Source organism: Amblyomma americanum, chromosome 5 (assembly GCF_052857255.1).
Source record: "Amblyomma americanum isolate KBUSLIRL-KWMA chromosome 5, ASM5285725v1, whole genome shotgun sequence".
Classification (NCBI taxonomy): domain Eukaryota; kingdom Metazoa; phylum Arthropoda; class Arachnida; order Ixodida; family Ixodidae; genus Amblyomma; species Amblyomma americanum.
This window is the reverse complement of record NC_135501.1, coordinates 82,180,366-82,252,454: the sequence shown is the minus strand read 5'-3', so window position 1 is coordinate 82,252,454 and position 72,089 is coordinate 82,180,366. Positions and strand designations below refer to the sequence as shown.

The 72,089-nt window shown below is 45.1% G+C and overlaps 1 long non-coding RNA gene and 1 pseudogene across 1 annotated transcript; one reads left to right on the top strand and one right to left on the bottom strand.

Moving 5' to 3' along the window:
- The first annotated feature begins 15,724 nt into the window (after positions 1–15,724).
- LOC144133999 (uncharacterized) lies at positions 15,725–17,807 on the top strand (annotated as a pseudogene).
- A 23,829-nt stretch (positions 17,808–41,636) lies between these two features.
- LOC144134846 (uncharacterized) lies at positions 41,637–50,662 on the bottom strand. Its single transcript, XR_013315281.1, has 3 exons — positions 50,574–50,662; positions 49,439–49,528; positions 41,637–41,791 (listed from the first exon to the last, which is right to left on the bottom strand). It is a non-coding gene; the product is annotated as an uncharacterized LOC144134846 (long non-coding RNA).
- Positions 50,663–72,089: the final 21,427 nt, after the last annotated feature.

Sequence of the window (72,089 nt, the reverse complement as noted above, 5' to 3'; positions counted from 1 at the left end):
ATCTTCTAATGTGGCTGTATCAAAGGACAAACAGCAAGATAAACACTGCCACTATAGTGGGAGTGATGCATAGGAAGACTCTGGATACAAATGATGGCAGGGGGTCATCTTTATCTCGGCCATGGAACAACAGATGTGGTAACTTGCAGACAGTGGCTACATACAGAGTGCTACAACGTGGAGTTTCTGGAGTGCACCCATGGCAAGAAACAGTCTCACAGTAAAGTATTCCTGCATCATGGTCGGCTGCTGAAGTGTCAAGCAAGAGTGATTTCTGCATATTTCCAACCAGTCTGCTGGCACTTAGTGATTGCCAAATGGCCATTACTTCAAACAACATTTCTGGTCATGTGCCACTCTGTGTCAAAAAGAGGTGGCACCTTGCCCATTTTCAAAGTTCACTCGCACTTGACAAGGAAATGCGAGAACCAGTCAGAAAGGCAATGCAGCAAGCAATACGGCACTCGATGTAAACAATAGGATTCCAAGTCAGCATGATATGTCCGGCAGTCTGTCCCACACCTCCATTTCAGAAGGTACGCAACTTTCAACAAAATTTAGTTTCTTTCTAGCTGTATTTACATGACATTTTTTGAGCAATTTAAAAATAATTTTATGACTGCTCTCATCAAATGTCACTGTTTTATGTGCAGAACATTATTTTCCGATATATATTTTTCTTGAAACCTGCAAAGCTAAGAAAATATGGCAGAAGGCTAGTTCAACATTCATTGTTCTTGCAGGGTGAAGTCATTCTTGTAATTCTTTTTGTTTTGCAAAGCTCAAATTTTTGTTTTGAATTTTTGAGATTCAGTGTTCGTTGACATATTAAAGTGAGAAGACAATTTCATAAAAGAGATTTAAAATTCATAAATTTGAAAAAAAAAGCAGTTTTCTAGACCTGCGCTGCGGTCCTAGGAGTGCAACGAAACAAGTGGTCCAGAAAACATAAAACTGTTGGGGACAAGTATGCTCCATAAGGCATGTATCTAGGCAGAAAACCTTAAGAGAAAATTGCCCGTTTCTTGAATGTTCCGTCACTATTCACAACCGCCGAGGTTCATGAAACAATTTTTTTACAGTACTTTCCAGTCGATTTAAAGAATTAAATTTGGGGACAGCAGAGTCATTCCACGCGAAAAAAGATGCACCGAATTCTTGGTATTTTAGATTTTGCTGAGAAAATTCATGGATGACCAGTCCCAACAGAAGTATAGAGACCTTCTTTCAAAGAAAAAAATTTTTGCTCCATATATTATGCTCGCAAGTGTAAGGCATCACCTTCATCTGGGCATTTTGCAAGAATTATTGTTCAGGAACTGGTCCTTGTTGGCAAAGTTTATCTCCGCATGTAGTCAGGTATCAAGGTGCCCTGTCATGCCTCAAAAAATAAACTGTGGATGATGCCATTTTGGTTTAAAATGGAAGTGCTTAACAGGAGAAAAATTTGAAGATTTCCGCATTTTTTAAACTAAACTTGGAGTCTAAATTTAAGCAAACATTTTTTGAGTTTTGCCTGAAACCTTGATCTAGCACTGTTTGAATTAAACTTGAACCTTGCGTTGTTCTGTAATTTAATAAAAAGTACATAGATTTCTGCGGAAACGGCCACATTGAGGACCAGAAAATGCTATGTGGGCAACGGTGCTAGACAAAAAAATTTGCCATATGGTCAACCCATTGAGTTTCGCATATTAAAAAAAAAACTAGAAAAATATTTTTGTTGCCGAGAAATACATTTTTATAAAGGAGTTCCAGCGATGTGGTGCCAGCACCTGTTATGGTCCGTCCGGTAAAACGCTGCTTTTATTTCCGGCCTTGCTAAACTCTAGCAATTGCCATTAGCATTGACATATCGTGAGAAGATGGCGCAACGGAGCCATTTCAGTGTTTTCATTTATTCTTAAAGAATATTTTTGGGTGGAATACTCATGGTATAGAGTGTGTGCCATGTTATTCCCTATAGATACGACCTAAACGCAGGATTTAAAAAGCCAATCTGAAAGTGTTAGTTGTATAAGCATTTATTATTTACATTGCACTTGACTGAGGCATCAGCTTCACCGATTATTCAACTTCCAAAGCTGTGGTGTACATCAAATGCAGTGTTTAATAAACCATTTGTATTGAATTAAATCGGACACGTTGTATATGCACAAAGTATGAAGGGAGACTGCATACTACAGCAAAAAAGGGCTATGTATCATGTGGCCTGAATTGGGAACAGCTGGGGATAAGAGTTAATGGAGAATACCTAAATAATCTGTGATTTGCTGATGACATTGTCTTGCTGAGTCACTCAGAGATGAATTGCAAAGCATTATCAATGATTTAGACAGGCAGGGCAGTACGGTGGGTCTAAATATTAACATTCAGAAAGCCAAAGTAATGTTCAATAGCCTAGCAAGGGAACAGCAGTTCACAATTGGAAGCGAGATGCTGGAAGTGGTAAGGAAATATGTATACTTAGGGTAGGCAGAGACCTGATCCGGATCATGAGAGGGATATAACTAGAAGGATAAGAAGGGTGGAGCGTATATGGCAAGTTCTCTCAGATCATGAATAGCAGTTTACCAATATCCCTCAACAGAAAAGTGTACAACAGCTGTATCTTGCCGGTACACGCCTATGGGGCAGAAACGTAGAGGCTAACGAAAAGGGTTCAGTTTAAGTTAAGGACAACACAGCGAGCCATGGAAAAAAAAATGTTAGGTGTGACGTTATGAGACCGGAAGCGGGCAGAGTGGGTGAGGGAACAAACACGGGTTAATGGCATCCTAGTCGAAATTAAGAGGAAGAAATGGGCTTGGGCAGGGCATGTAATGCGAAGGCAAAACAACCATTGGTCCTTAGGGGTAACGGATTCCAAGAAAAGGCAACAGTAGCAGGGGACGGCAGAAAGTTAAGTGGGCGGATGAGATTAGGATGTTTACGGGGATACGGTGGCTGCAGCTGGCAAAGGACAGGGTTAATGGGAGGGACATGGGAGAGGCCTTTGCCCTGCAGTGGGCGCAGTCATGCTGATGATGATAATGATGAAGATAGATGGCGTGCTCATATACTTTTGTCGGCATTCTTAGCGATATGAAAGCCTCAGCTACCTTCTTTTTAGCTTTACCTCTTGCCTTTGCAAAGAACACTGTGTTTTCAAGGGCAGGGCAGCAGCCATATGTTTCTTGCATTTACTAGAGTGCATTGCCAAATGAACATACTCCCACACGGTAGGCGAATCTCGGCCTGTATTCCAATTTGTGTCCCTGTTAAAAACGTCCCTTTCAGCGACACCTAATTGGCCAAAATGCCAAAAGCAGATGTGCATCTACTTCCGCTATTTGGGGCAGTCAGGTGTCACCGAATGGAATTTTGAAAAAAGACTGCGCAAAACCAACAACACATGAGAAAGACAGACGAAACGACTGCAACTCTGCAACTGTGTATTCACTTGGAAAGCGAGTGAATAGATCAGCAAAAAGGCAAGACCAGGCTTCAACAAGCTGGCTATCCTACTCTGCTCAGTTGCCAAAGTGTTACTGAAAAAGGTTAAAAAAAGAAAAGTGTAATAACAGAGCAAAAAACGATGTTGCCAAACAGGAAACTAAACCTGTTATAATTCCTTATATTAATAAGATGGAACAGAATCTGAAACATGTTGAGGCAAAGTTTAAAGTTCGTGTAGTTTTTCCACCCCCAAGAAGCTGTTCTCCTTGTGTGGCAAAATGGATTCAAACAAACCGAAAAAAGCAGAATGCCAGAAAAAGCATGTGACGCCGTTTGTGAAATGTGTAGCGGGCGCAGTTTATCAGATCCTGCTGACGTGTGGGAAATCTTACGTTGACCAAACGGGCTGATGTATTAATGATAGCCTTGCTGACCATAATCAGGCATTAAAGAACGGCACGGGTTCTTTCTTACCACATTACTGTAAAGCCTGCAGGGAAAAAGAAGAAATGCCAGGCGAAGCTGAAGGAAACAAAAATCCTAAGCAGGGGCAAAGATACTCCAGCCCGTGAACTTATAAAGGCGTTCTACATCAACAAAGGCAGAAGAGATTATGTAAGCACACCCTCGCTTACAATTGACAGAAAAGAAAGTGTCTTTTTAGATATGTGCTGAGACACATTTTTTTCTATAGCCATTTGTTACCTTATTGTTTCTGCTTGTGCGCATGTGTAGGTCCCTCTCTGCTCTTGCCTTTTTGTCTATATATTCACTTGCTTCAATAGGTGAATAAACAGTTGCACTTGTTTCGTCTGTCTTCCCCCAGCGTTGTCTGCTTTGCGGATCTGTTTTCAAAACCATGCACCAACTTAGCCCTCCAGAGAGTATTACCGAATGGGATGTTTTTGAATGAGCCGCAAGTTGGAATAAAGGGCCGTGTTGATGGCCCTGAGGCGCATTGTGTTTGCTTATGTCTTTTTTTTGTTAACTCTTTCAGCTCTTAATCTTTTGCTCAACCTTGGGTACACCTTGGCAAGCTTACGAGAGGAGGTCTAAAATTTGTGGCCGTTAGTTGATGGAACGAAAGACAAAGGGTGTACCAAATGAGTCTATTCATTCAAACATCTCTCAACATATTTGCCATTGATGTCAGTGTGTTTCTTGTTGTGGCAAATTTGTTTTTCCTAATATGCTTTGAAATTATTCCTTTGTAGCTTTTGCAATTCACTGTTCCGAGTGGCAGTGGTCTCATTTCTGGGAATAAACAGTGGTCCTAGATGAATCTTCATTCACAAAATGCTGTTGGAATTCAACAAATCAATAGGTGGGTCTGAGCTCATAGTGAAAATGGTGCAGTACCCTTGTTCATTTTTGTTCTTTCAAGAATGTCGCCGTTGTCTTTGCACCATCTCCACATTTTTCTCATATTTATAGTCAGTATGTGTATTTGGAAAAGCACCATGAAGCAGTTACGCCTCTAAAACGACATAGGAACGCCACTCTAAGCTTGACAAGACAGAACATTCATGCAGCAAAATGTATTGCCAAAGTCCACAAAAATTTGGAGCTCCTCGCATAAATGGCACCAAAAATATAGGCTTACTCGTTACCTGTCTGCAGCTTTCTTGACGTGAGAAACATAATGCAGGTAAGGCATGGAACACACTCGCTTCCTTTCTTCATTGCTCTTCAAATTCTGTGTGTGTGTGTAGTTCTCATTCCTCCTCCTTCCTTTCTTGCTTTTTCACTTTTTTTTTACAGGACTATACCCACACCAAATTTTTGCTTGCGTGTTTTCTTGTTTGAAACGATGCGTTAGACATTAGCATATATGGATCACCCCATACACATCAGTGGCTAAATAATTTACAAACAAATTTCCTCTTGATGCTGTTTTGATTCCAGCAGCTAGGAGATGGTTGTGATATCAAAGGTCGGTGTACGCCACATGCGGCATAAAATAAACTGACATATAACTGCTCCTTCTTTGTTTTCATTAACTTCAATGCTAAAACCAGCCTGTCTCAAGAGTGAGAATGACTACAAATGAAGAAGCAGTGACCTATACTGACCTTTGATGTCATAGCCATTGTCCGGCTGTCTAAACCGAAACAGCATGAGAAAATAAATTGAATTTTAAATCACATAGCGGGCCTAGCTAAATACCATGTGGTGATCCATGTATTCTAATATCTTATGCTTCACTACAGAGAAGACAAGATGTAACTAAAATTAGGTGTCATTTTCCAAATTGAGTGACAGTATGATATTTACTGTGGCCTCCCTTTATTCTTGTTTAACCATGTTCACAATACATCAACCTTTTTTTATGGCGCATGATGGCCTTAGTTGCCTATGCGCCATAAAACCCAACACAACACAACATCAACCTTTTCATGCAGTTCAGATTATAGTAACTGCATGAAGCTTATCTATGTAATAAAGTAGACTACTTGCACAATGTATGAAAGAACTCTGACTGGCACCTACAAAATGTGCCAACTTTCTTCTTCTGTCATGAGCATGTTTGCAATTTGTAACGGTTGGAGAAAGCTTAGCTAGCAGCACAAGCGGCCATCTCAGCAAGAATGAAACTATTAATGACCTCACTGACACCATGTCTGGCCTCTTTTTTAAATGCATATAATTTCATACATGTAGAATTGCAAGGAAAATTAGCACGGCTCAAAACGGGACTAAGCCTTTGCAAGTTTGTTCAGCGTTACACTATGTGTATGACCCTTTCAAATGTTGAGAACTGGAAGTGATTTCCTCACTAAATTCCCTTCAGATATAGTTTCATGCACCTACATTTCGAGCAATCTATCTCGAGTCAACATACACTGAAGCTGGGTGCAACACTAATGAGGTGTATATTTCAGTGTTTGCCGTTCAGAAACTTTGTGCGCCACAGCTCTCTGGAATATTAAATTGCGCATATGAAAGATCTGTTTTTAGATGGACCAGCTTATTACTAGTCATTATACAACCTCACTTACACAGCTTTGGACCCTTTATCTAAAAGCAATCTTTGTACAACGTACAGTTATGAGCAGGTTTTATTGCTCTCTCAGTGCATAGCAATCGTGAACCTCATGTTAACTAAATTATTTAAGGATGAAGTGCACTTTTGAGAGTAATATTAAAGTGCTCTGAAAAATTTCAGCCCCCAAATGAATGCTGCATAACTACACACAATATAAGCTTCAGTTATCACTGGGCACAAATTAAACAAAACTTAAATGAACATTGAGGATAAATTAAAGTTGACCTGCTACTCGACAGACTATGATATTCTAATGTCAAAGGAACTGCTGTCACCGAAAACTGAGCTTTAATAAGACGGAAAACACCAAACGGTGAACTACAGGTGTTGTCATCACCAGCTGATTTTGCAAGTAAACTGCGTGTGTAGGCACCAAATTTTGGGCATATACAAAAAAAGTCAGAAAATACCAGGAGTTTCTAAAACATTTGCATGATTGAACAAGATGAAAATAGCCTAAGTTGTGGCAAATTTCTAACAAAGAGAGCATTACCTAGAATATTTACCTGTACCATTCACGGTACCTTGTTCTTCACAACTTTTCTGTTCCGCTCTAAGAAGAAAGTGCACAGGGTAAACTGTTATGTGGTCGTGGAACGCAGCCATTTGCACGTACATTGAATTAAGCTTGCCCAAACTGCACTCTTTTACGCCATGTATTCATGCAGTCTCTTACGCACTAAAAAAAAAAGAAAAAACGGACAGCCCAATGTCCCAGATAAATTGGCCAAACGGCACTCTTTTACGCCATGTATTCATGTAGTCTCTTACGCGCTAAAAAAAAAAAAACTGGGACAGCACAGTTGTCCCAGATAAATTGCTCACCTTCATTAAACTTATCCCATACCACCCCTACGGCAGAAATCGTTGCTTCACCGCCTCACCGGCGTCGATGCAAAGAATGAAAGCGAACAAAATACCCACCTTGCATTAAGCTTGTCCAAACGGCACTCTCATAGTCTGATAGTCGCCGCAAGCGGCAGTCATCGTTGCTGTCATCGAAAAGCACGAACACCCAGAGGCGGCAGGGCGCCGCCATTTGCAATTACCGGCGTCGCGTCTATTTTCCGCACTTTGTCATGGCAACAGCTGCTCCGCGTGCGCGTTGGCGAAGGCAACCATGGCATGTACATATTTGTCATGGCAACAGCTGCTCAGCGCGCGTGTTGGCGTGGGCAACATTGGGCTTGTCTGCAGCGGCTAGCAAACGGAAGCACGCCACCCGGCGGCCCGGTTTTATGTTGTTAGAACATTGCAAGGTGGTAATGACTAGAGAAAGTATTAATCTCACGAAGCTCCCTTCAGCCTTTATGGACTGGAGGTTCAGCAAGTGTTACGGTCAGTGTTAAGACTACAGTAAATCAAGCGATTGTTTCACTCTCGACGTTCAGCCTTGTACAAACACCTTTGGTCCAGTAGACAGTACCTTGCTAGGAAAACTGTTCTGCCAAGGGAATAGAAATGCAAGAAATGGTTTGCATGCTTCAAAAAATAATACTGTAAATTCGTTTTTTTTTTCGGTAATAGTCTGCACTAAGGTAAAATGATGTGCCGTGATTGGAACATTGTTATGAAGTTTAAAAAATGCCGAGAGGAAAAAAATCGTACATCTGTACATCACACCTAGTACATAAAATAGCTCCCTAACTGATACAAGGTTATATGGCCATCCAAATTTGAAGGATGCAGTAAACCTTTTTATTGCCTTATCATTTTTTGAATACTTTCCCCAGGCTTTTAGATAGGAGTGTGGTCGGACTACACAGCACTACCAGGGCTTGGGATGTATATAAGGCTGCTGTCTTGACAGTGTCATGGTATTTTCAATCTATTAGTAGGTGACATGAAGACGGTGACGTTTAGGTGTTGAAACCTCCGGGACACATTTTGTGAAAAATAAAAGAACTCAACGAAAAATTGGGCCGGAATGAGGTGAACCAAGCTCATCATGGCCATATCTTGATCAGATGATGTTCTTGCAGGACATCATCGAGCCGGGTGGGTAAGTTTAACAGTCCTTGATCCATAATATTTTTGGAATCGTTTTGCCGGCGTGTTCACTGTTGAGGTTGTAGTTATTTTTGCACTAACCTTCACTTAATTTCACAGTTAGTTAACAAGACGTACCTGAGGCATATGCAATTTGGCGGAGTCAAAACGCATATGCTGTCCATGTGGTATACCAGGTTATTGCATGTTCCTCGGATTGAACAGATCTGAAGCCCTCCGATATGGCATCTCTCACAGCCCATGTAAAACGTTAGAACATTTAATAGCGCATATCGTAAGTTCAGAATTCTGTTTTGTAAGAAATATCTTGCATTTACCAATGTTCGCAGGTTAGCATAGAGGCGACAAGCTACAACTGTGTTAAAATATTAGATCATGCTATTGAAGTAGGATAGCTGGGCAGGACAGGACAATTGCTAGCTTTCTCAGTAAACAAATGACCCTAGTAAGAAAAGCCAGATCACATAAGTTTGATTATCAATGACGAAATAAATCTAGCCCCGTCTTCCAAACTGACATGAAAAGTTTAAGAAACACTAGGGTTGAACCCAGCAAAGAGGTTCGTTCTTGTAAAATGCACTTCATTTTCACGTCAAGAGTCAAGTCAGAACCAACATTTCCCGCGGGTACGAAAGTTGCAGCTGACACAAGGCAAAATTTATGCGAACGGCTCATGGTGTTGACAATCATGTGGCGTTTCCTCCTCACATCTTCCAGGAATGTTCGTGGAGAAGCTGCTGAAGGAATCTCCGTCGACGAAGTGATACGAGGGTATGATGAGTGTGAACATGCAGACTCCCGGCACAACAGTTGCTTCGGGAGATGGTTTAGGAAAGGCCTGCTCGTAGCCCCCAAGCAAAGTGTTGTGGTATATCTACACCCGAAAACTTTCCTCATCCTGCTCAGTATAAATCATCCCCATGCCCGTCACTACCTTCGCCCTATGCCATTTCATCAGCCTTCTCAAGCGCCACTCCTCGATGTCCGTGTGGGAGCAAGAAACCAAGGTCCAAAGGAAAAAGTGATACATTTGACGCTGAAATTGAGTCCATTCACAAAGAGCTGAATGCGGAATTGGACTCATCTAAGTATTTTGCTTGTCTTTCGCAAAAGACGTCAGTAACATTCCGGAGGCGCTGCAAGGGTACTTGAAGTTACAGATTATGGACATATTTATGAAATACCGAGAAGATGAAGAAGAAAGGGAATTTTAATGAAAGAAAGGCGGAGAGGTCGGCCGGTGGTAACAGGGCCCTGGCCTGCTACTCCACACAGGGGAAAGGGAAGAGGAGGAAAAGGAAAGTGTGAATGAAGGCTGATGATGGCATAATACAATGAGTTTCACGGGTGATGTCTATGCACACGCACACACACACACACACAACGCTGGCTGGCGCTCGCATTGCGGTTACTGGACACACATAAAACTCAAAACTGGTGTCTGCAACACAACACCGACACATGTCATTAACCATGTAGGTTGTGCACAGGCGGTCACAAACGAGTATCCAGGCCTGTTTCACACAAAAAGTTGAGCAGGGCTTTTGTCACACGCCACCAATCAGAACGTCTCGTCCTTGCGCCCAGAAGAGTTTCCTCAGAGAGAGGGCGAGAGTCCAGGTTTTTCACGGTCGCCTCCAATGTTGTTTTTTCAGAAGTATACTTCGGGCACGCGCAAAGAAGGTGTCCAATAGTCTCTGGTGTGTTGCACTGTGCGCAATTTGGGTTACTTTCGATGCCGATCTTGTGAAGATAGTGTTTGGTGTAGGCAACGCCAAGCCGTAGCCGGTGGAGTAAAGTCCCATGACGTCGCACCACCACAGATGGGAAATGTAATCGCGAGCCAGCGTCAAGCTTACACACGCGGTCCTGTTGATGACTCGGATCATGCCAGTGCGACTGCATTGCCGCCTGCATTAAATGCGCCAACAAGGCTCCAATGTCTGATCTTGAAAAGGCTATCTCAATGAAAGCACCATCACTATGTGCCATCCGAGCCTCGGCGTCAGCACGCTCGTTTCCCGCTATGCCGCAATGGCTCGGTATCCATTGAAACTTTATGATATGGCCGCGGTGGAAAGCCTCGGCTAACAAAAGCACAATCTGTTGAACCAGCTGCTCGCATGCTCTTGGTTTTAGATAAGTTTGTACGACCTGTAATGCCGATCTCGAGTCGCAGAATATAGTCCATTGCTGCGCTGGCTGGTGACCAATACAAAGGACGGCTTCTCGTATGGCTGCCAATTCGGTTGCCGTAGAGGACGTTTTGTGCATGAGCCTGAAACGGTGACATGAGGCATTTCCTGGCACTATCACCGCTGCAGCTGAAGAAGTGGTCGTAACGGATCCGTCCACGAAAACATGCTGGGTGTTAGTATACATAGATGTAATGTATGACAGCGCCAGCTGTTTCAGTCCGACTGTTGGAATGTGCGTTTTCTTTGTTATCCCTGGGATTGTTGTCCGTATAGATGGTTTTGGTACTGCCCAAAGTGGCACCTCCGCAATCTGGTGTGGCGCGTAGTTCGAAGGCAGCGCATTGCGCTGCGTCCAAAGGGCTCTGGAAAAGGCTGCATCTGGACGCACCGCACTAATGTTAGTCAGGGGGTGATGACGATGCCTGGTCAGATGCCGCAAATGCACACGAAGTGGCTCCTGTTGAAAATAAATTCGTGCTGGGCAGGCGCGGGCCTCATAAAATGTGCCCCATGTAGAAGTTCTACATGGCAAACCCAAGCATACTCTTAAAGCACGAGCCTGCGCGCTTTCAAGCACACGCAGGCCTGATAGTCTGACCCCCGAGAGAACGGGTGCACTGTATCTGAGAAGGCCGACTACCAGCGCCTGGTACACGTGTAGTAAAGATCGCTCAGAGGGACCCGAACATTTTCCTGCCATACATCGCACAATGCTTGCAAAGCTGTCGAGCTTTTTCTTGAGCACAGAAATGTGCTTCGTCCAGGACAGGTCACGGTCTATCGTAACACCTAAGAATTTGTGATGTGTTACGTATGGAACAATTTGCCCGTCGATTGTGACCGGATACCACGCCATTATCTTGTGTGTGAAAGCCAATGTTACGCTTTTAGTTGGCGAAAGTTTAAGCCCCTGACGGCGCAAGTACGCAGACGTAATGGACACCGAACGCTGCAATCTTGCTTGCACTTGGGGACGCGTGACACTTGATGTCCAGATGCAAATATCGTCTGCGTAGGCGGATATTGAAACAGTCTTCGGTAGTTGTTTGAAAAGGCCAATGAGCACGAGATTGAACAACGTTGGACTGAGCACTCCTCCCTGAGGAACACCACAAGCAACATGATGATCTGCTGTGTCACCTTCAAGAGTCTCCATGTAGACTGTCCGGTTTGTCAAATAGCTTGCAATCCAATTGTGTAGACGTCCGCCTATACCACATTCTTCGAGTGCATTTAGTACTGCATCATGCTGAACATTATCGAATGCGCCCTTTATGTCGAGGAAAAGAGCAGCAGTCAACCTGTGACGGCGTTTTTCATGTTCTACCGTTGACACGAGATCAATTACACTGTCGATGGCAGACCGGCCTTTGCGGAAACCCGTCATTGTGGAAGGGTATAGCCCATGTTTTTCAAGGAACCATTCTAGACGGGTTAGCACCATACGCTCCATCGTCTTGCCAATACAACTTGCCAGAGCTACTGGTCTGTAGGATGTTAATGTGAGTGGCGATTTCCCTGGTTTGAGCAAGGCCACAATGCGGCTTCTTTTCCACTGCTGTGGTACAGTGGCAGAGGCCCAAGAGTGGTTGAACAATGTTAAGAGGGCTTCCATTACCTGTGGGCCTAGATGACGAAGCGCATTGTATGTTATTCCATCAGGTCCTGGGGATGAAGGATGCGTGCAAGCAGAAAGAGCTGCTTTCAGTTCTTGAATTGTGAAGGGGATGTCCAGTCGATCGTCCATCGTGGGGGGAGCACATCGATGCTGCCGAGGTAAAGAAGCGCTTCCGGCAATTCTCGAGCAGAAATCCTCCGCCACCTCTAGTTCTTGCCGTCTATCATGAAGTGCCAATGCACGGAAAGGGTGTTTCTGCTGGGGAAATGTCGGCAGTGCTCGAACAACGTGCCAGATTGTGGAGAGTGGTTTGCGGGGATCCAATCTGCTGCAAAATGACCGCCACCGTTGTTTGCCTAGGTTCTCCAAATAGCGCTGTATTTGCTTCTGGGCACGTCGAGAGGCCCGGAGATCCGAGAAATCCTTTGTCCTCCGGTATTTTCTTTCTGCGCGCCGACGAATCGCCCGAAGCTGCGCGTAGATCACATCCACTGGTGCTGTGGAATTTGGCGCTGAGATATTGCGTGTTGCATCGTGCATGGCCGAAATAATACGCTGTTCCACATCTGTTGGATCAGCGAGTTTCCCACAGGTTTTTTCTAGAACAATGCGGAAAGCACTCCAGTCGGTGCAACGTATTTTGGCATTTGGAAGACGGTGAAACCACCGTAGCTGCACATACGTCGGTATGTGGTCACTTCCATAACTTTCAATATCAGCACACCACGTTGCGAACGATGACAGGCGCCTGGATACAAATGCAAGGTCCAGGCAGCTGCTGTAGGTAGTCCCGCGTAGAAATGTCGGCGTGCCATCATTGAGCAAAACGAGACCTGCATTGTTCATGAACGTGGCGATATCCCGTCCTCGAACGTTCGTAACGGCGCTTCCCCAGCCGTGGTGATGCGCATTGAAATCTCCTACTATTATATGGGGTTCCGAAACGCTGTCAAGTAGCGATTGTAGTCGTAGGGCATCAAATCGACCCCTTGGTGCTATGTAGCCACCTATAATAGAGATTGTGCGCCCATTCAAAGTCACAGTGATTGCTACATACTCGTTGCTACTGCCCCCAGGAATTTGATGCCGAACGTAAGTGAGGTCACGACGGACGCATAGTAGTACCTTGCTCAAATGCCCAGCCGCTTCAGAGAGGAAACTTTCATAACCGGACAGTCGAAAAGGAGATGTGATATTAGGCTCACATATTACAAGCACCGGAAATCGGTATTTGAAGATCCTCTGCCTGAGATCTGCTAGGCGGCCTCGCAGACCTCGAGCATTCCATTGTAATACTGCCGATCGAGAGATTTTCTCCTGCAGTGAGGGTGCTGACGACGGTAGAGCCATAATTTTGACTGCTATTAAAGGGTGGCAAGCACCGGTTCAATAGCGTCTAAAATTTGGACAGCAGCCTTAGCAATTGGCGTGTCCACTCCAGCAATTATCAGCCGTAAGGTGCCTATCAGCTGTTTCAGCATCGCCCTGATTTGATCATCGGTTGTCGACACAGCCGGCGGACGCACAGGCGGACGTGTCACAGAGCTTACAGTACGCGATGGTAGAAGTGGCCACTCTGCGGGGTCCTCCTGGGGGGTTGTCAGTCTTGGCTCTTGCGGAGCTGGATGCAGTGGCTTTTGCGCGGCAGAGCGGTCTCGGTCCTCCTGATGTGTTGACACGTCATTTACTGAGCTCAATTTCTTCTGCCGACTTCGTGTCCTCCTCCTGGAGCGACGTACTGCGATTGCTGCTTCTCGGTGAGTAGAATGGTCTCTCACCATTTTCTTCAAGATCTTCATCTCTGTTTTCACCTTCGGACATTCCCTAGATGTTGCCTCATGAGGACCTTTGCAGTTGGCACAAACTGGAGACTCAATCGTACATGTAGGTCCATCGTGCACGCCACCACAACGCGGACATGTTGTCGTGCTCGTACACGCAGCACTTACATGTCCAATCTTCTGGCATTTTCGGCACTGCACCGGTCGGGGCACATAAGGACGCACTGGGTGCCTCACAAAACCCACTTTCACATGCGATGGTAAAGTAGTACCCTCAAACACTAGTTTGACACACCGTGATTTGCCGAAACGATGGATGTCAGTTATGCGAACAGAACTTGATAGCAGTTGCACCAAGTCCATATCCTTGATCTCTATGTCCACGTCAGAAATCACACCAGCAGTAGTGTTAAGTCCATGAGCGAAGAACGAGCGGACTCGTATGTTGCCAAGGACAGACACGGTCTTCAACTTATCCAGGGTTGCCCGGCTAGAGACATCAACAGAGAGGATATTCCTTCTTGCGTTAATACGCACTTCTTTGACTTGGCCCGGAACCAGTCGTTCAAGAAGAAGAGTCAAAGTCTGCCTGTTGATGGAGTTGAGATTCTCTTCCTCAACAGGCATGTATGAAATTGTGTAAGTGAGAGATTGCTCACTTACATTGGCCTCGTTGGTTGTTTTCTTGCTCACACTGGATTGGTGAGGCATCTTCGCTGGCACAATGAACTTGTTAGCCCGCTTCGTACACACACTGGGCCCACACTCAGTCGGGGTTTTGGAAAGCTTCCTCTTCAGGCGCCGACTCACAATCTCGGTGTAGCCTCCGTCGAACTCCATGTCATCCGAGTCAGAGAAACTGGACGATCCCGGGAGCTCTGAGGGGAGATCCATACTGCATCCAGGCTGATCTGTGCAGTTCACACTGCTAGCCACAGAAGGCAGCAGAGGCGGCGGGTCATCCGCCATCGCCTGGGACGGCGAGGTTGCCTTGAAGGCTACAGAAGCACAAAGTATTTCAAAAAAACAGGAGCTCGATCAAGAGATGCTGCCGTTCGCAGCCCTCTTCTTGCCCACGAGTATAGTGCAATTGAGTCAGCCAGATGATCACTAATTACATGACTCAGGTAATGCAATAAAATATGCTAAAAATCATTGGTGATGTGGTCCTCATCTGCAGGTAAATGGTACTGTTGCCTAGCCTCAGATATCCTTGCAAAATAAAAACTTTCTCGCTGTATAAACTTTACTTGTAGAAATGTCTGATTGTTCAGATAACCGAAGTTTGATTTTTTTTTAATTTCTCATGCACATCATTTTGTTGCAGTTAAAGTTAAAATCAGACATATAATATTTATCTGATTCGATGTGCTTTCGATTCGATGGCAGCGTACTGCCAAGGCACGCTGCCGACAGGACTGCTAAAATATTGCAGGTACATCCCCTCAACATAGCGGGCCCTGGCTCCGAAGTTTCTTGCAGTGGTGCGTGCGACTTGCATGGGTGGCTGTGCTAGTTGCTGACGCCATTGGCCACGTTTTCGTTGGGCATGTTTTCGCGTCATACTCAGGGCGACAATAACAACTGCTGTCTCCAACACTCCCGCACTTCAAAGAAGTATGCAGTACGCATAATGTCTCCACCAGATGTTCGGCGTTCTCTGGCATTTCCCCTAATGTTCTTTCAAGGATCTTCAGGTGAGTGACAAGGATCCCAAATGCAGTTAAGAAAATAAATAATCCCATTAGGCGTGGTTTATACCGAATGAATCCCAGACAGAGCCACTTTTCGCTTCGTTGATTTAATTACCACAAAAACCACTAACAAAATATGCATTAAGTTCTCGGTCGTTTGACCCAATTTAGGACGTACTATGCATAAATTTCACGTTCAAAGCTTTGCGCTTAGAAATGCGCAATGTGAAGTCTGTAATTAGCATTAACTGCGGCAGCCGTTCACTGTTCATAGCTGTGCAAAAAATCTCTAGCATATTTGTAACCTATCGCTACGTCAAACTTCCAGTATATAAAGTTTGAATGTTAGTTGCAAGGTACACAAAATAAGCTGTGCACACTGCTATGTAATACCTGAAGTTGTGTTAGTCTTGACGGCATCATTTCTGTTGTTGTTACCTCGCTCGCCAGAGGCGGTAGTTTAAAACCGTTTTGCTGGCCTCCAAACCGCGCGCAGGGTATGTCCTCATGAAATCATGACGCTGTTGAAAGGCCTCGTCCCCGACAAGGACGCAAGGTGTAGGCAAGGTTGTGGCAGGCTGGGGCAGGTCCCGTGGCAAGTCTAGCTGTCCACTCTCAAGGCGTTTTCTGAAATTTGATTCTCGGAGGACTGTTCCGTCACTCTGCTTCCCGTACGTACAAACCTCTACAACAGTACACTTGTAGGCGCTGTCCACTACGGCAAGGAAAACAATGGAGAAGGTGCCCTCAAAAGAAAGAAAGTTAAAATAATTCTTCTAAGGTGGGAGCCACACTCAGCAGTTTATTTCTGTTTTTTACAACATAAGTATCCCCAAACATTCAAGAGCACGTTACATAAAAAAATAATGTTCGTATCATCGTTAGTTTCGTAGAAACTAAAACGCATGGGTTTCCGAAATCAGTAAGGTTTGATATATATAATTATTATTCTAATTATTTTTTTACTTGATATCTGCAACGATAACTGGCACCCTCATGCTTGGCTACGGATTTATTGTTATTTTTCAGAGCTTGAAAAAACGGCCGCGGGGGGGATGGCCTACGCACCAAGTATTTTTGTCAGTTGTTGTTTTCCTTAGTTTCGCGTTGTTTAGACCATGCTGAAGAGCTAAAACAGCGTTTCCCAGCTTTTAAATCTGCTACGATAGAACATAGGGAGCATTAAGAATGTACTCTGAATGGTATGGCTAAAATCAGACCACAGAAGAAACGGACACGCAAATTCACTGGGAATTGACACACGACGAAGCCAGTGGGTGCGGGTGTTTCGGCGAGTGCCAAGCAGGTGTTGAACATCAGAAAAACTTATGATGCTCTGTGACCGGATTCTTCCCTCCAAGGAAACAGGATAATTGACAGTGATATACTTCCTTCTGTTTTCTCAATTGTTGCTTGCCCTGAATGCATACATCCGTCACTGAAGCTCAAAGAACGCTCTCACCAAGGAATATGCCCTGCCTTTGCGGTTGCGTGTGCAAAGTGCGGGCTCGAGCGCTCGCTTGATACATCGTAAAGTGTGGTGCATGCAAACGAGAACAATGTTCGACTGGTTTGTGCAATGCGCCAGTTAGGAAAAAAAGCATGCAGGTGCGGCAGTGTTCTGCAAAGTGATGAACATGCCTCCCCCATTTGCTAGTCATTCCGCCTACGACAGATTATATTTTCAGTTCTCTACAGCGGCTGGAAAAGTAGCATCGGAGTCGATGGTTGATGTTGCGGCAGAAATTCATCATGTGAGGAGCGATGAGTGTTGTGTTCTAGGTGATTTAAGATGGCGACAATGTGGACATTCTTCTCTGAACGGGTGTGTGTCTGATTTCTGTTGACAAAGGAAATGTTGTTGATGTTGAGGCACTTTCCTGCTCATGAAAATGTTGCAAAACAATGCTGAGCCCAGAAAGTGCTGCATACTGGGAGTGGAAAGCAAATCACACTTCCTGGCAGACAAGCCATGAAGGAAGTGCAGGTAGTATGGGCTGTTGGATCGTATGCGATATTTGAGGGTTCTGAAGCGACACAAGGCTTGCGGTGATGGTGATTATTAGAGTTATGCCACTGTAAAGGATATACCTGTACAGAGAGCAGTGTCCAGAAACTTGAATGCATTGGGAATATTCAAAAGCATGTTGGCTGTCGCCTGAAAAAACTTAAGAAAGCAAGGCGTGGACTAGGTTGTGAAGGGAAGCTAAGTGATGTCCTTAGCGACTGCCTGCAAAACTACTGTGATTACCAGAATAGTTTATGTGAAAAACCGCTTGCGAAAAAAAACAAGCCACCAGAGCCAGCCTCTTTCACTGCAGATCTACAGACAAGACTCTAATACGCAGCCTGTGCCCACCTGAACCGAATAGCTCGTGCATATGCAAAAGGGTACAAGCACTCTGCCAAAGGAGGCAGTGCACAAAGGAAGGCTTCCAAATAACATGCTTAACGGAGTGCAAGCTGTGTATGGCTATCTTTACGCAGATGAGCGCGTATCGAAATATCTGCATGAGAAAACGCAAAATGGAAACGAGTTTCAAGGAGCTTAAGGGAATTGGGCTCCAAAAGAGGTGTATGTAAGCTTTTCTACTCTACTCTCTGCATTGAACGATGCTCTGGCACACTTTAATAACAGCAGTGTAAGCAGTCTGGATATCCCGAGGCCGGCTGGCATTGAACCAGCGTACTAAAAAACGAAAGCATCCATTGCCAGAGACCACCAGCGCATGCAGAAGGCACTATGCAAGTCAACTGATAAAACAAATCGAGCTAGAAAGAAATGACGAGCAGCCTCACGGACAAAAGGAGACTGTATTGGAACTCAAGAGGGCCCCAGCTATCAGCCTGGAACATTGTAGGCTTGTGTGTGTTCTTTTTGACATCTTTAACTTCCTGTAAAATTCCTATTTACGTGTTGCTCAAAATAATTTTGTTCCACCTTAAGTTACGCAAACTTTAGCTTTCTTTTGAATGAATATTGTAAAACAAAATTTTGCCCAGCCATTCATCGCGTACAGACATGTGCCAAGAATTTGGATTAAACTACCAAATTAAATACTGTAGCTTTTAGAGCCAATTTTAAATATAAATCTTGTGAAAATGGGTAATTTTCATTACATTACACATATCCTAATGTTCATTACATTACACATATCCTAGTTCATTGCAATACCACAAATCAAGCTACATAAATGTCTCATTTTCCTGCCATTCAGCTTTTCAGTAATTACTCATAATTGCTGGTGAGACCATTAACAAATTTTTCGACAATTAACTCCACAAAAATAAATTGAACAAATTTTTGTACTTGAAATAGTGGAATCAGGTAAGCATGTTTAATCAGACACAATAATATTATAATTCTAGCTGCTATGAAAATTTTTTTCGCATGGCCTCTCACTTTAATGAAGCTTTCACAGTGCAACACCACCTTCACAACTTGTCTTACAAATATATTTAGTAAGTACTGCACGCTCCGCTCATACTAACATAGATATATGACAAAACCAGTGCCAACAAACTTGAGTAAAGAAACTTTTCAGTAGTTTTCACGAAATGTAGCGGGGTAAAGAATGCGTAAAATGTGTGCTCTGCGACGATAGTGTAGTTTATCAATGTGATTTTATATGCCTGTTCACTATGGTCTTTAATGTGAATAGCATCAGATCTAGTTCACGATTATCTGAAGTATAGCCATTTAATCGAAAGTAATGGGTTAGCAATATACGCCCTGCAATGGAAACTTGCCTTATAGTTGAAGTACATGCTGCCAGACTTAGCAGGGGCTCTAATGTCGACATGTGTACTGTGCACAGCCCCGATACATTTCGGAAATCGCCAGCTCTGCAAAAAGCCATTGGCAATGCGCACCCAAGTTGTGAGGTCTGGATCCTCGAAAAAGGTGCGCAAAAAAATGAAAACACAGCCATTAGGCACACAGCCTAATTGATGCTGATGACGTGCACTGCAATTACTAAATAACTTTACATGTTTATTCATTTATGACAAAGATCAAAATGCATTGAGCATGACCAAAATGATAAAAATGGTGTTGTGGTGGGATAGGTTTAACAGCGCATAAGCAGCTAAGGCTAGCATGCACCAAGCTCATGACAAAAATTGTGGGGTGTATTGGCCAAAAGCGATTCATTGACTATGAGGGACACAGTAGGGTTGGGATTCGATTAAATTTCGACCCCCATGAGGCTCTTTAGTGTGCACTGACAGAGCATATAGTATATAGACCTTTTGCAATTCACCTCCATAAAAATGAATCCACCACGCCCGGATCGACCACGTCGGCAAATGTTTGCACAATGATTGCATTACCAAATTACATAAAGCACAAATAAATATACTTAGTACCAGTCCGTCAGGCGGTGCCTACTGCACATTTATTCTCGGTTATTCACTCCAATGTTCATGCCTCATGAAAAAGAAACACGTCATGTACACAGCATTTAGATTAGGTAGCGCTTAGACTTTAACCTTCCTAAGTGTGGTATTTTCAATTGTGCTATTGCTTCGTTAAATTTTGCAGGCGCAAATAAGCTCGCCCTTTCGGCAATACTCAGTGTGTATGCTGTCCGTCATTGTGTCAACGACTGAGCTGCTTTTAAACCCGTGCAATTTCAAGACTAAATAAATAACCAGCCGAAATTGCAGTGTCATGAACTTACCATGCAAAGCTAACAAAGACTGTCGAGTAACTAATCAGGCGACCTGGCTTTAGTTGCATGTGCACCAGACACCTGTTGTTAAAAAAATCAAAGATGCTAATATCCATCTGTTGCTACAGATCGTCATATTACTTTTTGCTCAAAATGGCTGAAGCTCAGTCCCTTGGAAGTGAAGTATGTTTCTCTTCTTTTAATTAGGTAATTAATTTAAATGTCTCACCTCCTTTTTATTCATCATTCCATGTTTATGTCACACATGGTCATATGTATCGATTGTCCTGCATACATCAGTACTCACAGGCATGAACCGAGGCTGGAGTCTGGACCACAGAGCCTGACAAATCACACAGATCGCTGCCTGTGGCGTGGAAATCCCTACACGAAAGGAAAGGGCAACATTTCTGACGAGGTCACTTGATGAGAAGTATCTTGGGAATTGATGTGGCAACAGATGTAAAGAAAATATTTTTGCATAGGTAGCTGTAAGCAAACAACACAATGCTTTTACTTGAATCTAAAGCAAATATGTACCGAACAATTGAAAAATAATCCTGGATGATTGAGCAAAAGAAGCAGACAGTTCATGTTATACAGCTGTGTGGTAGTACTCCATTGCATTTTAAGTTTCTGTGGCTTGCTTTAACTGCATTATACCAGAGAAAATTATTTCATCTCTTGTCCATCTGTATTCCACGGCAAGAAATTCGCGCGCGAATCGCAAGGACAGAAGTAGATGCAAGCTTGTGCTATGGTGCATGAAAACACTCATTAAATCTGGCACTTCACATACCAGAAAGTAATAGCCAACCTTTCAGCAGGACATATTAGCTACATAAGAAAATAATACTTCTGGAGGTCTTCTGTAACAAGTGACAAAATGAAGTCAAATTGCTGTGGGCTCATCCTGTAGTATTTTTGAAGTAATCCAGATCCCCCTCCCTAATTTTTTTCATTTCAAATAAAATCAAGCAAATAATAGTTACACAACAAAAAAGAAAAAAAAAACACGCGAAAACGCCGAAGGAAAGTTTCTACAGCCCGCCTACGCTCATAATTTTGATATTACGTAGTGTAGAACGTAAGCGGCACTGGTCTACGAAGTCACGCGGTCTATGCGAATAGGAAAACATCCAATGACTGCAGCGGATTACATCGCAATTGTCAGCGCACGGTAGTTCGCGGTATGCAGATTCAGTGAAGCACCCGCGGTGCGCAGCAATCACTTGATGCAGATATAGAGGCGGTAGATAAGTGGCGGGGGGGGGGGGGGGGGGGAGTGACAGCGCCACAGCTCTGCAAAAATACATCTCCACAAAAAACCACAGTGCTCCGCGTGCACAAAGCCTGCAGCGATTCGCTATGCCGCGCTATCTTGAAGTCGGCACTACACCGTCTTTCGACAAAGCTAGACGGGTCGTTCAGGGCGTTAGCGTCGCTGACTTCAATTTACACCGACAAAGTCCAAAGTTCGGCAAGACAGAATTGACACGGTTCTTACCGTCGTGAAGAATTCACTCGTTGTATGGCGAGCTCTCCAAGCTCGCCGCACCCACGACCTCTGTTGTTGTTGTTGTTGTTACCCCCACACAATGGCACGTGCCCACACAGGGGGATTGGCGAAGAATTGTGGAGCCCAGAGAGCTTTTCAGATAAATCTTTTCATGGACGAAAATAAAATAGGTGCAGAAGTATACGAAAAGAAACACTGAAATAAAACGGGAAATGCATAACGCACGCAGGAGATCAACACTGAAATTTGTAGCCGAGTGGTTTAAAGATATGAATAATTGGAAAAAAATAATTTTGAAGAAAATTACAAAAGTAGCCGGTTTGATTCCGTTAAGAAATTTTGGTCGGCGGTAAAACAGACTTGTGGCTGTGCCGAGGTATGGTGGCTCCAAACGACATTAAGACTTCGCTGCTCAAACTAAGGGCAAGCTGTTGTAATGGCTCCTCTAAAAACCGTCCTCTCATCATGACGAAGCGGCGACAAAGCAATAATAAATGTTTTATTGATTCATGTTCCCCGCAGAATACGCAGACTGGAGAGCTTCAATCCAGACCTCTGGAAATAAAAATTTAAGGGTGGGATCGGACAGCAGAGCCATGTCAGAGAGACCTCAAGTTGTCGTGGATGGCATGATTTACTGCACTACGAATACCCGAGCTGCAGGTCATCATCAGATCTTAAAAGAGATTCAATTTTCGTGCTTAACAAATTCTGTCTTCAAAACCTCGCTGCTGTGATGTACGGTGTAGCCGGAACGATAGATAGCAAGGGGCCATTGAGGGACGCCTTTGCCAGGCTATCAGGAACTTCATTGAGTGTTACACTGCTATGACCTGCTACCCATAGCATATGAACAAGGCTCAAATGTCAAGGGAGTAATGATAGGAAGGTGTTCAAGATTAAAGAATCCATAGCCGAAGCAAGGGACGAGCATAAACAAAGATAGTGTAATGACAGCCACTGCAGAGAAAGATGTGTCTAGTTTGCGGTGAGCAAGCACCACCGCCAGAAACTCTGCTTGAAAAATTGGGGTGTAGTCGGGAAGCCGCACAGAAAAATACTAGTCTAGAAGCGGGCAATATATTCCCACATCTGCCTTTTCAGCACATCGGGAGGCGTCGGTAGCTATTGCTAAGCGAATAGGTAGGCTTAGTAAATAGTCTTCTAATAAATTGAAAATGCTGGGTGGTAAATTTATAGCGTTTTTCGGGAAAATGTCAACATAGACAATTTGTACAGAGTACCAACTGCTTTTTGTCGGAAGGATGTTACACAGGAGTAAATTTAAAGGTTCAAACAAATTTTGTACCACAACTTCCTGCGGGGTATAAAATCTAGGCCAGTGGGCTCCAAAAAAAAAGAAGGTCGCTGGCACAAATAACAGACAAGGAGTGGCATAAACTTAATTCATATATCTCTACTTATGTCTGAATAGTTAGGAATTGAAATTTACATGATAAAGGAGGAATGCGGGCTTCAAGATAACGCATGTTATTGGCCACAAATTTGGGGACGCCAAGGCACAACAGAAGCGCTTCCCTCTCCAAAAGAACGAGCGGGCGAATTTTGTAAGCAGCTGTACCAGAAAACAGCACAGATCCAAATTCTTAAACTTGTCGGATATACAAAACATAAATCAGCAAAAGTGCATCTCTCCGCATTCCAGACCGGGTATTACTTAATCTACGCAACACGCCCACATCACGAGTCCCTTTCGCGGCAGTATGGTCAACGTGAGAACGCCATGTGAGGTTGTCATCATAAATGACACCAATATATTTTAATGACTTAACTTGAGGAATCTTTTGTCGCTGGTGAGAGACAGATGCACAGGATCTTTCGTTTGAAAAAACAAGGACAGCGCACATTTTTACAATCGTGGTGAGTGGCAAGCCAAACAACCAACTTTCCAGTAAATTCAGGTACGATTGAAGATGCACATAATTTATTTATTTGTTTATTCAAATACCTTAAGGGCCCACTGGGGGCATTATATAGGGGGCGGGGGGACGTAAATCAGAGCACAATTTTCTAAGACGAAAAACCAGTTCAGGTGGTTAGAACGGGAAGTTGAGAAACAACATAACGTAAACGCTGTTACAAAAAATGCACAAAAAACAAAGAGAACATATCGGTTTGCGAATAAGTGATATAAAAAGCAAATCTTGTTACTAAACGCGCTGGTAGTTCAGATAAGTTAGCAATGCGGACTGAAATAAGGAAGGCTGGATTATAGTAGCAATACTGGAGGGCAACTCATTCCATTCTTTTATTGACAAGGTTAAAGCCGCATTCTTGTACTTTTCCGTCCGAGCGAAGATAAAGTTTACTTTCTAGACATGATCGGTACGACGGGAATTATGAGGTGGCGGTAAAATTTGCGACCGGGCAAAAGATGTACTGCTATGATAGAGAGTGTGAAAAAGGGCTGATCTGGCATATTTTCTGCGTGTTGCGAGTGGCGGCATGTGGAGCTTTATCTTCAAAGATAAAACGCTTTGAAATCTCTAGTACGATGACAAGATGAAGGACAAGATGAGTCAGGGGCAGCCCTGAAAAATGCAATGTCGTCCGCATAGACGTACGTGCAAATTTGTTGATGGCTGGTAATAGAGTTCATAAGAATATTGAAGAGGAAAGGCGACAGGACTGCCCCTTGAGGAACACCTTTGGTTAGTTTATATCTTCCAGAATTGACACCATTTAGTATACAAAAACTGTTTGTTTTCGAGGAACGCAGATGTCCAAGCCATTAAATAATTTCGAAACTGAAGAGTCTGGGATCTTTGCAGTATTATGCAGTGTTCCAAGCTGGCATAAGCTTTGGCTACATCTAATGTCATCAAAGCAGCATGCATTTTTTGGCGCCGCGCAAGGAGAATTCGACTCTCAAGGTCGGCGTGTGCATTCTATATGGAACGTTTTGGACGGAAACCAATGTGACAAAGGCTGATGATATTATTGCGATCCACAGACTCCGTAACACGTAGGAATATGACCCTTTCAACTTATTTAGCAGGTTTAATGTCAATGAAATAGGTCTAATATTATCCAGAGAATAGCCAGCGCCATTATGTTTAGGTAAAGGGATCACTCTGGCGAGTTTCCACTCAGGAGGAATCCATGCGTGTTTGATGGAATAATTAATCACCTGTTGTAAGAAGTTAGGAGACCCTTCAAAGAGGATCTTTAACATTTTTGTAGTTATCTATCAGGGCCAGTAGCAGCAGTTAGTAACCTCCTCACTATCAGAGAAATCTCGGAAAGGGTAATATTGGGGTCATGCTTAACCTGATCCACTGACCATACAAACACAGAGCGCAACGGAAGTATACAGACGAGAAACGCTACTCTAATCCTTTGACAATTATTTCAATTGTTTAGAATGCTTCTTGAGAAGTCAAAACACATAAGGGCAAATTTTCTGAACGCGGTATATTTTTCGGCGATGTAAAAAATTCTTAAAGTGCGCGCCTGTTTCCTGATTTTCTTAGGAAATCGAAATGCACAGACTCATAATTGTCATTCGCTCGTGAGATTGTGCGTTTAAATGTAGCTGAAATAAATCTATAACCACGCCAGTTTTTCGGTCACTGACTGTGGAGGAGCTTCTTCCATGCAACCTTTCTGCGTCTGTAACCCCGGAACATTCTGCATTCCACGGTCTAGTTGAATTACTCTCTTTTGATGTACGCACCAGAAATGCAGAGAATTAACCGCTGACCGAATAGTAGAGCGCAAAGTGAACCGAAACTGTTTATATTAAACATATGGCCTGAACTGAGAAGACACCGCAGTTAAGCGGCAATTAACATATAAAACGATAGATATGTGATGACTAGATGTACCATAAGAAAGCGTCGAACAATTAAGTACAAGCACACAGGTACTGGTGAAAGTTAATTTTAACACATATAATGTTTTTGCTTGGAGAAATGTGGCCGAACCCGAATTCATGCACGAATGGTTGTTATCAGGAACGCAATCCCAAGGGCGTTCGCCAAAGAGATCTGTCTTATAGCCCCACGACACATGATGAGAAAGTAGGCAGCCAAGAGGACTCACTTCTGACAATTAACTATTAGAATATCTAGCGGCCTTGTATCTTGCACACCGCAAGGAAAATAAACATTCACTAATAAAAAGGGATAGCACCAAGGAATTTCAATGTCTAAAGCCAGTAACTCACAGTCTAGATCAGATGACTGAAAAGTAATCTCAGCCCTCTGACAAAAGTTTGAAGAATCTAGTATGAGCAACTGTCCTCCTCTTGACTGTCGATCTTATCGAAATGAAAAATAATTTTTTAAATAGAAACTTTTTCAGTTGTAAGCCAAGTTTTTTGCAAAATAATTATGTCTGTATTATGTTGGGATAAAAGGAGAAGTAAATTTATTTATTTATTTGAACATACTGCTGGCCTCACATTTGAGGCCGTTGCAGGAGTGGGAAGAAGTGACCGAGCGTTCCACTGGAGAACTCTTAACATCCCTATGGATGTGTAATCAGGGCAGCAGCAACTAACTGCCTGCCCCACAATATTCTTTTCGTTTGGATAGTCAAGCTGTTGCTTCTTTGATTTCGGCTGAGTATGTGGAAAAGACGGGTTACACATGGAGGATCCATTGCGTTTGAGGATTGGCGTATCTGAATCCACCATCTCTGCATCATGAGTAATTTGAATATCATCTGAATTACCGTACCTATAAATAGGAGTAGCAGCAGTAATTTGTTCCTGGACCTGAGACAGTGCAGACATGGAATGTTGAGTCATTAGCGATGGCCTGACTTCCATGGGAGAGGTCGTTAAGATTTGCATGGCCTCCCTAATAGAGCGTTAGATATGCCCTTTGTAACGGTGGGTACTATCCTCTCACGCATTATAGCCACAGTGGCTTCCACAGCAGCGGTCATTATAGCCTGATATAAAAAAAATTATTGTGGCACCATAAAAAGAACGAAAAATAGTGTCCCTGCCCGTGCCGCTAAGTATGAACACTGATATTTTAATTATTTTATATTATTAAAAATACTGGAGAGTCATATGACTCCAAGCAGGAATGAGCACAAAAATTACATACAATAAAAGTTACACCACACATCACACCACACCACACAATAAGTATTAGCCTCATCACATCAGGACATGAACTTAAAAGAATTAGGACACAGGAGTACAAGAACATCATGAACGCAGTTTCCTCAAATTCGCAATGAATGCATCAATACTGGGACTATCGACAATATGCTGCGGTAGTTTATTCCAGTCGTTGATCGTTCGAGGAAAAAATGAAAATTTAAGCGCGTTATTCAAGGGGGCATTCTCTCGAATCATTTTGCCATTATCAAAACGGGAACTTGCGCGCGAGGTGTTAGCTGCAATGAATTCGTGTGTGTTCATTAGGATCTGTTTGTTGTACATTAGATATAGATACCTTAATCGACATTCATTACGTCTAAATTTAAGTGTATCAAGGTCGAGATACCTGAGCACTTCTGTCAGACTGTCAAATCTATTATATTTATTACAAATGAATCTAGCCGCGGTCCTTTGGACTTTTTCTAACTTAGTTATGTATTTGTCAGTGAAAGGGTCCCACCGACAGGAAGCATACTTCAAGCATGGTCTCACTAACGCTTTATATGCTGCTAACTTAACATTTACAGGTGCCTTTCAATGCTTACGCCGAATAAACCAGAGATACCTAAAGGCTTTGGTGCAGATGGTATTATTATGGGTATCCCATCGTAGATCTTCTTTAATAGTAAAGGCTACATATTTTTCTGCCGATGATTCATTGAATGAAATACCATTAAATAAGTAAGAATGCAAAAAAAACTGTTTTTGTCCTGCATATACCATTAACCAAGGGACACTCCTGAACGGACTGACACACCTGCATGGTTATGAGCTCGCTCTTTAATTTATGTTATTGATTCACACCGCGAACAGCATTTGGGGTCGAATATTTCAAGAATTTTTGATTCATGAGCCCCTGAAAGACAATCCGAGGATTTTCCAGCATGGGCTCCACCACAAATGTAACACTTGTCGTTTTGTTGTGAGCATGAATTCTATGCGTGGTCATTGCCTCATTTGCAACACCGAAAAGCGGAGTTGCAACCACGACCAATGTGGTCATAGCGCCAGGAATTGCTGCACTGCAGACGATTACATGGAAGAGGATCTGAACAGGAGATTAAAGGCCATGCTTTATTTTCGACGGCCAGGCAGTACCCGCAAAAATGGCGACAACCGATTCCGTTGGCACCCGGACATCGCTCACCTCCCGTCTACAGCGATATACAGCACCTGCCGCAGAGGGAAGGTCGAGGGTCTCAAGTGGAGACAATAAAGAGTGTGCACCACGAACCAAACCTTTTGTACAGGCCAGATGAGACGAAATGAAGCTGTTTATCGAAAGAGACTCAAAAGAAGAGCAGTTTAGAAGATCCTTTACGCAGGACAGGTCTGGTGAACGGCACAGAATCCCACCACGTCCACACTGCCTCATAGAGAGAAGTGGCTGCCTGGAGAGCAGCTCGAACAGTTCCTGGGTTGCTCATTTTGATGGCACCACCATGCTTTGGCACCAGCTCCACAAGACTGTTGCAGACGCCGGAGCGTTGAAAAGCTTCCAGAGTCATCGCATGACGTGATAGGGAACTCGACCAGGGGGAGCTCCATTGGCCGGGTGACTGGGTTGGGTAGACATTACTGGGTAGACTGGCTGGGTAGACATTACCATTGGCTGGGTAGACATTACCTCGCATTTACGAACTCACCGCGTGCGTTATTCACACAAGACAAAAGGGGCAAAGGCGAAGGGGAATACAAAAACAGGACCAGCCACCAAATATTCAGCCGGTTCCGGTGACCTGATCAGGCGCTGACGGCGTGGGCTTTGTCGGCATCGCGCTGAACGCCACCCCGCAGTAACCAAGTGGCCAAGAACTTCGCGGCTTTGCGAACGCTCACGCACACGCACTCAACGTCGTCGTCTTCAAGCACACCGATAGCCACTTCTTTGTCCGTGTGTAAATACCTCCGCGGCAGTCACCATCCCGGTGAGGGCCAAGCTGGTGAGGTGGAGTGGGAATTGTATGGATTAAGGCTTGCAACGTGCACATTTTCGGAAGGAAGTGTAGCGGTGGAGGTCTTAGAATAGAGCAGTGCAATCACGTAGGTCACATCGGTCATTTGGCGTAAAACACGGGAAGGGCCTGTGTAACGAGGATGGCAGAAGTTTTGCGCACAAGACCACACGACGGACCGGGAGCCTAAGGATAGTGCACATCACGGTGAATACTCTATTAGCGGCGTTTGTATGATCGTTCAGAAGCAGACAGTCGATTACGAGCAGCCTGGCGGGCGGCGTCGGCTCGGGCGATGGAATCACGAGCATAAGTATTCATGGAGTCGGCGGCGGCGGGCAGTAACTTGTCGAAGGGTAATGATGGGTCTCGTCCAAAAAGAAAATAGAAGGGTGAATTCCCAGCCATGACGAGAAGAGTCATAAGCGAAAGTCACAAACGGTAGGCTAACGTCCCAATCGCGGTGATCGTCAGAAGCATGCATAAGAGAGAATGCCAGTGAGCGTGCGGTTGAGACGTTCCGTAAGGCCGTTCGTCTAAGGGGGTGATAAGTCGCGGTGAACTGGTGTCAAACGGAGCACGAACGAAGTATTTCGTCAACCACTCGGGAGAAAAAGCAGCTGCCACCGTCGGTGAGCAGTTGTCGGGGGGCGCCATGGTGTGGTAGCAAGCCAGAAGGAAGTTAGCCACGTCACTTCCGCAGCTGGTCGGAAGGGCACGCTTGATTGCGTACCGCGTGGCATACTCGGTGGCAACGGCGATGTATTTGTTTCCCAAGCTGGATAACGGGAAGGGCCCAAGGTAGTCAAGGACAAAAGGCGAAAACGGCTTGGCCGGGACATCTATCGGCTGCAATTATAGGAGGTGATTTTAACACTGGCGTCGGTAAGGACACGGCATGATCGAGAGACCTCCAGACAGTTATTATGTGCTATGGCTACCATAAATTCATGCAGGAACCAGCGCGTAACTCTGCACACAGAAACTTTGCTTGACCTCTTTGTTGTCAGCAATTGCCGGACCCCGAAACTATCGGTAACTATGCTAACTGCAATAAGTGACCACTTCGCCAGTTTTGTGTTTCTTGGTATATGTATCTCATCAGCCAAAGACAGACTGGAGCAGAGGCTATGAAGTTAGCGATGTAGAAAGCGCTTACGACGGTTTTGTGAAGCTGTTTCAGGCAGCTTATGATACGAGCTTTATCGTTAAAAAGAAAAATCGAAAACACAGGAACCGAAAACCTTGGATAACAGCTGAGCATTTAAAGCGAATTGCTGAGCAAAACAGTCTTTTTAAGTCTTTTATTGAAACTAAACGCCTGGCTACTCTGTAATAATTAAAAAATATGAAACAAGCTTCAGCGGGATTTGAGGAAGGGAAAGGAAACATACTCCTAAAACTTGTTTCGTCTTGTAATGGTAAGAAGGATTGAACTTGGAAAATCCTTAACAGTGCGCTAAACAGAAAAATAGCATATTCTTCCAACAAATGCAGTTAGAAATATTATTTCAATAACGCAAATTGAACTTACCGATGACTTCAATGAGTATTTCATATCGGCGTTTAAAAACAGGATATGTTCTGTTACCAATGAATATCTTTAACGCACTGACGCCCTCATATATTTGTCCCTAGTAACGAATGACGAAGTGGAAGAAGTATACCGCAGCCTCAGTAATAGTCATGTCACCGACTTTGAGAACAATCAGATAAGGCCCGTGAAGGATGTTGTTGATATTATAGCGCCTGTTTTGTCTTTTATCGTCAACCTAGCGATCGAACAAGCCGTATTTCCAGCTCGGATGCAAATTGCCAACGTATTGCCCATCTATAAGAAGAGATTAGAACAACCTCGAAAACTGCAGGCCGATATCCCTTCTTCGAGTGCTCGGAAAGGGTTTCGAAAAGGTAGCGTTTATCAGGCTCATAAAATTCGTTGATAAACACAGCATTGTTACCCAGCGCACTATTGTTTCCGCACGCACCGATCTACCAAACTTGCTCGCCTGGGTCAAAAAGAATATATCTTAGAAGGAAGAGAAAAAACAACTTTGTGCTAGCTTTATTCATTAACTTCAAGAAAGCCTTCGACCGATCACAGGCAAAGTTATTCGAAAAATTGCAGGTTTACTGGTTTCGGGGACATGCACTAAATCTGTTGAAATCCAACTTGAGCAACAGCCATCAATACGTTTATATCGGAGAGAATTCTTCTGCAACTAAGCCAATAAAATCAAGAGTGCCGCAAGGAAGTGTCTTAGAGCCGTTTCATTCCAATATCTACATTAATGATGTAGTAAACAGTGCACCTGAGAGCGAGTTTGTTATTTACGCCGATGATACAACAGTACGGTTGTCAGGAAGTGACCGCCAGTCTTCTAAACGCGCCTAATACAACCATGGCAAACCTGGCAAAATGGTCCAATCAAAATAACCTAAAAGTTAATTCCTCCAAAACAAAACCAATCTTGTTCTTTGCGAAAAATACATCTCGCCAATTCACTGCCTCAAACATGTACAATGTGACGCCAATTAAGGTAGTAAGCAAGCTTAAAACGTTGGTCGTATTTTTTACAAGCGCATTATCCAGGGATGAAGATGTTAATAATATCGCAACAAAAACTGCCTTTGTTATGGGCACATTGTCCAAGCTCACATTTACAATATCCCTCCCTGTGAAAATGTTAATTTACAATTCATTCATTACAACACAGCTTAACTACGACCAAATCATCTGGGCTACGACGACGCTAACGAACAAAACAAAAATATTTTTAGCAAAAAAGAGCGATAAGGGTAATTTTCAATATCCCGCTAGAGAACTACATTCTACCTGCATTTTCACGTGCCCGTGTGGGAAACATTTTTCACCTATACGACTTCAGACTATTGCTCCTATTTAAAAAACTATCTCGTATTGATGACAAAAGCCTCCAGCACACCGACATAGTTCAAAGTAATTCCTTATATTCAACCCGTCGACAAGAAAGATGGCTTGTTTCGCGACCAAGGACTAATTAGGGCAAGCAACGATTTGTTTACAAGCTAGCAACGTTGCTAAAGACGTTACAAATTGCGAAAATTGATCCCTTGTCCACTCGTCCACGTCTGTTACTCCTGTATCCTGTCTCCAATTGTTGTATCTCGCAATAAACACGTACTTGTGCATTTCTATGTAATGTCTCTCATGCACCATGTTACTACTGTTATATTACTGACTGTTAATTTTTTCTCTGAATAGAGATGTTATGTACGTGCTGCTGCAATGCCTGATCTTTTCTTGTTGTCCGTGCATAATACACCGTAGGGGACTGAGGGCCAGTCAAGCTGACTAGTACAGCTTTTTTCCGAGTGTCCCTGCCTGTGCAATGTTCTTTCTGTACATGACAGCCTGAATAAACTTCAAGTGACCGGGAGGCAGAGCTGAGGACTACTTTCGGTGTTGACAGCGCTCGCAAGCGGCCACATAGCGGTGGACAGGGCGGTAGAGGCGACGCTAGAAGAAACGCCGACGAACGCGGGTGTACGTGCGAGCGACACCAAGGTGACCAGCCGTCAGAGCATCAAGGAATTGTTCGAGGATGGGAGAATGCAGGCGTTGGGGGACGACAAACAAGAGCTCAGCGCCATCAGGGCGCAAACTGCGGCGGTAGAGAGTGCTCCCGTCGATGACGTAATGACAAGGGAACGGTAAGGGCGGTCGATGTTGAGACGGTCGATGATGGAGCGTAAGTTAGGATCCTTGCGTGTCATAGGCAATATGTGAGAAGGCCGATGTGGAGGAACGAGAATTGACGGGATGACGGGAAAGGCAGTCTGCATCTTGATGAAGGCGGCCGGATTTGTGCACGACAGAAAATGTGTACTCTTGCAACCCCAACGCCCAGCGCCCAGTAGGGTCCTTGAGGGAAGACAGCCAGCACCACAAAGCGTGGTGGTCGCTTACAACAGTGAACACTTGGCCAAACAAGTAAAGGCGGAATTTCGCAATCACCCAAACGACGACCAGGCACTCCCGATCTGTTGTGGAGTAATTCGTATCCGGTGAAGAAAGGAGTCGGCTGGAATAGGCAATCACGCAGTGGTGGCCCCGTTGCTGCTGAGCAAGGATGGCGCCAATCCTGCCAGCGCGAGCGCCTGTGCTAAGTTTTGTAGGAGCGGAAGGATCGAATTGCGAAAAGAGAGGTGGGTTGGTGAGAACAGCAATGAGGCTTGAAAAAGCGTCAGCGTGCTCAATAACCCAAGAGAAGGAACGTCTTCCTTCACCAGGCTGGTGAGAGAGCAGTGAATTCAGCGAAATTGGGGACGAAATGGCTTAAATAACAACACAGCTCGATGAAACTCCGCACGTCACTAGATGAACGGGGAATGGGAAAGGCACTGATGGCGCGGACTTTATCGGGATCGGGCTGAACGCCAGCAGCATTAACGAAGTGGCCGAGAAGTTCGCGGTGACCAAAACGGCGTTTCTTTGAGTTAAGCAGAATTCAGGCGTGGCGGAAGAGCGCAAGGATGGACGAAAGTCGAAGCAGGTGCCTGTCAAATGTGAGCGAGAAAACAGTCACGTCATGCAAGTAGCATAGATAAGTTGTCCACCTAAAGCCGCGCAGCAGCGAGTCCATCATGTGTTCCAGTGTTACAAGGGCATTACAAACGTCAAAAGACATTACTTAAAATTGGTAGATACCGTCTGGTGTGACGAAAGCGGTGTTTTCAAGGCTATTTCGTCGACAGACATTTGCTAGTAGCCGCTACGAATGTCGACGAAGGAAAATTAACGGGCTTCGTGTGAACAAACCAGGCCATCATCAATGCGCAGAAGATGGATATACATCTTTCTTGGTGATCTCATTCAGATGCCGATAGTTGACACAAAAGGGCCAACTCTGATCTTCCTTAACGAACACGACAGGGGATGCCCAGGGACTTTTCGAAGGATCGATAATGTTTCCAGCATCTTGTCGGCCTCCCGTTGGATAAAGCTGCGCTCAGAAAGAGATACACGGTATGGTCTCCGGTGTATGGGGCTTGCATCGCCGGTGTCAATCCAGTGAGTTGTAATGGGCGTTTGGCCCAGAGGTCGAACACAAAGGTAAAAAAATGTCACTATAGGACACCATAAGGTGGTTACAATCTTCAGCATACTTGGGGCTCAGATCTTGCGCAATCATCCCGGGAATAGGAGTTCGACCAGAGATAGGTTGCAAAGGGAAAGACAAGGCGGATCAGGTGTTAGGGCAGAAATGGTGCAATCGGCGAGAGACGTCAAATCAGCGAGCGAAATGTTTTCTGGAAGAACTTGGGGCGAGAGGCTGAGGTTAAGGACAGGAAAATAGGTGCTATTCTTAGTGACGCGCACGATGAGGTGTGGGAGAATGACATTATGGTGCAGAATATCGATCATGGGGCAAGCGATGTAATCACCGTCAGGAACAGTTGGAAACGGTGACATATCGAGGTAAAAAGCAGAATCAGGGGGTAGGCGAGCGAACTCCGTGGAGCGAAGGCGGGTAAGGCTTGAGGAGGCGTCAGAGCATCCGGGCAAGTCTAGTCGAAGAAGGCCGCTGGAGCAGTCAATAAGGGCAGACTGGGCTGTTAAGAAGTCCAGACCGAGGATCACGTCGTGAGGGCACTGGTGAAGTACGGTGAATGGAACCGGGATAGGATGACCGGCAACGGTTACTCGGGTAGTACACATCGGAGTAACGGCAGCAGTACTGCCATCGGTGACGCGAACTTTTGACGAAGCGGCAGGGGTTGTCAGTTTCTTGAGCCGGCGGCTAAAAATTGAGCTAGGTGCGGGTGCTTCGGCAGCAATGTCGATGAGGGCTGGGACAGGAACATCATCCAGAAAAACTTCAAGAAGATTACAGGGACGAGCAGTGGTCAGTAGAGGATTTGCAATCCGAGGCATCATGAAGAGTTACCTCCGGGAATTGCATAGGCTAGTTTCTCGAGAAGCAATCGGAGGAAGGTGGGGAGGAGCTGCGGCGAGGAATAGGGGAACGAAAACGGCGGGTTTGAGAAGATAGGCGGCGGGACCTATGAACAGGCGCAGCGGTCTCGGGACGGGGTGGCGCATAGCCATATCGAGAAGCGGCGTGGTCCGCAGTTGGCACGACGATCAACGTAAGAGAATGGGTGGGGAGAAGAATACCAATGACTGTGACAGCGGCGAGAGATGTGACCGACCCGCGAGCATGTGAAACAGATGGGCCGATCGCCAGGGGTACGCCACTCCGCACCTTCATGACCGCGAACGGGTCATGAAAGTGTTGATGAGCGTAGCCGTAGCGGCCACAGGAGGGACGGTGCTTGAATTCAGGTCTTCCAGTGTGCTGCTAGAGGGCATGCCCATGTTTGCAGCCTCCTTTCGAACAACGGCCTGAATGAAAGATACAGTGGTCAGCGTGTTGTTCGGCAAGAGAGAGAGAGAGAAATTCAAGTTGTCGGCGTAAGGCAGCCATCGGGTCGGTAAACGTTTGGTAAACGGTAAAAATGGTGAGCAATTTTCCGGTGTTGGGCCTGCTCGAATCGCCAGCACACCTGTAGGATTGAATAACCTGTGGAGCAGTCTTTACAGAGGCGAAAGTTGAAGGCGTCGTCAGCAATGTCTTCTAGTACGTGCCCTACCTTGTCTGTCTCGGACATCTCGTGATAAACTTTTCGGCACAGAGCCAAGACATCCTGAATACAGAAAAGAAAACATTCCGCAGACGTTTGGACGCCAGCATCGTGTTCCTTCTTAGCAGCGAGCTGCCGTCCGACAGGCTTCGCAAACAAGTCTCGGAGCTTCTGCTTGCATATATCCTAAGATGTAACATCTTATAAATGGTTTTGGAACCATACGCGTCTGGTTCCGGCGAGGTAAAATATCACGTTCGCAAGCATGGTCGTAGCGTCCAACGTGTTATGCTTGCTGACACGTTAATAAAGCGGCAGCCACTCCTCGACATCCACGTCGTCGGTGCCGCAGAAGGTGCCCGGGTTGCGGAGGTGTGCCACAACGACAGTCGATGCTGCTGGCGTGGATGGAGCCACTTCGGTGCTCATCGCGACGGTACCAAGGTGACGACCGCTGCGTAGATCTTGCTTGTGGGCGTGGCGTGTGATGACTTTACCTAGCACCTCACACCAAATATTACCGGGAGTTCTCCACAAGCAAGTGTGCAGCGATGAGAGGTACTCCAAGACCTGAGGGTTTGCGAAAGCTCTTCTTCTTCCTCATAAAACTTGGCACATAACCACATGGGATGATTGGCCAAGGTGTAATGGCATTAGGAAAGAAATTTCCATAGGCGAACGCCGATCCACACACACTCAGCGTCGTCGTCTTCAAGAGCACTGACAGTCACTTCTTTGTCAGCGGGTAAAAATATGGCCATAATCCTACAGCTGCGCATGCCGGTGTGATTTAATCAGTCTCCATTTATACTATAAGACACTAACTTTCTCTGCTACTGACGTGAATTATGGAGTACTAAGGCTTCTAATGAACGGGAGCAGAGGGTGACTGTGATGATGTGCATTGTGTCGCCTCATGCGTACTAGGAAGAAGCCATCAAGGAAGCGGAAGAAGAGCGCGTGAGTGTCCGAACGCAATGCAGGGATTCTTGTTGTTGATGTCACTAAGGCAACAACTATAACAATAACAACAGCAAGAATCTCTAGTTCAGTCACCTGCTGACATTGCCAGCGCCTTGCAAGGCATTGTGTGTTGCGTAGAGCGTCGATTTACATTTACTCTTATCTCTTCAACTACATTCACATGCACCTCAATTGATTTTATCGACTTCTCAATGCCTGAGCTATCGCGAATTGCTCTGCGGTCACCAGAGCGGCTTTTGGACCCGATAAGGTTATTTCTTCTATAATTAAAATATTGCATAATGAATCACCTGAAGGTCCTATAGGAAGCCACTGAGTGGCGTCCTGAGGAAATAGTTCTGTTCCTTAAAAGCAATAGGAGGGCTTTACTTTAGACACTATACGCCCTATTTCTTTTAACATAGAGCCTAGTGAAATTGGTGAAAAGGGAATTGCTCAGCCGTTTAATGTCAACTCTGCGAACGATCTATTGAGTGAGCTTCAAACTGGTTTCAGGCGCGGCTGCTCTGCTATGCACACACTAACCTCAAGAGTAGCATTAGGTTATTTCACAACAGTTAGCAATTTGCCGCGTTGGTCACAGTGGATGTCAAGTAAAGCATACGACTCTGTTGATATCTCGACGCTGTTACACAAATTACAAGACATTAATTTCTCAAGCTATTTTGTAGCCTGGACCTCTGCTTTCTTGAAAGGCAGCGAATTTTGCTGTAGCTGAAACGGAGTTTCCTGTAGGGAGATTTAGACACTAAGGAGACGTACCGCAAGGGTCAGTGCTATCCGCTGTTCTCTACATCTTCCTTAGCTCCATTCCATGTGGTCCATTACATTCCGTGTACGCCGATGAAATCACGTTGATTTCCTCCGCGAGTGATATATATATACTCGTTATCAGACTTTGCAGAATTGTCTTCATATTATTGACAGCTGGTTAAGAGGAATTGATCTGCCCCTCAATGTGAAGAAATGTGCATTGTTAGGTTTCCCGGTTTCTCACCCTGTAAATATCTGCGTGGTCTTTGGAAATCATATATGTCCACAAGTTCAGACAGCGAAGTAACTCGAAGTAATATATGACACTACTCTGTCCTGGCGGGCCCACATTGAGAAAGTTTCTGCAAAACGATTTTTGGCCCCTGGCATGCTGCGTAAGCTTTATAGCGCTTATTCAGGCGTTGATCTACGAATGTATGTCTGTGCAAATTTAGAGTTGAGCTGTGTTTTATTCTCTGGAGGTCCTCCCTATAAATTTCGTCCACTTGAGTTCTTGGAGCGTGAGACATTGCACCTGTCTGGGGTTCCTAAATATGTGGCTAATGGTGTTCTGTGCCTTGAGGCACGAATCCCATTTCTGTCAGCTAGGTTTCCTCTCCTCACAGTTTAAACTTTTTAAAACCGTGCGACTCAGTTCTTCTCACCAAGAGTATAATACTCTTTCAACCTGCAGCATTTTAGTGCCGTATGGTGTCGTCTGCATATTCCACATTAATTTTACAGGTGCTCTCGCAATGCCCAGCAACTCTCCTCCAGCTCAGACTGTATATGATGATATTTTCCCAAGGAATTCAAAGCTAATGTCCCTTCCACTTCTCGACGGTTTGTTGCCGGACAAACAGATGCCCTTTTGCTCTGATATTCTTATTGTTGCCTCGCAGTGCAGCGAAAAAGCTGATGTGGGCATTTATTCCCTTCATTGGGTTTGTCCTTTTCCCTACGTCTTTCCAAATTCACTGCAGTTTATCTTGCAGAATTATTAGCAGTAAACTTAGCCTTACATAAATTAAATAATTTCATTAGCCAAGTCAGAATAATGACGGATTCACTGTTTATTTGTCCTTCATATTCTACGTCCACATAGTTTCGTGCATTACGCATATTTAAGGTCCTGATCGCGCTCCACTTAAATTCGGCACGGTTGCTTCGGGCACCGGGCACTTTTAAATGAGGTTGCAGATTCTTTCGCAAGGGTCTCTACCTACGGATCAATTATTGCTGTCCTGTTAACCTGTGCATATACAGCTGCGGTGAGGTTTCGCAGCTACCAATATTTCAGGAATTTTGTGCCTCGGCACTTACATCATCTAACGAGTACCATCGTTTGGCATGCTTGCAGTCGCAAACAGTGGCGCTGGCGCACGCTGGAGGTCTCTAAGACTCGTTTGCGTTGCTGGGTTTCACTGCTAAACTTCTACCTTCACAGGCCTCGTCTGGCAGTGTCCCCATTGTGCCTATTTTATGCCAAACCTGAGACAATAGATCGCTGCCTGCTGTTCTGACGCCGCCTCTCCTCTTTGAGGAGGCTCTTATTAAAAATTCCGTTTCAACAGCTGGGTCTACCTGCGTCCACTGCGGTTGTTCTTTCGATTGGCGCTTCTTTGCTTGTACAAAGCAACAGGAGTGTGCGCTCTACTGCGGAAAATGTCCTTAAAGAGGAGCAGCGACTCCTATTTTGAGACTTTTTTTCCTTCCAGCCCAGTCACTGGAACTCCAAACATTACATGCCATATATCCGAATTCCCACATAAAGCCATTGTTGCGTATTCAGCCACCTTGGTATCAGGTCTCCTATAATTCGGTTGTGCAAAAACCTATTGTTACTTTTTTTACATAAAAACGCTTCTGTGTCCAACGTTTAACCGCATGCATCTTACTCCGCTGTAGTGAGTATGTGCCATCTTTAATTGAGACCAACCAAAGAACCAAATGGTCAAAGCTGGTACGAGCATGTCTTTAGCTTTGTGTGGCTGTGTTGGGAAGCATGTTTATGAGGCTCGACGCTCAGGGTCAGCTCGCCAAGTCCGGCCAGGTATCTAAGTCCAGGGACTGGCCTCCCTCACAGTACCATGCCACCCTGTCACCCTATTATGCTACCAGCTCACGCCGCTGCCACCCGACACCTCGTTTCCAGCCTACACGGCCCCCTCTGGTCCCGCGACACCTCGCACTGCTGTAGGCGCCGAAACTAATGCACGCCTTCTCAGCCAGCGCTGCACCTTTCACAGTTTTAATCACAGCAACGAACGCGTCTTCAATGCCGAAGGCACACCTGACCAGCCGGCGCTACCATAGTCGTCGCTGAACTGAGATGAAGGACGCTCGTTTTTCATGCTTATACTCGTGTCCGTGTCGCTTTGTCGCTTTCGTCTGCATCCGCGTTTCTAATGCACCTGTGCTGTGTGCGTGTTCCCCGCTTTTTTTCTGTCCTTAGCTCTTAGGCAGACCGGGGCCCATTAACTACAAAGCAGTGCGTAGCAGCTCAGAGGTGCTGTGCTTTTATACGCACTAGCTGAGGTGTTTATCCTTTCCAGGGTTACATGTGCGTTGCTTCACATGCGTCATTCAAGGCACATGTGAACTGTGCCTAGACTACTATACACGCTGCCCTCTGGAGACAGCAGCTGCAATTTGTTGTAAAGAGAAAGTGGAAGCAGGTCAATTAGAAGGCTGATGTTTATATGTAGAAGTGGATCAATAAGTAGACAAAGTTGCATTGGACGGAAGTGAACTAACGTGCAGGTGTGCGAAATTCACGAAATCCGGATGGATGAGCGCTTATCTCTCCGCGTCCCAGAAAGCAAGGTCCCAAAGAGTTGCAGATAATTAGAGCGCATTCCAACTAGGGGCAAATGAGGTAGTTTTATGCCAGGACAGGTACACTGCGTGCGGAGGACCTCAGCGAGCGCCTCAAGGAAAACAGTTTATAAAGGGAATTCGCTACAACAGCATCGATGTGCTTCGTCCAGACTATATTACAAGTGGTCTATAGGCCTAGATATTTGTACTCTGTTACCACTGATAGTTCAAAGTTTTTGTACCGTAAAAAAAGGAAAGAGGTCTTTTCTTGCTCGGGAATTTCGCAAAACTGGTTTTTCAAACTTAATGAACAATTGCCATTGATCACATCAAGCAATCACCTTCGCGAAATCATGATCGAAATGCACCTGATAATCGTCTGTCGAGACCTTTTTGTAGAGTACACAGCTATCTGTGCATAGCTTCGTGGGAACCGAAGTTTTGTACAAAGTCGTTAACAGTAGAACAAAAGCGGTCCCTCAAAGAATCCATGAGGAACATCAGATTGAACATGGGCACAGTGTTTGAAGCGATGAAGTGACGTCTATTTAAAAGGTAGACCGCGATCCATGTCAGTGTCTGGTCGTTTTTGATATAATAGGATATTTGTCAATTAGTGTCTCATAGGACACTTTGTCGAATATTTTGCGGAAATCTATGAATATCACATCATTTTCTTTCCCTTCATTAATCGACTGCCCCAAGTCAGGCACAGTGTTGACTAACAGCGTATTTGTAGAAAAGCCGCGAGTGAAACCATATTCGACCCCTGTAAACATCTTGTGCTTCTGTATGAAACCTAATATATGTTCATTAATTAACACTCTGTAGAAAATTCTTACTAATTTTTCACGATGTTGATGTCAGAGACACAGGCCGCTAATTTTTATAGCACGTTTTTTTTCCGATTTTTGCAAAGGTTTGATTTAGGCTGCCCTCCAGTAAAGAACCGTAGCGTAAAGACCTCCTGAACACGAAACAAACACTTGGTGGCCCACAATTCTGTGTCGCGTTTCGAACGAGCGTTCGGAATGTCATCGGGGCCCGGTGATTTTTGAACATCAAGGCTCAACAGTAAATAAAAATACTACTTTCGGTAATACCATAAGATATAGCGGGCAGTGCTATGCAAAACTATGGGAGGCAACCATTGTCATTTGGGACAACGGATTGAAGGTAATATTTAAAAGCAGAACAAACTAGAACATCCGCACGTACACATTTTTCATATCACTAACTCACTAACGGTAAGAGATTTTGGTGTGGTTTGGTAACTGAGGCGCTGGACAAAAATACATTTTCTCGCTGCTGCTGAACAGTAATGAGTGAACAGAAGCCGCGCTCAAGTGATCATGGCCCCTTTATTTATAATTTCCAACTACTCCTTCCCAGTCAAGCGCTGTAGCGTTTGCACAGAGATTCGTCTCGTCCATAAACACGAACTTGGCGTCCAGAACACTCCTTAGGCCAAGTGCTGTTCATTTGAATGCTTGCAGCAGCGCGTTTTCTTGCCCAGAGTGTACACATTACTTCTCCTGAAATTAAACAAAAAATTGCGCACGAATATTATCGCTTAAGCCAGGAAAAAACTGCGCACGATACTAAAAAATAAAGTTGACATATTGCATATAGAATCCCTCAACTATGAAAACCTTTTTGTTATCTCGTTTTGGGCTTACACTTAGGTGAGATGCCGGAAAGGACATTTTCTTTAAAGAATTTCCGATAGCAACTGGAGTCTAAAGACACAAATAAAATGGCAACAAGACACCAGCATTTATGACGCTCGAGATAAAATATTTTACAGGCACAGCAGAAGCCTACTTCGGCAGGCCAAGGCATGCCTCGGGTCATTGTGCTGGAATGTTTGCAATGTTAATGTTATACTTATAAAATATAAGAGATTGTAAACATTTTTCGGCGTCAAAAGTGTTTTGCTGATACGACAGCAGTGAATATAAACGAGTCGACACAGAAGCATTTTTATCGCCTAGAAAATTTGGTGCCTTCTAAGGGTAACAGTATGCACATAGAAAGAAATTAACATAAAACAGCACTATTGTATAAATATGAACAATCATAGTTAGCGAGAGAAATTAATTTATTTTCATTTACAATGATTATGAGGCTAGAAACCAGGTAGGATCACCAACGTCTCATTTACGCCCTTATAATGCCGCTAAAACATATAGTGATGTAGACACGGTTCCTTAACGCAGATGCATCTGCTCACCGTCACTATCGCTATAAAAAATAAATAGTATATCTCCGCAGGTCTTCATATTTTTTAATTTTGAAGTTGCACTGATTACTTTTTGTCATGTTGTTGTAGTTTCGTATTTAAGCAGCCGCGGCCTAATAAACCAGTTGTGGGAACGTCGCGTATCCTTTGTCTTCTTTTCTCTGTGCATGTAAAGTTTGCGCCTGCAAATTTTGTCATGAACAGCCTCTAACTAGCCCAGATTTCTATTCTGTTCACTGGAAGAAGGCTGAGTTTTGTGGCAGGGAAGCTTCTGCATGTGATGATGGGGATTTTGCCACTGTGTGGTTCCGGGCGGAACGAAAAAGCGTGTAGGCTTGCGGGGCGAGCCGGTGCACGTGAAGGATCGATCGTCAGAGCTGCGCGTCAAAACAGTCGTGGCAGTGGGTGTCTGAGTGGCGGGACGTCCTTTTTGGAGCTCGGCGTTTCCCCAAGGCCAGCTAGCCGGCGCCGGCCGAGCACCGAGGTCCAGAGTCTGGCTGTCCACGCTACCCTGCTGCCGGTCACGCCTGCCTTTCCGTGGCCAGTCGACCTACCGACAATCACTTGCCTACTGATTCCATCCTCCCGGTAGCCAGGAGATTCCAACGCACCTGTCTGCTGATACCGGCCTCCCGTTAGCCAGGCTTTTCTACCATCCGGCTGCCGACTGGTACCGGCCTCTTGGTAGCTAGGACATTACCGCCAGTCGATTGCTTGCAGATTCCTTCCCCGGTGAGCGAGCCGTACCCGCCCTGTCGAGTGCTTCGTCGCCGACAGCGACCGTCAACTGTCGTACACCTGCACCACATGGTGGTAGGACGACGAAGCAACGCGCACCGGAACCCAGTAGGACGCTGGCGTTCCTTTTGCTGAACCCCTCTGTGTTGTTTTAAGTGCCCCGTAGTGTATGTGTGTACGTGTGTTAGAGTGCTAGCGGGCTAGGTATGTTGAATTGTGTCCTCGTCTCACAAGAAAACAAAGTGCCGTGATGCAGAATGCGGCCTGTTTATTGCCCAGAGCTCCTAAACGGATTTGAGCCCATTAACTACCGCAGTGCATGTCCCATGAGCGTAAGTGTATAAGAAACCTGAATTAATTAATTCTGATCTTTTGACGTGATGTAAAAGAATTGAAGAAATAGACACCGAATGACTAACTGCCCTTTGGGAAAATGTCAGGCGGTGATCAAATAAGCTGCGAATTTCAGCGCCAACTTGTTTAAACCTGCCTCCCAATAACATTACTGGTGGAGTACAGACGGTTGAGAGTTGACGTGCTACTCAAGTTCACCGCATATATGAGAATCTGCCACTGACACAACACTGGCGCAAGTCGAACGGATGACGTGGTCTTTACGCTGAAACGCCCGAGCGGCACCATAGTGGTTAGCCCACTTTTTACGTACAGTGGCTTCATTTGACTTTCTGGGCGCGGGATCCAGTGATTCTGGAGCCGTTTTCCAGATGTATGCTGCTTAGGTTGACATGTACAGAGTTAAAGACAACACGGACGGTTGCGCTTTGGTAATTCGTGTTGTCTTTAACTCTGTCCTTTTCAGCTTAAAGCAGCGCACGTCTTGCATATGACCAAGAAAGTCAGCTTGTTAGTGAAAGCATACCCGCCTGCTGTTAGAAAGGTTAAGCGTAGCGAGACCCACGTTCGGATACGGTGAACCGCTTACACGAAGACCCAACTATGCCTGCTCAATGGCGTGTGTACGCTGGCAGCTGGGTCTGAGGGACCGCCTGCGCATGCGTACTTGGCGCTTCGGAGGCACACATGCGCAGATGGCTCATCGTAAATGTGTCGCGGTACTGATAACGAATGTCGCTATGCTAAAATTTCTTTTTATGCTGCACGCTGTTCACAATGACGAGGCGCTGGCGCGCTGTGGAAGACGGCTGCTTCAAAAGTCTTTTACTTTAGAGAATAAGAATAATATTTTTTTTTCGCTAGTCTACAGCGTAGTATGCGTCCTTAGGGTTTGTAGGGAGTGGGAATGTTCGTGGAGCTCGTTTTGAGGTTGCAAGAGAAGCATTAATCGCTGGTCACTTGATTCATTATTCCTTCTTACAATCATAAGCGCATATTTCATTCATAATGAGTGCTTGTCATTCAAAAGCCAAAGCGCTCCTGCACATGCGGCGCGATATATTGCCAGAAAGCTTTGCGCTAACGTGCACTGTGAACAGTGTTAGTGAGACTCGGTAATTAAAGTGCCAATTTAGTTTCGTGACGGCACTGGAGCCACTGCCGCAGCACGAAAGAAGCAGAGAAGCCTTTTAACTTCATGGCCGAGGGAAACGACTTTGTCGCTGTGCAAGCATGCTTGACATATTGAACACCAAACACTGCGAGTTAGGCAGTGAAACCGAAATGAATATTTTTCCTTCATTTGCGTGACTTTATCTTGCCACTATAAAACCAAACACGGAATAGCGAGGAAAATGCGTCTGGTTCTTCATGTCGGAGCCTTGTAGTCCTGAATATGGTAAGTTAGAGGTAGTATAACCAGCAGCCGCCTCATAGGGGTGAGCAAGCGAACACATGCACTATTTTTCACCGTTATCGGAGTTGCAAATCCAAATAAATCATGAATGTGCAGAAAAACACCAGCGTACACTTTAGCGTTTTTGCTGAAGCTTTTGGTCGACGGGGGTAAACATTGCCAACAAGGATGTCGCGGTCCTACGTAGCCCAGCGCCCCCCTCAGCATATACTCTGACGACGTCGGTTGACACCGATACTACCGCTACTGAAGACGTCTTCTCGAACCCCCTGCTTGCAACACAACACCTCAGATTCGTTGTTGAAGAGATTGTGTACTGGCGCAAGAGAAATTCCAGGATATGTTGGTGATGGAGGCTTTAACAGCACCTCTTGCTAGGCTAGTTGGTGTAACAGTGTGTAACAAAAGTAAAAACAGCGCTAATTTTTACACAAACCACACTGAAAGACCGGCGCCCGTCCTATCTGGTATTTCTCGGTGGTTAGCGAAAAACTAGCGCTGTTTTTTCTTTTGTTACAGAATGGAGGCTTTTTTGCGGTTTTTTCGTTGCCACTTAAGTGATATATCACTGAAGAGCCGATTACTAAGCCCACGTTTTTTCTAACGCTTTTGGCTTTGCTTTCCAACCGCAGTTTAGTTCACTGTCTCTGTGAAATATATTACTTAACCAAACGCGATCAGCAAGACATCATTATAGGCCGACCACAAAGATTCGGTTGTATATATATAAAACACAACTTGCGGTACGTGTTTGCGGTATATTGTTGTACGTGCTAGAATTTGTATCCTACAATATGTCCTGAAGAATTTCGCGTTAAATACTGTTTTTAAGTCTGGATAGTGCCTAACGAAACACCTACCCACGTGCACACACAGACACGCACGCTTATTTGCGTGTGTGTTCATGTACATTACTCGAGTGGAAGCTCCTGAAATGCGTTCTTAGCTAAGAGATTTTTATCATGACATTCTGAGCACGTATGCTTCGGCGTGGCGTTCACTGTTTCATCCGGGCAGCTGTCGTCGCCAATTTATAACCAGTATAGCTCGGCGATAGGTGCGGATCTGATGGAGGATAGAATGAGAGGTAGCAGCGGGTTATGACAATGACAATGCACGTGGCGTTTTGAAGGACCTCCCGACAGTCGTGAGGAGTGGCGACTATTTGTACATAGAAGGATATTCCTGGGCGAAAATTCACGCTGCTTGTGCAGTGTGTCAGCAGCCTATCGTAGCCGGCGTGCCACGGAGGAAGGACATTTCAATATGCCAATTGCTGTTGGTGGGAGTTGTTTCACAGAGGCAAATTTCGGTCGCTTTTTACAGCAGCAGCTGTTAACGGCACGTTTAGCAACGATGGAGCTTGCCCTGTTTATTGCTCAGCGTGTATAGTAGCGTCACGCACGACGCCGCTGTAACGTGCGACGCTGAGTGGGCCAACCGCAGTGACATCACGAGTGAGAGGTTAAATAAGTCATGCGCACAGCGTCGGTGAAGAAAAATGTTATAAATTACACAATCTTATACTCACAACAGTAAAAAACTATCGCCGAACCTCGCGTTACGCAGTGGTAATTGTCCTTTGAGCTTTTGGCATACTTTGCACGTTCAAGACGTCCGGATTTTGGAAATATAGCAATAAGCTTAAAAGTTCGGGATAGCTGGTACGACATGCGTCATCGATAACTGACGGAGCGAACATGACAGGAATAATGTGATGGTCGGCCCACACAGAGCGCCACACTAATAGCGCTCTGTGTGCGCCGTCGTAGAATTCCTGTTGTGTTTCTTGGCGACAGTTATCGATAGCATTCGGCATCCATATTTATCACTGGCTACAAAACCGTAACATGTTGAACGGTGGCTTCGTCTTTCTATGCACAGTCATAGAAAAAAAAATTCTGGATGTGGTTTCCCAGGAAAAGGAATACTTCTATGCTCTCGTGAAAAACAGATGAATACAAAAAAATTTAAGCAGAACGGGGCATGCTTGCTCCATCTTCTAGAAAAACAGCATGACACTGACTATCGAGAGAACTCAAAAATCATTTTTTTGGGGGGCCAATCTGCATCTCGAAAGCGTTTGTCCGTGACTTTACAATTAAAGAGACACCGTGGAGAAATTGAAGTTGGCCTGTATCGATAGAATACGAGCTCCTGATCACAAAAACTCCACTCTTACTGAAAACTAAGCTCTTGTAAGGTAGAAAATAGCAAGTACCAAAATACAGGTATCGCCACCATAGGCAAATCTCGCAAGTACAAGCCTGGTGACGTCTTAGGACAAGTGACGCCACCTTGGAGGAATTTTCCTTCCTCAATGGATGCCACGAATCTCTGAGGCTGACAAAAGAAGGTTGCGCGGTTCAATATTGAAGTAGGTTTTGTTTTAAAAACGATAGTGCACTTTTATCACACAAGGAAGACAGACAAAAAACAACCTGAATGTTGGAAGCAAAGAAAACCTATGCTTGGCGGCGTCACAGGCGGCCAGGAGAGTTTCCATTTTTTATGGTGCTTCGCGTCTATGAGCTTTGCGTTCCCCGTGCTTTTGTTTTTGACGCGCCTCGATTTACAAGCGCCGAAAAGCAGAGGAACTCCAAGTACCGCGCCAAGTGCTGGCTAACCTTTGAAGGATCCTGTTAAGGCGTGTCAGATGATCGCCATGGTCGATGAAAAACTATGATGGCACAATGGTTGGTGATGGTACAAGGCGGTTCGCAGTATAAAGAGCACTTGTCTCTTCGCACGCTCGCCCGGCGAAACATTCCCGACTGTGCCAGTCAACTTCAAACTACTTAACGAAAATCGTTTATTAGGGACGGGAGACAAGGTACAAGGCAGTTAAGCAAAACTGCTGATGACCTAGCGCTGTCAGGCCAGGATATACGTAGCGAAAGCGCGGAGATTTCTGAATCGGATGAGTTCATTCACTAGATGCGCCATTATTAATCGGTATACCTTGAGCCGTCGTGGCGGAGTGGCAGCGTCTCCGCCTCATACGCCAAATGCACTGGTTCGACTCTGAGCCACTGAACAGGATTTCTTTTTTTATTCAGTGAGCGGGCGGGGGTTTCAGTGGCTCCCATAGATGCCGCCACCGAATGCGTTCGTTAGCGGTTAAGCGCAGGCTCTGTTAAGGCGCATTTATGCTCTGGCGTAACGCGCGCGCTGCACGTTACGTCGTCACGTCGTCAAGTGCACGTTACGCGTCACGTCGGCCAAAGTGAGGCCCTCTATACTCCAACTGCGCTTGACCGCCGGCGGCTTCGGCGCACTCTAACCGCACTGGCGGTGACTTGGAGCATGTTTCTATTTCGCGCCGAGTGCGCAAGCCGCCGCCGGCCCGGCCAGACTGATTCGGCTCCGCAGCGAGGTGCGCGTTGTGACGTAATTCAATAGCTTCGGCAGTTGGGCAGAGCTGTTCTTTTCGAGCTCTCCGCTAATTTAATCCATTCACAGTACACACATCTGAAGGTACATGCAAATGGGCGAGAGAGCCAGATCCAGTCGACCCGTTGGATCTAGCGGAATTAAGCCATTGAAGCGTCGTGCGCCGACTTTCGTTTCAAGCCTCCAACTTTAAACGCGACCGCCCTTGAGCCCCCATTCGTTTTCTTTTGTGGAAAATAAATAAACAAATAACTTGGCCCTTCCGCGCCATTCAAGGAATCACAATCCGTTTGCCCCAAAGCCCCGGCCAGCCTCCGATGGGCGCAACACGCCGACCTTGTCCTGGCCCCTCGCGACTCCCCGCACTGGGTTTATGATATTTATTTTGCAACGGCAGCTCACGGCGAAAGGGGGAAACTACCCGCCGGCGCCTAACCTAACTGTGCTCCCTCAAAAGCATCGCACGCTCTGTGGGGCTGAGGTCGCTGAAATGCAGGCCGGAGTGTTTGCGAGAACTACGTCGTCGGTTTCGGGAACGGGATCCATCGCAACGCTGGCAAGACGCCGGTGCAAACGTAAACGAAGCGACGGCAGCGACGCCCGATAGATTCCTTCAACGTGCGGCGGCGGTAGCTTTCATTTCGGCAGCTGCTGGACCGAAACGCTAGCCGCCAGAAATCACGGGGTCTGCGTTTCCGTCACGTATCACGTCACTTCGTCCTGTGACGTCATAAGAGTTCTCCGTGACGTCATAAAAGTTCTCGAGTTTGAATCGGAGCGGCGGGAAAAACTTTTTCAACTTCCAATCCAAATTTCGTTGAAATAAATGTATCTTTCGCTCCAGGACAAGCGGCAACAAAGCCATGAAATGCTGAACTATCAGATTTTGCTAACAAAAAAAAATCTTATAGAGTTCTCCTCAGTGTCCTTTTAAGTTTAATTAAAGCAAGGCACAAATCCAGCGACGACAGACGTTTAAATCGTGATATATTCATTCATGCAAGCATTCCATGCGACTGGCTCGAAGTTTCAACGTACCTTCAGTTGGTGGAAACAGTCCAAATGCAATGCTGTTCGAATCAGCGCTCATGACCGTATATGTTCTGCTGAGTGCATTTTCAGCTTGTCCTGGTGATGTGAAAAGAGGCTCAGTTATTCCTTAATAATTTCTGGATGGGTACTCTACGTGTAGAGCGCACTGTGGTGTGGTTGGAAAGCTGTGATAATGAGCGGCTGCAGACATTTTTAGAAATGCAAGTATTTGAACTAAACCATATGGCGAATTCTCCTTTATATCAGGAACTTCTGCACTGAGCTTCGCATCCATACGACGCTCAGTCTCTCACAAATGTATTTTGCATTTTAAAATTTATAGTTTCGACCCAGCCGTTTTTTTCGTGCAGCTTTGAAATTTTGAGTGCTCTAAAACTGCCCAACAGCTCATAATTGCTTTGCGTGTTCTTGCTTGGGGCCTTAGTCGGGACATTTTTTGAACAAGGTCATGGTTTACATTGGCTGTTTCAGGTTTTCAGCACGCGCAAAACTGACTAGGAAAAATTCTCTATTACGTCATCTCTGCGTCATGCGAAGGTCCACATTCGGCCGCGCCAAAGATGGATCTTTGTTTTCGATTTTTTATTTCATTTTATTTTGTTACCGTAAAGGCCCCGGGGCATTACATAGGGGGGGGGGGGGGGGCGGCGGCAGGCATCATCACATAATCAAAGAATTATAGTATGTCATCACACGTTATCAAAAAACCTGAATAAATAATACAATAGGTGCGGTGTACACATATAAACCAGAGTGGAATTGGCCTGGCCGGTTGGTTCATGACATATATACATGTGCGTATACAAGTGACTAATGAATTAGATTTTTTGGGGTAAAAGTAGGTGAAAAAGAAGACAGGCAAAAATAAAGCATACGAGGTAAACAGCTCACATTCGGGAGGTAAAACAGCTCACAAGCTGCTAACAGGCCACTAAAATGCAACACAAGTGGTATGGTGCCAAAGTAGTACTGATTTAAAATGCAATTATTGATTCAATTTACCAATTTGGTTAATAGAGTCTGCATGATCAGTATACACTACAGAAGGTAAAGGAAGGTTATAAACTGTAATAACCTTCTGAACGCTGAAGCCTGCACTGAAAAAATAATCGATACTTACCGATGACGTCAACCTCAATGAACACGTGGTCAGATGCTTCAGATTTGAGAACAATATTGGCTGTAACATTCCTGGAATGAGAAACAAAATCGTTAGCGGACTTCTGCGTTTCTCAGCAATGCGAGCTCTGAGCGCAGCTGCTGTAAGCGACTGCATACAGAACACGTAGCTAGGGCCGAACGAATGCGCAGTGCCGGAACAGGGCAGCGTCCACACCGATCCGCCTCTTCGGAGCCTTGCCTCGGGCGAACGGACGGTGGAGCGCGCTACTCTGGTGCCACCTCTATTATCTTCATGCTACCGCCGTACCCTAGTCCTCCGCTTTCCTCTTCGCGCTCTCTTCGCTATCACCGTGCTTTCCTGTTCCACTGCGCTTCGCGTTCACTCCCTTTCGCCCTCTGCTGCGCTCGTTCGCTCTGCCGGTTACACCGAGGCCGACGGCGACGCCGCTCAGCCCACGAACGGGGCTCAAGAGCTGCGCTCGAAAGGCGGTCGATTTCTAGAGCCCACTCAACGCAGTACAATTGTGTTGTACAGGGCTGCAGAAAGCTGTAAGGAATTCTGGAACCTTCGTCACCATGGTTACCACTCCGTCACGTTTTCTGAGGTTTGCCTTCTATTTCGTTAATAGCGAACATCCAGAATGTATATTTCAGTGCGAGAGCAGTACTTAACAGGGTCATCACTGAGTTTGTGTGCAGCTTGACTTTGAGGATTGCCTTGGGCAAACCATAAAGAAATAAATAAAACATTCCATGTCTGGGAATCAAACCCGCGGCGGCGTGAACAAAGCAGCTTCGCTGGCATCTGCGCGAGAGCACTATGCCACCACCGCAGCCGATCACGCCTCGTGTTAAACTGCAACACACTCTCGCGCCTTGTACTGCGCATTGTAGGCTTCATCAACTAATACCACTGTAGAACTAATATATACACACTCGCGCTGTGCATTGCACATCACCTTCTTCATCAACATATACAAATATTAAGCTAATTTCATCGCCAGGCATGCCGACGACCGGGCAAAGAAAAATGACGAGACAACGGGGCTAAAAACATCCTTTCGCACGCCTACTCTGTTTAACTACTTTGAAACATTACTACTTTTTACTAATACGCTGCTCAAGCTGTTCTGGCCTCTATGGCCAAAGAATCAAGGCATCGCACAGCTTTGAAGGGAAGAAAGCTGGCGAACTTCGCGTGGCTAGTCATCCTTTCTCGCCCATACAAAAAACTGAGCTTTAAAAGAAGTGCGCCAAAAAGGGGCACCCTGAGACCCTTCAGGGTCAGTGCCACAAATATTTCCAAATTCCCACTTTTAGTTCTGCTTGTCATAACTTTTGCTTTGGGAACTAATCCCTACTCGTCGCTCTCATCCTATATGACTGCACCACTGTGAGCGACTGCACAACTGGAGACCACCTTAAATTAAGTAATAAGGTGAAATTAAGTAGGCCCGCCGACAACGTGCTCTCCAAAGTCGTGTTTATTGTGTACTATAGTAAGGCAGCGAGAGCATTTGATTAATTCTGGTTTTGATGTGTAGAGGAGCCAACACACCAGGGCACATTGCCGCGCTTGCTGGGGCCGGCTTTGTCCGTCTTGAGGCGCATTCCCCGAGATTTCGTACCAGACAAATAACGATGGTATGCTGAATATATTTGTAACATCGAGGTCAAAGGTATCTGAACCCGACCCTCTAAATTTCGAACCATGCGTGGATTGATGCAAGGTAGGAGCGTCCTCTTTGAAACGGGGGGTGTGGGGGGGGGGGGCAGTTGCCACCATGCTCGTATTTTTTCTTTATATCTCTTTAACTGTGTTATAAATCTGTCCGTTTGCGTTTGGCGCATGATGGCCTTAGCTACCAATGTCATATAAAACACAACACAACACAAATCACTCTTTACTTCCGGCGTTTTTCAAAATACATTTTAAATCCTACGTTTCTACCCTTAAGTGACCTATCTGCTTTCGAGTCACCAAACTTCCAATCCTTTTTGCTAGCTTCTAACGCAGATCCATTCACATAACCTCTGTTATATCTAAATCGACCCTAGGGCCATTAGTGAGAGTGACTGGGCCTGCGTCGACATCCGGACTGTTACCATCGCATTCGAGTGTAAGAGGCTCAGTTGTTGCTACATTTATCACACGCTGCACATGTGTCATCTTCTTGCCTATATTTAGGGTGCCACCTGGTTTGGTAAGGGTTCTGCCTGCTCATGCACTCCTGGTGTCGAGATTGACGCAGTATGCCGGTTTCGATACCAGGCGTACATTGTCAGGTGGAGCCGTCATGCAGTGCGGCACGGTTCGGAAGTTGGAGGAAAGGGTTCAGTTACTTTTAACCCCATAGTACGTAGCATATTTTTGTACCGCCTAGAAAGCATAGATTGCAAATTGCAAATTGATTTTGAGGAAGGGAATGACGGAGTAACTGCCTCACATATCTTGGTAGACACCCGAACCGCTCGGCAAAGCGAAGGAATAAAGGAGGGAGTGAGAGAGGAAAGGAAGAAAGAGGTGTCGTAGAGGAGGGCTCCGGAATAATTAGGAACGCGGCCAGATTGGAACGCGGCCGCGGCAGCCACGTTCCAATCTGGGAACTCGGGCTCAGTAAACGAGGGCCTAAACCACTGAGCCACCGCGGTGGGTATCTTTTGAGAGATTTGCTCAGTATCTCGTTCTGAACATTTCATCGGTTAAGCAATGACGTGTTCGTACAAGCCTGTGACAAAACGATTGGCACATATTGTTAGAGTCTTAGGAAAAAATTTGATATCCTTCAAGGATATGGGTTTTTTCTAGAAGGATAAAAGTTCCTAAACCATTTATTTGCTTCTATTTTTGATAACAAAAACCGCGTCACGTAAGGGCGTGTAAAGTTTTATTACGTACCGCTTGTACCAAGCTTGAGCATTGTTTCTGAAATGGAAGAGAAACAAGACACTTTCTGAGGGCTTTTTTTCCGCGACTGTCTGCAAATTTGTTCGCATCACTCTTTCTCTGCAGAAATAGTGGCGGCAATATTTCTGTCCGCACTACAGTTCTGAAGCTCAAGACCCCATATCCATGACTACAAATGGTAGAATCTTGGGAGGGCCCTCGCTTAGACCGACATGGTCCTATGGCGCAAGGCCACCGGCATGGCATATATTTGCCAGTAGGCAAACGCGGGTTTCCGGTAGTTACACTACAATGCGCAAGAGAAGTAACCTATAATCCTGTCGATGCAAGGGAAGAAAAAATTGTAAAATTTTTACTTGCACACTTCAATGCGACTAGAACTGTCACTGCGTTTGTGTTGTTAACACAAGATCACATTGGAATTTGATTATGTCTTTAGATGCATAGCTTGAAGGAGCCGAATGTGGATGTGTCAATGGTCGGCAAGCTTCAGAGGATTTTTCATTGTGCGGGGTGCTTCGCCTAAATTTTCCAATTTTTTAAAAATAGGCTTTTTGAGTTAGAAGAACGCTTTTTTCGGCAAAGAATTGTCAGCGGTGTAGAACATGAAAATTCAGCTAAGACGAGCTAACTAGTAGGCTGCTGAACTAATATTGAATAGTTAACGTTTTAACTTTTACTGTTAGGCTCCTTAATTATAGAGAGCCGCGGTACTTTTGAGGTGCGGGGAGCCCTCCTTCTTTCGGGCTCATCTAATTTCTGTTAGGCTCCTCAATTGTTGAAAGGCGTGTAGCCAACCGTAAGTAACATCCATTAGAGTTTTTAGAATTTCGAGAACGCGGTTACCTTGAACGCTGTGACGTAACAAATTTTGGCTACATTGCGCCAGAATACATGCGCTTTCGAGAAGCTTACTGGCAAAACGACGTCTCCAGTGGACATAACTCATCGAAATAGCCAAAATTTGTTGGGCGAAAGCACCGAGGGTAACCGCATTCTGAGAATTCCAAAAACTGTAATGAATATTACTTACGGTTGGCTACACGCATCTCACTAATTAACGAGCCTAAAAGTAAGAGTTGAGAAGTTAGCTATTAAATACTAGCTAACAACTCTTGTAGTTAGCACGCCTGATCTGAATTCCGATGTAAAACACCGTTGATAATGCTAGGCCGGAAAACGCGTTCTTCTAAATTAAGAAGCCTATTTTTAAAAATTGTGTAAATTCTTAGGTTAAACACCCTGTACATATTCATGTATCGGCAACAACCGGTGCCTTGTTAGCGCTACATAACTGCTGGGTCACGGAAAAAGTGGCCCAGGAGCGCGTTTCAATGGGTCGTGACTGTGGAAAAGCGCGTCATTTTTCATGGGCACTGAAATAAATTTTTGCGCGAGAATCCTATTGCAACGGTGTTTGGTCTCAAATTCGAGGAAAACTAAAATGATTGTCATCAATTTTTTCCATAGAACTAGTGAAGCGTACGTAGTGTTCCAAATATCTCATTTGCTTCCTCTTGGAACTTTTCCTCAAATAGAACAGCTGCCCCGTATTGCTGTGCGTTAATAATGTGCAGGAGTTCGAAGGAAACCTATTGCGACTGCAACTGCTGAAAATTGATCACATGAAAAAAATTATGTACGACACTTAAGATTACTTATGTGCTCTGGATGCGAAAACATTCATTTTTATTTTCCTTTTATTTTTTAAGTTTAAAATTTTAATAATGGCATTTAACTATTTTTTTCTCATCGTGATCCCTGCTCACTAGCATGATGTCGTAAGGCAATGCATATGCTAAGTTCACCTTTTTTCGTCAGCAAGTAACGTGGGTTTGTGGCCTAAGTTGGAGTAGCAACTGAAATGCCTTCTGGCTGAAACAGGAGGTACAGCGTTTCGGTCCAGCATGTGCTTTTTCCATGTCATGTGGTTCGTAATCAGTTTGAGTAGCCGCGAGGTAACGAACACTGCAGGAATTTAAACGAAACTCTTTCTTTAGCGTCCTCTGCAACACATCCGAAAAAAAAAATTGCATCCTTGCAGTTAACTGAAAGACTTCCTACCGGACTGGTTTCCGCTGCTAATGCGGCGTCAATCTTTTCCGCCCGTTTAGCTGTTTTTTGTCATGCCAAGCTACTGCAGTGACTAACCACGTGCTTTGTGAATAATGTGCACATAGCTTCTTTCTGTAGGTACATAACCTCGCGTAGTAAATGTTGTGTAATCGTCGGGGCTAGAGCGATAGCGGCGGCGCGACGATCGCGAAAGCTGGCTATAAGATAAGCCGCACTGTACGGCCACCGGGGGATTCCACTACAAGCTGTGATGGAATAAACCACGTTCGGTTTTCCGCCCACCTGGCCTTCGGTTGCTGTCCCCGACAAACACGACATTTGGCGACGAGGACAGGATCCTGACCAGTTCTACAGCAATCCGACATGGCAACGGATGGTTCGGCAGCGGCGGGAGCAGTGACGCAACTCGTGGGTCGACTGGGACACATCGAGCCCTTCGACGAGTCTACGAGCGACTGGCCGTCGTACGAGGAACGCTTAACGTCGTTTCTTCTGGTCAACCGTATCCCCGAGGACGACAAGGTACACGCTTTTTTGAGTCTCGTAGGCCCAAAGACGTAGTCTCCTCAAGTCATTGACAGCGCCGGAGTTGCCGTCAGCTAAAAGTTTCGACGTGCTAAAGAAACTTCTAGGCGACCACTTGTCACCGAAGCCGTCGGTAATTAGTGAACGCGCGAAATTTCACAGGAGAGCGCAACTGGAGGCTGAATCGATTTCGGAATATGTTGCACAGTTGCGGAAAATTGGCAGACATGTGAATTTGAATCCGCACTCGATCAGTCGCTGCGAGACCGTTTTGTTTGCGGTTTGCGCAGAGAAGACATACAGCGAGTGTTATTCACGGAGGATTTACAAGCTAACTTTTCAAAAAGCCGTGGAACGAGCGCTAGCCATGGAAGCAGCGAAAAAGAGCGTAGCAGAAGCGCACGCCTTTGATACGGGCGTTCCGGACGTTCACAAGGTCAGAGCCGTTGGGGAAAGCGATATGACGCAGCGAAATTGCTATCGCTGCGGGTCGGCTAGGCATGCAAGCCGACTGTGTCCGCACATAGCAGCCACCAGTTTCAAATGTGATAAGAAAGGACACATTCAAAGGGTGTGCCAAGCTAACAAGCAGCAAAAGACGAAGGGAGCGCGGCGAAACTCGATGAAGATGTTGGTTCCCGTTCAAGCTTCTGTGAGCATGAAGGAAATTATTTCGCCTGGTCTAGCTCCGATAAAAATTTCTGTGCACCTGGAAGGGCGGCCCTTGAGCATGGAGCTCGATACAGGGGCTACTGTGTCCGTCATGTCTTTATATCAGTTTCGGCAGATGTTTCCCCCAATCAAGGTCATGCCAACGACGCTGAAGCTGCGGACGTTCCAGGGAGCCATAGTCCAGCCTGTTGGAGTCACTCACGTGGCCGTGCAATACGGAGAGCAGAGAGCCCAGCTGCCTCTCTACATCACGAAAGAAAAGGGACTTCCGCTGCTAGGTCGACAATGGCTGGAAGCCATCCGACTCAACTGGAGCAGTATCTTCAAGCTCAACGCTATTTCCAGGTCAGATGGTTCTGCTTGTTCGAGTCAAACTGCCAGACTACGCGCACTTCTAGACAGATACCAGAGTTTGTTTAATGACGAACTGGGAAAAATTTCATAAGAAAGAGCAGAGTTGTCGCTAAAAGATGGTAGCGTGCCGATTTTTCTGAAGGCAAGAAGTGTGCCCTTTGAATTACAACCTGCGGTCGAGGCCGAGCTTAATTAGCTGGAAGGCATGGGAGTCATTTCACCAGTTGCGACGAGCAGCTATGCCACACCAGTTTTACCAGTAGTAAAGAAGGACGGTGGCATAAGACTATGTGGTGATTACAAGACCACCCTAAATCCTTGTCTTGAAACTGACCGGTACCCACTGCCGAGAGTCGATGAGTTGTTTGCGGCGCTCGCAGGGGGCCAATAATTTTCTAAGATTGATCTCAACAGAGCCTATCATCAGGTGGTGGTGTCGGAGTCGTCAAGAAAGTACTTGACACTCAATACCCATAAAGGACTTTTTGCGGTAAACAGACTACCGTTAGAGGTTTCATCGGCACCATCCATTTTCCAAAGAATTATGGACACAATGTTGAAAGACCTGAAAGGCGTCAGCTGCTATTTGGATGACGTTCTCATCACTGGAAGGACGGCAGATGAGCATTTTGCAAATCTGGAAGCTTTCCTAAAGCGGTTGACGGAGCGCGGGGTTCGAGTAAAGAAAGAAAAGTGTTCGTTCTTTCAAAAAGAACTGCGCTATCTTGGTCATGTTATCAGCGCAGCAGGTGTCAGTACAACGCCAGAGAAGATAGAAGCCTTGACGAAAGCTCCCGCGCCCACAAGCAAGCAGCAGCTGCAGTCGTTTCTGGGCGTCGTAAATTACTACGGGAAGTTTGTTCCACGATTGTCTACTCTGGCCAGTCCTCTTTACAAACTGCTGCGTCGCGATCATCCATGGCGCTGGGATGCATCGTGCCAAGTGGCGTTCGAGGAAGTCAAAAATGCGTTGGCGTCATCCGCGATACTGGCGCATTACGACCCCGATAAGCTTTTGCAAGTGGCTTGTGACGCTTCCCAGTACGGCGTGGGTGCAGTACTTTCTCATGTTGCGGACGATGGAAGCCCTCGCCCGGTCGCTTATGCGTCGCGCACATTAAATGACGCTGAGAAAAAATACAGTCAGCTAGAAAAGGAAGCACTTGCCATCATTTTTGCAGTCAAAAAGTTTCATTTCTACATCTATGGAAGATGGTTCACATTGATCACGGATCACAAGCCGTTACAAACCATCATGGGGCAGAAGACAGGCATTCCACCGATCGCGGCAGCACGCTTGCAGCGATGGGCCGTCACTTTGTCTGCTTACAACTACTCGCTCGTGTACAAAAAGTTCAGTGACAACGCAGAGGCAGATTTTTTTTCAAGGTTCCCTCTCCAGGGCCAGCAATACGGCACGTCCGAAGGCCAGGTGGGCGGAAAACCGAACGTGGTTTATTCCATCACAGCTTGTTGAAAAATGTTGGAAAAAAAAGTAGTTTTGTGGCTTATTGTTGGTATGCACACCACGCAGACTAAAACTCCTGGGTTTAATTCCCCGCATGTGCCGAAGAAAGTTTATAAAACATTTGATGCTACGGGGACACCATCTGTAATTTTTTAGCCATTTTTGAGTTAACGACGCCAGGTTTCGTTGCCGGCGAGACATATATTGTTTTCGCATTCATAAACTCACTTGCTCTATATAATTTGAGTATCTTCCTGAATGTTAACTGCTTAATACCACGGACTAAAGTTATGTCTTTTGAAGTATATCATTCTATATTGCACCACATTGTATACCTTATGCACCGGCGGGGACCTTTCTTCTGTATTTTTCCACCAACTGAAATGAAATTACTGCAGGAAGGTCAGATGCAAGGGCATAGATGGTAAGGGACAGTTGTTTAAATGCTGCGTCTACGCACTGACAACTCTGTTACTCTGTATACGGATGCAAGATCTACTGCGTGAGTTTACAACTGTCCTTTTTTTTTCTAGCCAGCCTGCTTTTAGCCAGACGTCTTGCTTCACATTCGTCGAACCTCCTCTATTGTAGCCTGGAACTGATTCCCATGCCTATGCGCACTATGGTTGCACATATATTTCGCTTGATATATGACCCATATCTGTGGTAGGCTTTAGGTAGGTTATGAAGTGCGCCCTTCTGAACGAAAGCACCACGTTGGATTAACTGTTGTAGTCTCTGCTGGCAGGTAGCCTTGTGGCGCCAGGAAACGTCCCGCATGACGGTGCCTTTTGCGTTCATTACAGCATTTCGAATTTCGCCCAGACCGTGCGACGAGCGCTGTCGTCCAAAAAGAAAAAGATAACTGCTTTTTTTACGCGCTTAGATTAAATACTACATTTCAGCGCATGTGCAAGTTCCTGTTTCAATTCATAATTTTCTTATGAGGATGGCCAAAACTTCGTTCATTTTTGCAGTTTCTGGCTAAAACCACGCAACCGATATGCGCGATTTTCGGTCACTCACAAAAATATTGCAGCTCGCCAAAAGGGTGTTATGTGCCGTTGTTAAAAGCAGATCACGTCACACTCACTTGGACGCAACTGGTTCCAAGTAAATAATTCTGCGTGTCGCTCCACCGCTGACATTGGCAACAAACGGGGACACCGTACATCTTGTTCGAGAGATGTCGCTTAAATTTGGTGACACCAGAAGTAGCACCATTTCTTCAGGGCTTGCGATCAACTGCATAAAAATAAATTGCATGATGGTGGCGCTGCTTTAGCATGTTAGTTTGTTTGCAGCACTGTCCTATCTAATGATACGGATATTACAAAAGGTATTTTAACATTAGTAGGCGCTGAAAACCAGGACTTTACTTTTATGCGAATAGTGTTTATATTTTTTGTTCCGTTATATTGCATAAAGCAAGCGGTATTCGTAGAGTATGCTCTGGTGCAGATGTAATTAGTTTGAGTAGAACATAGGTTCCAATGTAATCGAATGAAATAGGGTGCTCTATTAGTTCTGCCAATGTGAACGTAACAAGCATACAGCAACAAATAAAATCGAGCGTAATACAGGAAAAAAGACAGACAACAAGCATCAAATACGCTATTAAAAAAATACAACTCTGATTACAACTCGGTAATTAAAAACCATAAGCATGACATATCAAAAAGAATGAAGACATGACTATCTTATTACAAAACAGAAAGTGCATAATGAGAAATGAATAGCTATGAAAAAGGGTCATGCAAAGGCAAATATTACTTTGATAACAATAAAAAAAACATTTTTTGAACAAGCAAAGGTGATAACTGCATCAAAAATACAATTATTCCGCTGCCATGGAGGATTTTTGTGATGGAAAGAAGCATGACGCTCTGTACATTACAAAAAAAAACTTTGTTGTGGAATGGCGCCAACCACCGCAATGACTTTAGTTTGACAACGTGAAAAGTATTACAGTAATCAGTTCTAAGAATGTATTGAACTTATCTCTTTGCAGATCACTTATGAAGGTCAACATTGCCTAGATATACTTTATTACATAACTAGGCCTTTTGTCCCCTTAGGCGTTACAACAAGCGCAGTCGTAGGCAGCCCGCAATTAGGATGGCGCTGAGCACAAATAATTTATAGGCAGAAATGTGGCCGAACAAAGCGACATAAGCAAGGTGCTCCTCGGCTGACGGGATTGGAATGCCCGTTGCTCTAGGCCACGCTCCATATAACGGTCACATCGACCATTTGGAATAAAGCGCCTCAAATGCGGACTACAATTTCAAACATTGTGAGAACCTCTGTGCGTGGCATTATCCTTTCAAAGTGATTTGTTCTAGTCTCGCATACAAAGTAATGCGGGCTAGTGTGGCTGGCTGTAAACTAATAATTTAACGAAAGAACAAAGAAGACAGCAGAACACGTTTCGTTGAAACATAAACATAGTGATTCCTGGAACTGTAGGGACGTACTTGCTCAACATTTTTGAAGATTGATGACTCTTGGTTGGGTGCAGCTTTTTTGTTCTCTCTTTCTTCGGAGGGCGAAGATGTGCCCAGGGATCGGGACCTAAGCGCACAGAGGAAAATACATAAAAATAAAATTATCTGTTTCAGCTATATTTCTACTGCTTTTGGTCATATAAAACCGATTTTTATTTGAAAACCGTAAGCTTTGAGCCAGCGTGCTTCCGTGGCAGGAAGGCCAAGAGCTTATTCACCATCTAAGTGCCATGTGGCATCCTATAACTGCGCGACACATTGTCCGACATGGCACTGCTATATTTCGGCTCATGTTCTCTTTCTGCCTACATTTCGCAGTGAGATATTCAAAACAAGAATAATGAACTCGTTCCGGGAGCGATAACCAAAACGGAAGCTCTGCTTTCAGTTCTACGAATGGGGTTGTCGCAGACAGGCACGGGCACTGCCTTATCTGGAGCCCATTGTGCACAAAACGATAACACAATAAGAGCAAAGTGCGTTCTCCTCTTGCGCCTTGTCATCGTTTTGTATGCTAATGATATGAAATTGCTGTGCCGACTTGAACAACTCATTATTTTCGCTTCTCCTTGTTATTATCCTGCTTGTTACAGTGCAGAAGAAGCGACACACAAAATTATGTATAGTAGCTTCGGTGTTCATAAGCCACCACCCGAAAGCAGAATGTCGGAGGAGCGCACGGTTCTTGTCCGGCAATAGACAACGAATTCCGGAGGAACTGCCATCCACTAAATCATTGTTTCAAATTTGGACTAAATGCATGTCAACTTCAGTACAGCTGCGCAAAGCACGAGGTGCAATATTAAGTACCTGGTCGAAGCTTACTTCAGGAAACAGTGTTAGTCTAGCCATGACGAAAATATTGCGCATGGAGCTGCGAATCTAAAGACTTGGATTGCCCACAGTCTTTTTTAAGTGTCGCGCTGCGCACCGCGGAGCATTCATTTATTGTGAAGCACCCATCGCATTATAGGCACGAGCGCCATGTTCTTGCATAAGTAGAGCGAGATGGTACATCGTATACATTTCTCGACGGATGCGGGGACGCCAGGTATTCACATAGCGTGCGTGCATTTTTAATGTGATAATTACGATGATAATGGTACGAGTGATGCGGTTGTATTATGAGCGAAGCAAATTAGTGAGCTGGGATATGGCGCTTTTGTTATTGAATCAGTATGTTAGTTGGCTTCTAACATGTCATGCTTAGCCCCTTTTTGCAAACTGAGATGGATGACAAGTCTCCTCGCTCACTTTTGAGGTGAGAGAACTAAGTAGAGAACTAAGGTTGGAAGCCCATTCTGGAATCTTACAGAACATACAAAAATCAACTAAACTTGAAGTTTGGTTGTCATCTGATTTTAAAGCTGTTTAAAACTTTATATCTGAGGAAGACAGAGTGTTAATGACAACATGGAAGGTCTGTAGCCAAAATATTTAGTTGCAGTATTAAAGCTCCTAATGACGAGTAGAAGGAAACATTTTTTTCGGTGCAGTTCCTTAGCAGAGGCCGCCGAGCCTAAATGGGCCATCTTTCACCGGACAGAAAAGTGCCGTCATGTGACCCGTCACGGCGGGCACACCAAGACTCATTTGTTACTATTCATGATCATGTGGGACAGTTAGAAAGGTGTCCATTTTTACGGAATTCTTCGGCTAACTCTCTAGTGCTATAGATTTTTGCTCGCCCTAATCTTGTGCAAGTATCTTATGTTTTTTCTTGTATATTTTTTAGATCAGGGCCGTCGCTTAAAAAGGCAGGAAATACTCGGTGGGACCTACTCTGCGCGTGAGATCTCCCACAGTTCGCCATATAATTCTTATTCATTCAGAGCGCTCTTCTCTGTTTAATGAGTGGTCCAACTGTAATGAGTCCAACTTCACATCATAAGTTCCACCCACTACTGCTATGTCTCTTGTGTCAGGCACCAAGGTCTCCAGCAGCAGTGACTGTTGTAAACCGCCACTTTCAAACAAGCGGTCACCGGTAACAACGGACGGAAGCGCTGTAAACAATGGAAAGGATTAGGAAGAGAAGACTCGAATGCCGTTGGTCCTGTAAGCCGTATTTCTTCCTACATTCGTTGTTTAACAAGCAGATTGCATACATGTTGTGCTTCTGCACACTCGGTGACGGAAGGGACAAGAAGACATGCTCATCGTATTGTAGACGCAGTACCTCTTCGTGGCTGCGTCAAGTAGGGGTGGTTGCCAACAGGAATTGAAGGCTTTCGCCGGCATGATCAGGAGCTTTCAGAACAGTTTTCGTTTACTTTGTAAGGTCGATAAAGGTCACGCACTCTTCGATACGCAGGCCAACGGGGTCATAAGCGCCGACAGCGTCAAACAAATGCGTCAGCTGACGCATTCCTCTCCATACCGAGAAATTCTCAAGCGCATTTTTAAACTGTAAGCGGTTCATGAACTTAATTGTTTCGCATACAGTAACGTTGTACATAGCAATCAAAATACCCCGCAGATTCCTATTCAGGACGATTGTAGTTTTGTGCTATTTATTCTCAAGAACGCACCCCATTGCTGCTCTGGGCCAGTTTTGACTGCTAGGTGTGCGCGCAGGACAGGCTTTAACAGGAAGATTTTGCTACGAACCCAAGGATCAGGCCATTCCAATCAATATGTTCATAACAGTATTTTCAACATTCTGCGGTTGCCTCACAATTAAAAGTGGGGTCCGAGAAAACTGGACTGCGACTGGAGGAACAGTGCTACATCAAGCCGTAGTTGCCAAGATGCGCTAGTGAAACCTTAGTTTCCAAACTATACCTCGAGGATCCTCGAGTCAACGTCTGTGTGCTTTACTCTTGTGCGTTGATGAAACGTATGTTCATAATTACAAGGCAACTTGCTCGTGTACTCCAGTACACAGAACCTGTTTTCACTTACTTCGCTTAAACTATAGCCCCATCACGGGGGTCTTTCTGAAGGGTTGATTGAGAGAATGGTGTTACGACAGCAAAGTAAAAAAAAAAAACCTATATAACAGAGACGATTAGCATATATTTTGCGCAATAAAAATTGTAGCGTTATATTTTTTTGTTGTTTTCCATCAAGCATTTAACTAAGAATCTTCAACTTCAAACATCTGTTGAATATTCTGCAGAGGAAATAAGAGTTCGGCTTCCCTACGCGCACAGAGCTTGCACTTTTGGCCCAAGGCAAAGGCATAGGCCACCAGTAAACTCTGCACTAACAAATGATGAGCATCAGAAACAGATTCACGCTTATTCGTAACTAGTCAAGTGCTATGTGTATGGGTGTGATGAACATTAGCTTGAAAAAAAAAAAGATTCTGCGCGGCTGCCTATCGATGTGATCGATTCAGCGTCACCATAGCTTCATTGAAATGAAAATGTTTTAAAGAAACTAGCTGTACAGTCTTTGAAGCTTAAAAAAAACCCTGCAACCAGGTTTGTTCAAACCCTTTCAAGCGCAGTGCGCTATATCCAGTGCACAAAGATTTCCGGAAACGCGCAGAAATTTTTAACTGAACTAAGGAAATCATATTACCAGCTTAATATTTTAGCGATGTCAGTGGTACATTGAAGCATCGACGACACCGTATTGAGTATTGAGTATCTCTATATGAATAAAATTTTGCTTCGGGATCTTGTATCGATATCGGAAATACATTATTTCTCATCCCTAGAAGGAAGGACACTCAATATGGTCCCTGGACCCGAATACTGGTTCCCTAATTTCCTAGAATAGTGTTCTTTTTCTGAAATGATGCTGAGAACATGGCATACACTTCAGTGAATTTAAATCTCAGGCTGCGGTGATTCGATTGCTTCTTTGTGTACGAACAAACGTTTCACTGCATTGGCGTTCGTGACAAGCGAGCAGGTAAAAAAAAAGAAAACTATTAGTGGGGTGTGGGTGCGGGCTGGTTGGCATTGCATTGTAAGACGAAAAGCGCTTGTCCTTCGTCCTTCTTTGCGTCTGTGTGTTTTTTTTTCGCGCTTTGCGTCTTACAAAAAAGTATTTCCCGCGCACCTGTGGCGTGCCCGCAATGCAAGTTAGTGCAGCGTTACGCTTTTCAGATATTCTACGATACCGCGGCAAAGGCGGCCAGGCCTCACCTCCGCCAGCCACCTGAGCGGACCTTTTCGCAGTTAATGGCGTTGATTAGCGTGTCACTGGCCCTTTCATTTCGTTGTCAGAACACATGAAGCTGTTCAGGCGTCGACGTTTACCTCGCTTCCGACCGAGTGCTTCTGTTCGTGAAGTGCTACGAAGTAGAACGCTCGTAAGGTGCTGTTCGCTCTTTGTGCAATAAAGCCCCCTTAATGCGTATACACCAGCTATGAGAATGTGCCACTGCTACACATCGCACCGTCAGAAAAGGCAGTGGTTGCCTTTATCATTAGAGAGCAGTTCTTCGACATTCACAACAGTGTGCACGCGGTAAAGCATTTGATGCAATTGGAAAAAACGATCATTGCTCACAGTTCTCGTTTCATAAGCAGCGTGTACCCAACAATTCCGAACAAAAGCCTTTTTAAAGAGAAAGAATTTATGAATGCAATTTTTATATATTTTAGGATTTCACTATTAAGATCTACCCCAAAAACGTACCCCATTGGTTTTCTAAACCAGTCTTAACTGCTCGAAGCGAGTGATAGAAAAGTTTTAAACAAAAGATTTTTCTACGCATCGCAAGAATGGGTCGTTGCCTTCAATATTCTCATAACAGTAACTTACAATATTTCAATTTTAACAACTTTGTCCTAGAATGATGGACATGACAGCGCCCAGGTTGCCATCAAATGAATGTGTATAACGTGAACGGTTTTTGCCAGTTTTATGGGTGACGGCGTCCATTAATTTTGAAGCCTTCAGATATTTTCGACAATTTTGTTGGTGCGGTGAAATTCAAATAAAAGACGCTCTACTTTATTGTTCGGATGTTTTGTTTTTCTGTCCTGACACTCAGTCCTTGCGTTAATTTTACATTTTGTCATATGCTGCCTAAGAAGGTCGCGATCAGCCTCAAAGCTATTCCTAAGACATATATTACTTTGGTTCCAGTACAGGAAAAGGTGGAACATTTTTAGTGAAGGGCAGTTACAGGTTTTTATCATTTTAGTGTTAGTTCATTCACTGTCAGTTTAGTATTCGTTCAGCTACTACGTGAGATTAGCGGGTTCGTATGCCTCTCATGATAGAATTTCAAGTATAATGCAAAAATTCGTTTATGTAGTTTTCATTGTTTCAAGCTTGCTTCGACATTGCCATAAGCGTCTTGTGTTATCACCTGAGTGCGAGATAGTTGTTACCAGTATAGGGCGAGCATATCAGATCCTTAATTTTTTTCCCTGTCTGTGACCATTCAGCACTGCTTAACGCTTTAAAGATGTCTTCGGCATTTGCTTACCGCACTCTGTCTCCTTGACGCAGCTGCCATCAGCGTGTAAGAAGAGTTCATCTCTGCACGCGCACCTTTTCATGCCAGGCATGCACGTCCACGACGGCACTCCCTCACACGTTTTTCCAGGGATGTATCCCATTTGAGGGCACCTTCTCTGTCAACTTGCACGCTGCACAGTGGCAGAGGAAAAAGCCGATGAGCAACCAGCGTTTCAAATCACAGGAAACCGCGTGGATATCTAAATCTCCGCCCACCCAGTTTTGCTCAAGACTGTTCGCCCCCTAAAGGGACGAGGAAGTGGAGCATGTCGCTGTACTACCGCGTTCTGTAAACGGAGACACCAACAATCGCCACAACACGCGACTCGTGCCTGTCATAAACTTTTATCTTTAGCATGAACAGCGTTTCACGAACGCTGGAAATAAAAATACGAAACCAAATAGGCAACCTCAACAAGGTAAATAAAGATATGGTGTGAAGCAAGAAAGTGTAATTGGGACCTGCACCATGGGATTGCATTTTGCAGTTATTTTGGAAAACAATCGAGGCGACAAAGCGACAATCACTGCCTGCTTTCTTTCTTTCTCTCTTTCTTTCATTATTTCTTTATTTCCTTCTTTCTTTCTTTCTTTCTTTCTTTCTTTCTTTCTTTCTTTCTTTCTTTCTTTCTTTCTTTCTTTCTTTCTCTTTCTTTCTTTCCTTCTTTCCTTCGTTCTTTCTTTCTTCCTTTCTTCCTTCCTTCATTTCTTTCTTTCTCTCGTCCTTTTTTATTTATTTTTTTACTTAATGTGGTGCTACAAATCGCCTGTAGACGTTATTGTAGGGGGATGTCACGGAAAGAAAAAACGCGAACAGTGTTAAATAAGCAAAGGATCAATGCAACAAAAGCATAAAACATAACAATAACGTGATTTAAACAATAAAATAAACAGTAGAAAATTAAGTTTCGAGTCAATCAAAGAAATTTGTCACATTGGCAAAAGGTAAAATACGAATAAATTTTAGAAAGCATTATATATTTACAGTTTATTGATATGCACTATCAAAAAGATCTTAAGGCATCCCCAAATTGCTCATCACTTGTAGACACCATGGCCTGAGGAAGTTTGTTCCGTTCGTTAATGCTACGAGGAAAGAAAGAAGACTGGTGTACGTTTGTTCGGCAGGAGATTTCGCGTATTTTTCTATTATGGTCAAGTCGGCTTCGAGAATATTGCATATAAGCCGCTATGCCCTTGGATAATTATATAGGAAGTGCTGAAAGAGAAAGTCTTCGTATTGGTCTTGGGTGAGGCGAAAAAAGAATTTACTTCACCTTGGGTATTGGACCAAGCACATAATATGAGGAGAGCGAAAAGCCAGGTATCCGAGTATTTCATATTCCTTTCGGTTGGCTACACAAGTAAACCTGAAAGCCAAAATGTAACGCTTAAGGTTATGAAGTATGTAGAAGGAGTGTGGGCATAGACGCAGGGGCCTACAACTTGCAATCGGTAGAATGAGATTCTATCAATACTCAGTTACTCAGCGGTGACTGTGACGTTATACCGGATGCCCAGGCTAAAAGTAAGCAAGATTTAAAATAAAACACGTAGTGTCCTCGGCAAGTGAAACCAAGTGAGTGCTAGTAAGAGTCTCATGGCTGAGTCAGTAGTATGTTTTTGTTCTGAATTTTAATTAGTTAAGACTAAGTTGCAAACTTTTTGAATATTCGCGTCAGGTATAAAGTTTTGATGCGAAATTTGTAGATCGTTTTTAAGAACAGGTGTTTAAAATGTTGGCATGCAGGGGCCATTTATATAGGTCTTATTAGAGGGCTTAAATATACAGCAAAATGCAAAAGCCGATTTGTGACCTCGGTACTACTTTATTATCCCATGACTAACCTAGGTGTGCAAAATGCGCTTTTCTGCTTTGCACAGTCCCCGACAGGTTTTTGCGTAAGTTCTGGGTGAGAGATATGCGTAAGGGGCTCGCAAATGGTAGCTTTTGCATTTATCGGGTTTCTACTAAGGCTGGTACAGGAATTTCAGCCAGCTGTTTTTAAATGCAATCTTCAAGTTCGGAATTTACAGTATGTTCCTGACTGCAGTATTACTGCCAGCGCTGAAAAGGGCAACGGAGATTTCCGAGGAACAAGGGCGCGGCTCGGGCTCGCTCCTCGCCTGTTCTTGCTGACCGCTGCGGTGCCTGATTCTTCGGGCTTCGTCCTTGACTCAGCCTCAAGGCTTTTACATCTGGCGGAGGTCCTGTGTACCGACGTCAACGCCCATCTCGGAGCCCGTGGGCAGCCCCTATGATCCTTGTAAAGAAAAAAAGATTGAATCTTGCGGTTTTGCGTCGACTGCCGTCGCCTGAACAAAGTCAAGAAAAAAATATATTTATCCTTTGCCAAGAACCGACGTGATGTCGACGTGCTGGCAAATCGAGGTCGACAAGGGGGCCGGCGAGAAGACAGCTTTCATGACACCAGACGGATTATACGAGTTCGAGGTCATGCCTTTCGGTCTTTGCTCTGCAGCAGCCTCTTATAAAAGGCTCATGAACACCGTTCTGGATAGTCTGATGTGGCACACTTGTCTTGTGTACCTGGACGGCATGATTTTCTTCGCCCCAAATTTCAAGCAGCACCCTCGTCGCCTCAACCCAGTGCTGCAGGCTGTAAAGTCCTCTGCCCTTACGCTTAAACCTGAAAAATGTCCTTTTGCTTACGATGAGCTGAAGTTTTTAGGCCTCGTCATCCACCGGGACGGCGTCCTTACGGATCCAGAGAAAGCCTTTGCCATTGCGAAATTTCCTGTGCCGCGTGACCTCAAGAAAGTTGGCCACTTCCTTGGAACAGCAGTGTTCTTTAACAATATTGAAAAAGCTTGCCATTTAGTCTTAATCATGTTTAGGAACACAGTGCACTATTCGAAGTGAACAGGAGCGAATTAATCTATCTTGTTGCATTAATTAAATGTTACCGTTTTAACCTTTACTAATAAACCTTCGAGAGCGAGAAACAAATGCTGACTGGGGCTACGAGACCCTCAACGGCATTCTGTTAGTTTCACTCAGCTGGCTGTATTTGAAGACGACGACGACACTGTTGCGCGGCTGTCTCTAACATTACCAAAGCTACGACTTGACCATTTACGCTTCCTGATTCGTTAGAATACCAGGATTAAGCTCCTTACATCTGGTGGAGGTGCTGACGTTTTCGCCCTCTTACACTGAAGCTTCAAAGCCATATCTTACTGTCGAAGTCAGCCATTCCCGAGGACACCAGCGCGAGTACCACCCAGGATCCTCCGCATGCCATCTAATGTTCCGGTGTGCTCCGGCAACGTGACACCAGCATCTTGAGCGCAGCTTGAAACCACAATGTCGACGACTAGTTGTCGTCGTTGAAACGAGTGACGACCCCCCAAGAAGTCAGATGATTCCACCAAACTCGGCAACATCCTTTTCTATTTTGCCGACGTTGCCAACTTGTGGTTCCGCAACCATGTGGCAGACCTTCCTACGTTGGTTTTTTTAAGACCAGTGTCTCGAACACCTTCGGGGGTCCTGCCGCTCCTAAGTTGCTTGCTGAACATAATCTCCGTGCTCTCGCTCGGGAAGCCGGTGAGTCACTTATCAATTGCATCGAGGACTTTGTCGAGTCGCGTAAGCCCATCAAAACTTCGATGAGGGAAGCCGACAACATCACTAGCATTCAGAAAGGAATACCTGACGACAGCTTCTAGATGATACTAGCCAAGAACCTCTAAACCATTGGCGACGTCACATGCTTTGGCGAACATAGACGTGCTCGAGAAACAGTGGGCTTCCACTTGCAGTGCTTGCGCCCCAGACGAGCTAGTTGCCAACTTGGCCTCCGGCGGTCTTTGCCCCGACCAGCCCCCGACGCTTCTGGACATAAAGGTTTTGCGCGCAAACATGTGCCGCTGTTGCTTGTTTCCGAGCAATCTACGCTATCCTTCGTTCCCTCGCCGCCCCTGACATAAGCTGAAGCCGGCACTAGTCCATGGAGCACCGATCATGGGCGCCGGCAGCTCATTCTTCGTGCCCCAATTGCCGCCACCGGCAAGTTCCCACCCTTTCACAACTCCTCGGCGACCACCACTGGTTCCGTGGAGAACGCTGGGCAACGAACTCATCTGCTATGCCTGCGGCTTCCCGGGGTCATGTCGGCGCCTTTGTCGCCAGCGGACGCCGCATTTGCAGTGCGGTGCACCCCCATACTGGTATGAAGATCCGTATTCTTCGCCGACTCCTTCCAGTAACCCACTATCGCACACGTTCCTGCGGGCTGTACCTCCTATACTGGCTTCCACGTTCATTATCTCCCCGCCGCCGTTCCTCCTCTCCCATGCGGCTTCGTCCTCCTTCTGCACCCGAGGAAAACAGCACCCACAGTTCCGGAGGCAAGGACTGTGGATCTCTCGAACTATCAAAGGCCTCCGTCAGAGAGGTATAGAAGCGGACAAGGGTGTTTGTGTCTGTAATTAGTGCCTCCGTCTGCCGTAAACTCCAAAAAGTGACGATGCAAGCTCGAACATTTCCTGTCGTGCCGACAGAAAGCAACTTATCTCCCCTGTCGCAAATTGCACTGTCCACGTTGTCATCCAGGACATTCTCTACTTAACGGACTGTACCGTGCTGTTTCGTTGCTCACAGGATGTCACCCAGGGGCGTGACTGCCTCGAGCGCGTGCTGCGGTTACTCGCGGACGCTACCATGCCAACTGGAACCTGGAAAAGGGGTGACTTTTTCGCTGCCCCATAGTTCGCCACTTTAGGCCACGTGGTCTCAATGGGAGGCGTTCTCCCCTATCCTGCCAAATTTCGTGCCGTTGCTGACTTCCCTCAACCAACCTACCTATTGCGAAATTTTAACTGTCTCTGCTCTTATTTCTTCGATCTCTTCCGGAACTTTGCTTCATCCATGCACATTTTATGGACGTACTTGGCTACAGCTCCGATATAGTGGCTTGGTCGCCCGAGTGCGATTCTGCCCTCACCACTTCGCATCGAATCATCTTGTGTCCTATTATCCGTTGCAATTTTGACCCAACTGAACTTTCTGAATTCACACTGATGGCAGCGGTGTAAGCCTCTGCGCAGTTTAGCACAAAGAAAATCAGGCTTCAATGAATGCGCTATTCTTTACGTTAGCCGTACTCTGAAAAAGGTCGTAAATAGCTAAAGAGAACAGAAAACAACACAAAGGGTAAGTAGCGATACCGTTACTGAAAAAGAATGGTTGGGGATCATTTAGGTGAATAGCAAGTTTCGACCGTGTGTCGCCATACGTTCGCCATGTACCTATGGTTACAATTTATAATGCGCTCTGCTGGTTTGCCATGATCATCAGCCTGACTACACCGACTGCACAGCAAAGGCCTCTCCCATGTCGCTCCAATTAATCCGGTCCCTTGCCAGCTGCGCCCACCGTGTCCCCGCAAATTTCTTAATCTCAACCGCCCAACTAATTTTCTCCGCCAATTGGCACTGCTACGCTTGCCGTCTCTCACTGGTTATCCTCACTGAAAGATCCATCGGGTCGCCTTGCTTGTTCGTCCCTTCGATTACAGCAGTTCGATGTTTAAGACCACTATTGATGTGGCC